A 72,089-nucleotide genomic window follows, 5' to 3' on the forward strand; every position below is an offset into this window, starting at 1 on the left:
TAAAAAATAAATATTTTGAATTTGATTAATCGGAATATGAATTTTGACTTTTGGATAGAACATTTCAAAATAACGAGACCATTATTATGAATTATCTATTCTAAAGAAGTTTTCTAGAACATACATATCTTACATTATTTAATACATTTAATTTTGAAAATATGATATGCTTTCTAAATTTTCTAATTAGAATCTTAAATATGTTTTCAAAGATTAAATATTACATAATACATGCAAAATGCGAAATATATATTATAAATTAGATATTTTGGAAAGCAAATAATGTATTGTAGAAGGTCTAATTCGAAATACATATTTCACATTCTAGGATTAGGTGCTCTAGAGATCAAGTGTTTTTTTTTTCAAGAGTTGATTTTATAAAAGCGTGTATATTAGTTTTTGACACTTAAATTTTATTTTGTTAGATTTACTATGGATGAAGACTTTTACACGAAGATATCAAATGAAGTTTCCATGTTTTTGGGTATAGACAACATTGATATGGACTATGTTCTCCCGCATAATAAATTTATGTCACATGATTGTAGTGAAGCATTCACAACATATTAGGTATATATAAATATTGTATAATTATTTTCATTTGGTAAACTTGTTAACATATTGTAACATTGTAATATGCAACATATGTATATCGTAGAACAGATCGAGGTCATACAACTAAAATGTAACAACTAATGATGTTACTTGAGCAAGAGATGTATATTCATTGGTGTAGGTTCAATGAAAGTACAAATGTGGTGACAAATATATTTTGTTAGTTTAAATTGGTTTGTTGCTCTTAATTAACCAATTCAATAATAATTTTTTATTTTATTTCAATTCAATTCACTCCACTCAGACCCTAAAAACTAACACCTATGACCAAGACCTAACCCATAAAAGAAAACCAAAGAAGCAATAAAAGGAAGCTTGCCAAAGGTTGGATGAAGAAAAGAAATCTGTTGGTAAGTTATTATCCTTAAAGCAAGAGGCGGTCCCTTTCAATTAAGAAACACAATTTATAAAGGAAATAATGGTTAATATTGATCCACATGAATAGACTAACTTCCAAGAACAAATTGTCTAGAGGAAAAGGCAAAGGTTGTTCAAGATAGCAATTCAGTGTCTTGGTGCTAAGGAACTTCTACTCAAATGCTTTTAAAAATGATTATATCCCTTAGCACCTACAAAGCATGGTGCAAGGGATACTTATCTCATATAATTGAAATACAAGAAATAGGAACATTGGCACCTATTGTACACAACATACTAGAATGAGCTACAGAACAATGGAAGAATGAGTGTTGGTTGCAAAATACACCTTTTGGAGATGAGAGGATAAAGAACACACAAATTCGTCATATTATATTATGTTGTGTAAAATTTCATCAATTCTTCGATTAGCAAGATGACAACTCTTGTATAGAGTTATATGATTCTTGAACCTAAAGTCAAGCCCTTGATCAATGTACCACTCAAAAGCAATGACCTAAATCAAACCTAGCCTTATCAATACACCATATTCAACTTATATTGAATGAGGCATTATTCCCCACCATTGTTCACCATTAGATTCCTCAAATTTGTCCCAAGCTCTTGATTAGTGTGGCACCCAAAAGCAATGCTCTGAATTATATCCCTTCTTATCAAAACACCAAATTCAACTTAAAATGAATAAGGCACTCTTCCCCAACATTGTTCACCATTAGATTCCTAAACATTGAATTGGGCCTTTAATTAGTGTATCACCTAAAAGCAATAGTCAGGATAAAATATAGTCTTCCACAATGCACCAGATTCAACTAACACTCAATGCGGAAATGTTCCCCACTACTGTTCATTTTCAAAATCTTAAAATTTGACACAGAACCAAACCCTTGTTCAATATGCCACCCAGAAGTAACATCTTGGATCAAATCTCTTCTTATCAACACATCAAATTCATTTCACATTGAATGAGACATTATTTGTTAATATTGTTCACTACTAGATTCTTGAACTTGACATAAACCCTTGATTAGTGTGTCATCTAAAAGTAATGACTCAGATCAAATTTCTTTTTATTAATGCACCATATTCAACCAACATAAAATGAGTCATTGTTCACCGATGACTATTTTACGACAAGTGTATCGTGTCAAAAGTAATGAATTTGTCCACAAGAACGGATATCGAACCCACAAGGAACAATGAAATTCTCAAGTATAATATTCACTAAATAGAAAATAATATGCAAAAGTTTGTTGAAAGTTTGTGGTGAATGATGAATTGCAAGAATGTAAATAAAGCAAAGTAAAAAATTTGTGTGATTCATTAGGAAAATTGGGATTGAGGTTCATCCTTCTCATTCGTCTATATCTTTACAAAAGATTATAATATTTAGTCTTGATTGATATTGATGCACATATAAAAATCATTCATATCGATTTCTCAAATTCAAAATTATTAAGAAAGTCTACTAAATATCAATTCCTCGCATATTTATAAAAACTCCTTATCACTACGAACAAACGTTATAAAGGAATTAACATTTCAAATATATTTCTAGCATTAAAATATGTTAAGCATTATCATTTAGGTCAGATTCTTATAAATATTTTCCTGAAAGATCTAAGGATCAAAATCATGAATAATTTAAGCTTTGAGAATAAAATGATAATATCAATCATCAATGAAGAACTAAAATATTATAGATAAATATTACCTCAATATATAAGAGTTCGAACAAACTACTCCTAATCTCAAAGGGAAGAATTAACCACTCATGTTAGCCACTACATGCATCTAAAGCAAGAAAAGAAGATCCAAGATGTTTCTCCTTAACGACTGCCTCCTTTATGGTTTTCTATCTCCTTATATTCTCTCAATCATCCCAATAATGTCTAGTGTTATGCCTCACACCTTCTATTTAACCCAATTGGACTTTGGGTAAGTGACATATTATTCATAATAATATATCCTTTTGCTTCATCTTTCCTTAAATTCTTGAAAATAACACAAAATTGGAAATAAATCATTTTTATTCATCACATAATCCAAAAGTATGTAAAATTGTTTAAATTCTTAAATTAGAGGTTGAATTATAAATATTTTATCAATTGTGTAAAATTGTTTAAATTCTTAAATTAGAGGTTGAATTATAAACATTTCTAATTTTAAATGTTTTTTTTTTTAAATATTCTTTCATACAATTTTAAATTATATCTTTTTAATATTATGAATTCAACTAATTATACTTAAATAAATATATAATAATATTTATATGTTAAATTCTTTTATACCAATGAAATATTCATTAATTACAAATCTAATTAATTTTTTTAATATCAAATTATCCATATTAGTTAATAAAATGCACAACATTATTTATTTTACCCTTATAATATTAATTTTCAATCTATATTAGCAAACTTTATTTTTATATCATTTAATAAATAGTTAATTTGAAATTAATAATGTTTATAAATTTAAAAAATATACTTTGTAATGCCTTTTTCACATATTTTAAGTACTTATTTTATATTTTTATAATGAATAATTATAATGTAACATAAGTATTTATTTTTTTATTATTGCGAAAATAGGTAAAATACATTATTATAGAGGGTTGAGTTGTGTATTTAATTTGTTTGAAAAGTTTTTGCAAAGCTTCATTTACTAGATGCGAACAATTAATACTACAAAAACACATTGTCAAGTAAGTTTTAATCGTGTTTGATGAAAATTCGTCATACACAACTTTAAGTGGACATATGCATTGTCTAAACAACTTTTCAAAATTCGTTTTTGTTGGAGATCCCACATCGACTAGAGATTAGAGCCTTTCATAGTATATAAGTGGGTGCAAACCTCACCCCATTAAGCCGGTTTTATGGGGTTGAGTTAGGCTTAAAGTCCACTTCGTAATATGGTATCAGAGCCATTTCGAGCCTATCCTAGCGAGTGTTTATGTTGGGCCTATCGTGCCACCCGCTATCGGGCCGCTATCGGACCACCCATAATATATAGTCCCACGCACGAGTTGGCAGTCTCGGCGTGAGGGGGGTGTGTTGAAGATCCCACATTGACTAGAGATTAAAGCCTTTCATAGTATATAAGTGGGTGCAAACCTCAACCTCATGAGCCGGTTTTATGGGGTTGAGTTAGGCTTAAAGTCCACTTCGTAATAGTTTTCAAAAATGTTTCATTCTTAATCTAGTTAAAAATTAATAACATGTAGTATAAAAATACAAGAGTTGAAATAGAATTACACAAGTTATTTTTATATTGGCTTGTCAGCTAACTTAAACTACGTTCACTTCTTGATCAACACGTTCAAGATTCCACTAATGCACACAATTGTTGTAAGTTACACATATTATTTTGATCTAACCACTTATGACTAAACTATGTATTTTTTTTTACATAACCACTTCTAACTACAATAACAAATATTGTTTGGACTCATTCACTCTTGACTAAGACCGAGTATTCTTTGGACTTTACCACTCTCAGCTCCAACTACAAGTATTGTTTGGACCTAGCCACTCTTGACTAAAACATTTTGATAAACAAAGGTTGTGATCTTAAAGATCACGTGGTTTGCTCACTAAAAGATATTAACATCTTAAAATGAATATAAGATTGAGAACACTCTTATAGTTAGCTATGAACATAAACAATGTTCTTTCTCACACAAAAAAGGCTTAGGATTGCTTGAAAACGTTAATAACAAATGTTGTAACCATCATTAGCCTTTCTTCATCACAGAGATCTTCTTTATATAGAGTTTAGAAGAAAAAAGTCATTACAAATTCCTTTGGAGTTGTTGTGAGGTTTACAAGCCTCTCATCTTGTTTGTCTTTCGTCTACCCACATCCAAGCACACAAATACATTAAAGGCTCTCCATACAACATTAAATGTGTGACATCTTTACACAATTCCTTTAATACATGACATGACTTATCATGCGTAAGTAGGTAGCTTCTTGTTCCTGCCAGTTGATCGATTGCCTTCGTACGTCTACGACGATCACACACCCAATTCTCTCTGCCTTCGTTCGTGCTTTCCTACGATCAAACACCTGAAAATGAAAAGACAAAGGGCGCCCTAGAGGCCATTTGCACTCCGACGCTCAAGTCAGTACTGGGGCTAGGAAACACCAAAACACTTAGTCGTAAAGCTCTGTGAAATCTGTGTGTGTATTAGCGTAAAAGTTGTGTACCTTATTAGGTTTGTTACTGCCTATTATATACTCTAGGGTTTCCGCTATTTCCGCTAACCACAATTAGGGTTACTGAGGGTGTGCCTTAGCGCCACTATCACCCACTCTCAGGGTAATCTTGCGCGTAAGGCCCCCTTACTGGAGTGCAACCTCTGACGGGATGACCACCTGGGTACCAACTTGTGCACCTAATCTCTAGGGCCATCCATCCTGGGAGTGCCATAGTTGTTCACGTGCCATGCATGCAGCTTACCCCTGGAACGTAACCCTGATAGGTCTTCGCTCTTCCAGGGGCTCTTTACTCGTGTTACGCCTGAACGCGTCATCCACACCACATGCATGGACCCCTCGTGATATAGACTTCTCCCTACTGATAACTGGTGTGTGGTCTGGGATCCACCGTACGTGGCCCAGCTTTGTTGTTTGAGTCACCGATGTCCGATGTCACATCGCCCTCACTCTGTTGCCGAGGACACATCAACACATCTTGGTGATCGATGCCTGACCACTCTTCAACACCTTAGCTCACATGCCTTGCGAGACACTGGCCCATGCCGCTCGTGGGACCCAGCTTATGTGGCCCACCATTACTAGCGGTCAACTTCGTTTGAGGACTGATCGGTACATAAGCCCCCCAGTCTCGAGTTGTTAACTTGTTTAGTGAATAGACTAAGTTTTCGGCCCTGGCGACCTACGTGGCTCTGTGTGACGGGACGTGAACAGTGCACCGAAGTGACACTTCTCTGTGCCCGTTTTTTATCTGCGCACACGTGTCTAGATCAACGACCATGACTTAACGCTGCTTGCACTTCTTTGTTTACGTTAAGCATTCAAAAACGCGCGCTTCGATCACTGTTCCATTACTTTCAAAAACTCTTTCGATCGCTTCAGCTTCTTCTTCGAACACTCACTTTCTCTTTGCAAAAACCAAAACTTTCACTTCCCTTCGATCAAAAGGTAAGACCTTTATGCATCATCGCCCTTGTGTTTCGATTTCACTGCTTGATAACTGCCTTGGACTGTTTAAATTTCTGCATTTTAGGTTTTCTCTGGTTTTTTTCTCTATTCCTCTGTTTTCTGGGTTTATCTAGGTCGTGTCCCCAACTCCGATTACAAGGCCCTCTACCCTTGGGCCTCTGGTGAGGATGTGGCCAAACACCGGGAGGACAAAGCTGCTCATATGACTTGTGTGTTTGGGGGGGGGGGGGGGATGTGACGCTTATGTCTCTGTTCGCCCCTGAGCGGAGGGCGAGCCTGTGTGTGTACGGGAAACCCTTCTTCCTCTACGCTACCATATTCAAACGAATTAAACTCTGTTAGCCTCTCACGGGGTTCAAGCAGGCGCTCCTAACCGAAATAAACGTGGCCCTTGCCCATATGCACCTCAACGGCTGGGCCTTTGTAAGGGCGTTCGTGATCTTGTGCAACCACCTGGGATTCACCCTTTTTGTGGACGTCTTCCTCTATTTCTTTGAGGCTAAGAGTCCAGGGAAGAAGCTTTGGGTAAGCTTCAACAGTGTGGTGGGGAGAACCCTCCTTATCCTCTTCCAGCAATCCTACAAGGACTTCAAGGGGAAGTTCTTTAGAGTGCGATGCACCGCCCATGACCCCACCCTTCTGGACTGGGTGGGGCAATTGAAGCTTAAGAAGCCCAAAACTCTTGAGGAACTGGCCCCTCCCAATCGCGAAGTGTGTCAAGTTCTCGCAAGTTTAGGGGCAGTGTTCAACACTACCCAACTGATCAAACATGAGTTCAGCCCCTCAAGCCTCAAGGGCTATATCGGTTCACCTCTACTACCTTCTTCACTTCACTGTGTTTGCCTATTATCAGTTTAGGGTTTAGGGTTTAGGGTATGCTTGTGTGTTCTACTTCTTCATACTTATGTATTTGCTGACCTCTTGTGTTATGATAATCACTGCTTTCTCATGTCTTCTTATCTTGGTGTAGGCATGATATTTAACAAAGAGAAAAGGGCAAGGCTGACTGATGCGCTTGCCCAGCGTCAAGGGGCGCTTGGTGGTGCGAGTGCCTCTACTCCTTCCGCTCCCATTGATTTTGCCCAAACCGCGCCAACCCCCATTACTCCCATCACTGCCATTCCCCTCGCCACTGCTCGAGCCTCGCCCACACCGACCCCTCTTGAGAGGAACAAGAGTGTGGTGGCGATTGAATTCGACGAAGACGAGAACACCGCGGAAGAGCACATTTTCAAAAGGCGAAGGGCGGTCGCAGCGACGACCTCCTACTCTACTATCATCAATTGCCCTGCATCATTCATGGACTATCCGCCAAGCGCTTCTTCCCCCCGCGCCCTCCTTGCGCAGGCGATGGTGAGAACGCCCCTGGAAATGAGCAAGCTCCACCCGCCCCCGAGCTGTTCGCTTTCCTTCAGCATGCCCTCAAAAGCTTCCAAAGAGGGGCAACAGAGGACTTGGACGAGGATGTGATAAGGGAATGCAAGGGCCTCAGTCTAGGCAAATTCCTTGTCCAATAAAATGCCCTTGCAAGCAAGACTGAGGTGAGGACCAAAGAGCAATTGGCCCTAGTGGAGGCAAAGGCTAAGGAAGACGTAGCCCTGGCAGAGGCAAAGGCTAAGGAAGACGTAGCCCTGGCAGAGGAGAAGAAGAAGGACGAGCTGGCCCAACAGGCTCGAGTCTTCGCTACTCGTGAAACTGCTTTATTGCATAAGCTAAGCAGCCTCTGCCAGTCTGAGAAAGTGCTTGTACTCCACCTTTATCTTTAAAGCTTCAACTTTAATCCTTGCTTCCTCCCTGAATTCATCCAGTAGGTCCAAGTTCACCTTTCTCTTTTCGTTGGACTCTTTAACCACGAAGTTCTGAAAGCGTGGCGAGCTCTCCTGAATCTCCACTGGAATCAATGTGTCCGATCCATACACCAAGTTGAAGTGTGTTTCTCTGGTGGTGGACTGAGGAGTGGTGTGGTAAACCCACACAATTCTAGGAACCTCCTCTGCCCAGGTTCCTTTGGCCTTCTCGAGCCTTCTCTTCAAACATCTGAATAGGACTCTGTTGGCAAACTCGACCTGCCCATTCGTCTGAGGGTGCTCGACTGATGCGAACACCTGCTTTATTCCAACTTTTGTGCACAGCTTGCGCAGCTGTTGGCTTGCAAACTGTGTCATTATCAGACACCAAATGCTTCGGTACCCCGAAGTGGCACACTATGTTCTTCCACACGAAGTGCTGGATCTTGTGGGTCGTGATCTGCACCACAGACTCGGCCTCTATCCACTTCGTGAAGTACTCTATGGCGACCACGAGGTACTTCATCTGTCGTATCACCAAGGGAGAGGGTCCTAGGATATCAATTCCCCAGGTATGGAATGGTCAGGGGCTGTAAATCGACCTGAGCTCTTTTGGCGGCGCCTTGTGCAAATCAGCGTGTTACTGACACTACTTGCACTGTTGTGCGTACCTCGTGCAGTCTTTTCTTACGGTTGGCCAATAATATCTCGCACGAATGGCCTTTGATGCTAGAGATCGTCCACCGATGTGACTCCCACATATCCCTTTGTGGAGCTCTACCATTATATGTGCGCATTGGCTCCACTTACACATACCAAGATTGGGTGGGTAAACCCGTGTCTGAACAACTCTCCGTCGATGAGAGTGTACTTGGCATAATTTTTCTTTATTTTCCTGGCCTCTGTGGGTTCCAATGGGAGTATCTCATAAGCCAGGTAGCTCTTGTAGAGCGTAATCCAGGTTTCTCTTCCTTTGACCAGGCAGACCGACAATGATTCTTCCCCACAGACTGCATATGTGCTTACCTTGGAGTTTTCAGCGTCTCCTGAGTCAATGACCGATGACTCCTCACGCCTCCTCTCGACGTGTTGATTTGATGTACCCCCACCAAATTATTTGTGGTGAAAGTTCGAGGTGTCTTCAGGGTTTCCTGTATGACCGTCATCTGTCTGCCCCCTTGCCTGAACTGGCGAGCTTAGCTAGCAAGTCAGTTCGGGCATTTTTCTCTCTAGGGACGTGCATCAGCTCAAACACCGAGAATGAGCCCTTCAGAACTTGGACGTACCTTAGGTATGTGACAATTTGAGGGTCTTTGGCCTGGTATTCTCTCGTCACCTGATCTGTGACTAGTAGGGAGTCACTCTTTGCCAACAAACTATGCGCACTCATCTCCTTAGCTAATAGCATGCCAGCGATGAGGGCTTCGTACTCCGCTTGATTATTGTGGGCCTTTGACGACGAATCGTAGGGTTTGCTCAATCAATAACACGTTCAGTCCCTCCAGGATGACGCCAGCTTCGCTGCCTTGCTAGTTAGAAGACCCGTCTACAGAGAGCACCCATCGGAAGTTGGCTTCCTCTTGGTGTGCATCTGCCGAGGAAAGTTCTACCACAAAATCTGCGTAGACTTGGCCTTTAATAGGACCTCGGGGCTCGTACAGGACATCGAACTCTGATAGTTCCACTACCCATCATACCATCCTTCCCGCGCACGTCAGGCTTCTGTAGGACCTTGCGGATAGGCAGGTTTGTCATCACCATCATGATAAAACTCTGGAAATAGTGGCGAAGTCTCCTTGCTGAGAACACCACTGCCAAGGCTGCCTTCTCTAGAACCTGGTATCTTACCTCAGGCCCTTGGAATACTTTGCTCACAAAGTATATAAGCTTCTACACTTGGTCTTGCTCCTGCGCAAGGACTGAACTGATCGCCCGTTCTGTCACAGCGAAGTACAAGCGGAGCGGAGTACTAAGTTGTGGCTTGCACAATACTTGGGGACTGTCTAGGTACTCCTTCAACTTGAGGAACGCCTCCTTGCACTCTCTGGTCTAGATAAACTTGTTGTTCCTCTTTAGTCACTGGAAGTAAGGGTAACCCTTGTCTCCTCCAGCTAATACAAATCTGGACAAAGCGACCATCCGCCCTGTCAACTGCTGCACCTCCTTCACTGAGATCGGACTTCTCATTACGAGGATTGCAGCGCACTTCTTGGGGTTCGCCTCTATTCCACGCTCGGTGAGTAGGATACCCAAGAGCTTACCTACTTTCACCTTGAACACGCACTTCTCAGGGTTCAACTTCAGTCTATACTTAGTTATTGTTGTAAATAGTTCTTCTAGATCAACTACATGTTGATCCTTCACCTGTGAGGTCACCACCATGTCTTCCACATAGGCTTGCACATTTCGCCTTATCATGGGCGCAAGCACTCTATCCATTAGCCTCTAGTAGGTGGCACCTGCATTCTTCAGCCCAAAGGGCATCACTGTGTAACAGTAGCAAGACAGCTCTGTCATGAATGTTGTCTTGCATTCGTCCTTGGGATGAATCTTAATCTGGTTGTACCTAGAAAAAACATTCAGGAAGTTTAGCATCTTGCAGCCCGAGACACTGTCCACCAAGGCGTCAATGCTTGGTAGGGGGTAAGAGTCCTTCGGGCAAGCTTTATTGAGGTCCATGAAGTCAACGCACATCCTCCACTTGCCGTTGACCTTCTTCACCAAGACCAAGACCACGTTTGCCAGCCACTCAGGGTACTAGATCTCCCTGATGTGTCTGATGCTTAGCAACTTCTTTGTCTCTTCCTTTATGACTTGCCGCCTCTCCTCGTTGAACTTTCTTCGTTTCTGGCGAACAAGCCTGACCTGAGGGTCCATGGTGAGGCGATGACATAGGAAGTCTGGGTCTATGTCAGGCATGTCCAAGGTGGACCATGCAAAGGCATCCAGATGTCGTGCTATAACCTCGGGAATCTAGTCATGTGCCGCTTGACCTAATAATTTGCCAAGTTTGAACATCTTGCCTCCAATCTCCCTCTCCAGGATGTCTCCTGCTGGTTCGGGTCGCCTCTCTTGGGCGATCTCTATGCGGGCAACCCCTTCTTCATTTGGTGCTCGGGTGGTGACCATGAACACCCCTCTCTTTGTCTTGAGGCTATTCTTGTAGCACCTCTTAGCCTCCTTCTGATCTGACTTGATGGTGATCATCTTTCCTCCCAAGTCAGGCAACTTCATCTTCATGTGTCGTGTCGATGCCATTGCGCTTAGCATGTTTAGTGTGGGTCTACCCTACAATATGTTATAAGCTGAGAGGGCATTAACGATGAGGTACCTGATATTTACGGGATGCGACATCATCTGTGAAGGTGGTTCTTAGCTCTAAGTGTCCCCGTACCTCCACCTGGTCTCTCGCAAAACCGTATAAACAACCAGTATAAGGCCTCAGCTGTCAGGAGACAACTGCAGCTTGTTGAAGGTCGTTCAGAACATCACGTCTACCGAGCTTTCCTGATCCACCAGCACACGGTGTACCTTTCTCCCTGTGGTTACTACTGAGATCACCACCGAGTCATTGTCGTGGGGGACGACATCTCAGAGGTCGGCCTTGATGAAGACAAGGTCGACGTCAAGAGCCTGATCTGCCTCTTGCGCCTCTACTGACATCATCGCTCGTGCATACTTCTTCCGCTGAGAAACGGTGCATCCTCCACCTAAGAAACCCCCCGAAATAGTGTGAATCTCACCATGGATGGACATCTCGTGCCCTTGATCTCCTCCTGGCGTTGTCAAGTTCTGGGCCCCTTGTGACTCCACCAAGTAGTCCTTCAGAAAACCATTCAACACCAGCTCGTCTAACTGGTGCCCCAACGCCAAACAATTACATATGGGGTGGCCAAACGCTTGGTGGAACTCGCACCAGGCGTTCTTGTTAGGCCCCGACTTCTTGTCAGTCTTTGCGGGTATCTTCAGTCTCTCCGCTATGTTGGGGACATAGATTAGGTCTTTCAATTCTACCACGAATTTGTGCCTTGGTGGCACATTCTCCCCCGCACAGCCCCTAGTTTGGGGCTTCCTGGGCTCATAGGGCTGCTGCTTTGTTGGGGTCCTCTTCTCTGTCATTGTCTCATGCACCCTCAAGGGCAGAAGTCAACCTAGTGCTCGCGGGCACGAAGGAACAAGGCATGTGCGCTTCTCGTTTACCTCTCCTTCTGCGACAATATGGGTCACCGCTCGACGCCTAATCTCGCTGAGAGTCTTAGGGCGGTTCCTGATGAGCGATTCACTAAAGGGTCCCGACGCAATCTCCTGCCTGAACGCGTGTACCATCATGGTCTCGTCCTTGGTGTTCAACTTCACCACATGTGCCCCAAATCGATTGAGGAACTCCTTCAAGGACTCTCCCTAATACTGCCTTACGTCAAAAAGATCGTAAGAAATCGGTGGGGGGACCGGATTGGCTATATACTGTTCCCTGAACAGCTTAGAAAGTTGTGTGAACGACGTCACGTGGCCATCAGGGAGGTTGATGAACCAATCCATCGCTATTCCTGCCAGTGTAATCATGAACAGCTTGCAACGCACCGCGTCAGACCCCCTAACCAACATCATCTGCGTGTGGAAGGTCGTGAGATGAGCCTCTGGGTCCTTTACACCTGTGAAGGTGGCTTTGGGCCCCACGAACGTGGTTGGTATCACAACGTCCATGATCAATTGCGAGAATGGCATTGGGAAATCCCTAGGTGGCGTGGCAGGTTTTTGCTCTTCCACCTTACGTTCCCCTGCCTGATTTCGCAAGTCCCTGCGCAATTCCTCGTTGGTTCTGTTCAATTCTTCATTTCTTGCTTGCGACGGAGCCAGATCGATCTGGATGCATTATTGATCCGCTCTTGATGTCGCCACCGCTTCTTGGAGGACCTGCACCGTTTCCATGATCTGTTACAGGATGAGGCTCTCGCCTCCTTTTGGTGCAATGGATCCTTGCCTCGTGTTTCTCATCTTGATGGATCTTTCTTTTGTTCTTGTGAATGGGACAATGATTTAAATCGTGCCCCACAGTGGACGCCAAATGTTCCTTCCAATTGACTCGATTACCTTCGTAGGTCTACGACGATCACACGCCCAATTCTCTCTGCCTTCGTTCGTGCTTTCCTGTGATCAAACACCTGAAAATGCAAAGACAAAGGGCGCCCTAGAGGTCGTTTGCACTCCGACGCTCAAGTCAGTATTGGGGCTAGGAAACACCAAAACACTGAACCGTAAAGCTCTGTGAAATTTATGTGTATTAGCGTAAAAGTTGCGTACCTTATTAGGTTTGTTACTGCCTTTATATACTCTAGGGTTTCCGTTAACCACAATTAGGGTTGCTGAGGGTGTGCCTTAGCGCAGCTATCACCCACTCTCAGGGTAATCTAGCGCGTAAGGCCCCCTTACTGGAGTACAACCTCTGACGGGATGACCACCTGGGTACCAACTTGTGCACCTAATCTTTAGGGTCATCCGTCTTGGGAGTGCCCTAGCTGTTTACGTTCCATGCATGCAACTTACCCCTGGAACGTAACCCTGATAGGTCTTCGGTCTTCCAGGGGCTCTTTACTTGTGTTACACCTGAACGCGTCATCCACACCACACTCATGGACCCCTCGTGATCTAGACTTCTCTCTACTGATAATTGGTGTGTGGTCTAGGATCCACCTCACGTGGCCCAGCTCTGCTGTTTGAGTCACCGATGTCTAATGTCACATCGCCCTCACTCTGTTGCCGAGAACACATCAACACATCCTGGTGATCGACGCCTGACCACTCTTCGACACCTTGGCTCAACTGCCTTGCGAGACACTGGCCCACGTCGCTCGTGGGACCCAGCTTACGTGGCCCACTATTACTAGCGATCAACATCGTCCGAGGACTGGTCGATACACTTCTTTTCACTTTCACGTAAAGTGTAAGTCTTGACAACAGAATGTTGTTGTTGTTAGGAATCCAAGTATGAGTTGAAAGTCTCATATTTAATATAAATGAGAAAGTTAAGTGATGTATAATGAAAAAAAGACCCATAAACATTAAACTTTAAGGTTTTTGGTTGAAGGTGGTGTCATGGTTTCTTATATATTTGACTCATGTCTCATTCTCCCTAGTGTTATCCCTTTAAAAAATTCTCAACATTTGTAAGATTGTCATTTCACTTTTTCAGAAAAATTGTTTGGATAGAGTAACTTTAAACATATTCTTCAATAGATCTTAATGTACGCACATGATTGCGAAATCCTCTTTAAGAAAAATGAAAAGGCTAATATTTCTTGCACACAAAGAATAAACATTTATAATGTTTAAGACTTATCTTATATGAGATGAAATACACTTATGGTTTATAAAAAAAAAAATTAAACAACAAAGAGTACTAACTAAGACATTTTTATTTATTCGATCATACAAAACATACCAAATAAGGCATGCGTCTTTTAAATACTTATAAATTATATTTTATACTTTATTGTTTGAATACAAAATCAAAATCAAAGTAAGAAATTCATCAAACTTTGATCTAAGACCTATTTTATCAGTTTTTCTATAAATCTTTATTAATTATAATAATTTATATTAAAATTAAGTTCAACAACAACAATAATTTATATAATTTATTGTTTTATTTTATTTCTTAAATTATTTTTAATTTAGTTTAAAATCCAAAAACAAAATCATAATAAAAAAATTATTATTTATATTAGTTTTTTTTTATGAAAATAATGGAAAACAAACTAAAATAATGACCATGAAGCATGAATGAGTTTATATATGTAAATAAAATGTGAGGGCAATTTTTTGTAAAATGGGTTTAATTTAGGAAAACAAAATTCCCGAAATGTTTTTATAGCTGAAGTGTTTGATATTTTTAACCTAATATGCTGCTTATTGAGTATTAATTTAATAATAAATCATAAGGTTTCAAATAACAAGGAAGCAGCTTTGGAAATCTAATCTCCAATCAATTTTTTTTACCCATTGTATTTGAATTTTTCTTAACTAAGTGTTTTACTTTGTTTAATCTAATATCATTACAACAAAAATTATAACCTCTCTCTCTTTATATATACTAGCCAGAGCATATCCGCATTTTTTATTTTTGTTTTTAATGTATATTTATATTTTATTTTTATTATTTGTATCTAATATTTTATTTTTATAATTATTGTGTTTTTTTATTTTTTTATTTTTGTTATTAATGTTATTATGTATCAATATTTTTTATTTTTACTAATTTGACTATTCATCAAATCTATAGTAGTTTGATTTTTCAATATGTATGATCTTGAACCATAAATAATGATTCTTTAGAGTTTGGATACTTGATTGATTTTCAATACATAATATACAATTTATTTTTATTATTTTTTCTATTTAAATAAACCTAACTTAGTGTGGTTTTTATATTGAATGTTATTTGAAACATTTTAGAATGAAATTTCTTTTTAAACTTTGAAATTGTTAAAGAAGTATTAATCTATTAAAATATTCTTATCACATATTTTCTCATATTTTTAATGATTTTTTTTTAATTTTATATCTATTTTTTTACTTTTATATTGTGATATCGTAAAAAAATAAACAAATATTTTAACATTAGATAAATTACTTGAATTAATTTTACAATTAAACAAAATTTATTTTAATTTAAATATTTTATTACTTTATTTATCTTAATTAGTATTTCAAACTAAAAGAAACTTAGGTCTTAATTAATACATTGTTTTAGTGATTATAGTAATATTTAACCTTTTAAATCAAATATATAGACAATCATATATATATATATATATATATATATATTCGTTTTGTTTTAATGTAGTGCAATATTGAGAAAATACAAGTTCTATGTTATCAAATTACAAAGACGGTCACAACACCAGGCAGAAGAAAATCACAACAGATTAAATGATCATAAAACAATAATTAATATGTATTTAACTTTAATGCTTTATAATTAAGATATAAAAATTTGAGGTATATGTATTAGATTTTTTGCACTTTTTTGATACCCATTGAAATAGGACTCTTTCGCAACCAACTTTCTCTCAAAATTGCAACCGTATTCTTCTCTCCCAGAAGAAAGAAATGTAGTGTACATCTACATACAGCAATATATATGCATATAATTCAAATTCATGGTAGATAATGAATTGCCCAAAGAAGAAGAAAAGGAAGAAAACAAAAAGGGAACAACGAAAGAAAGTAGGTTGTTAAGATCATATGTCATTGATTGTAAATAATGAATTGCCCAAAGAAGAAGAAAAGGAAGAAAACAAAAAGGGAACAACGAAAGAAAGTAGGTTGTTAAGATCATATGTCATTGATTTGCAAAAGTAGACTACAGATACTCAATCTCGTTATGTTGCTCAAGAAGGTCTTCGACAAATTCTTCTTCTAAAGAACTTACATCAATATCTTTTTCGGTCTTGAGTATAGGCGAGACCCTCATTAGACACAACAAAACCTTCATAATCATTAGACAACAAAACCTACATAGTTCCTTGAAAACAAATAAACCTTGGAGAGATGCTCCCAATCACTAATCCAAAGCCATTGCAAAAAAACCCCAAAAACTCACAAACAATCAATGAAAAGTGCATGACTAATTTTCATCTAATATGTTAGAATAATGTGTTTAACATCCTGCAAGTTAGCTTTTTCTGTTATTGAATAAGTCTCCATAATTTTAGGGATTTAATAATTCTGTTTTAACCACTGGTTGGTTTGTTACCAGATTTAATTCCTGTTTTTTAGAACAACTTTGTTCATTCTTGTACATATACATAGCTTTCCAGCTTTAATATATCATCTCAGTTGATCAATAAAATATTTGTTTTGTTTTAAGACTAACAAATTGGTATCAAGAGCACTCTTCTTAAGGGATATGTGAGGTCAAAATGGAAGGAGAATCAAGTTTTTCAGCCGTTGCACCACCAGTCTTCGATGGAGAAAATTACCAAATGTGGGCAATTCGTATGGAGACTTATCTGGAGGCTTTGGATCTTTGGGAAGCAGTAGAAGAGGATTACGAAGTTCCTCCACTTCCAGCAAATCCTACTGTTGCACAAATCAAAGCACAGAAGGAGAAAAAAACCAGAAAATCAAAGGCAAAAGCTTGCCTATTTGCAGTTGTATCTCAAATGATCTTCACACGAATAATGTCCCTCAAAACAGCAAAGGAAATTTGGGATTACCTCAAGGGTGAATTTGCAGGAGATGAGAGGATTCGTGGAATGAAAGTCCTGAATTTAATTCGGGATTTCGAGTTGCAGAAGATGAAGGAGTCCGAGTCAGTGAAGGAGTACTCTGACAGACTTCTCAGCATTGCCAATAAGGTGAGATTACTTGGTTATGTGTTTATTGACTCTAGGATTGTTGAAAAGCTGCTGGTCACTGTTCCTGAGAAGTTTGAAGCCACCATTACTACTCTGGAGAACACCAAAGACCTGTCAAAAATCTCTCTTACAGAGCTCTTGAATGCTTTACAAGCACAAGAGCAAAGAAGGTCTATGAGGCAAGAATGGGTGATTGAAGGAGCTTTACCTGTCAAGCATCAAGACAACAACAGGTACAAAAAGAAGAAAAACTTCAAAAAGGAAGGAGGTTCCAAAAAATCCTACCCACCTTGCCGCCACTGTGAGAAGAAAGGTCATCCACCATACAAGTGTTGGAGAAGACCCGATGCCAAATGCTCCAAATGCAATCAACTTGGACATGAAGCTGTGATCTGCAATGTCAAAGGTCAAGTGCAAGAAGTAGATGCACAGGTTGCTGGTCAAGAAGAAGATCAATTGTTCGTGGTCACTTGTTTCTCAAGTAGAGAATCAAGTGAGAGCTGGTTGATTGACAGTGGGTGCACAAATCATATGACAAGGAGCTTTTCGAAGAATTAAAAAACACTGAAGTTAAGAGAGTGAGAATTGGAAATGGTGAACTCTTGGAAGTCAAGGGAAAAGGCACAATAGCTATAGCAAGCTATGAAGGTACAAAATTTGTTTCAGATGTTTTATTTGTACCTAAAATTGATCAAAATCTCTTAAGTGTTGGCCAGCTACTTGATAAAGGCTATAAAGTGTTGTTTGAGAATAAACAGTGCTTGATTAGAGATGCTAGTGGCAAAGACTTGTTCAATGTCAAAATGAAAGGAAAAAGCTTTGCTTTAAATCCAATGGAGAAAGAACAAATGGCCTTCAAGTCCAGAGCTAGTGCCACTGAGATTTGGCACAAAAGACTTGGGCACTTTCATCATCAAGGATTGTTTCAGATGCAATCAAAGAAGCTGGTTGAAGGACTTGCAGACATTGATGATAATATTCCTCCTTGTCATGCCTGCAATTTTGGGAAGCAACACAGGCAACCTTTCCCTAAACAAGCTTGGAGAGCCTAAAAAAAGCTGCAGTTGGTGCACACTGATTTGTGTGGTCCTCAGAGAACACCTTCATTAAATGGTAACCTCTACTACATTATTTTTATTGATGATCTAACAAGAATGTGCTGGATTTGCATGTTGAAACAAAAGTCAGAGGTTCCAAATATATTCTGGAAATTCAAAACCAGAGTTGAAAAAGAAAGTGGATGCTCAATTCAGATTATAAGGTCTGACAATGGCAAGGAATACACCTCTGATGCTTTCAACAAATTTTGTGAAGAAGCTGGAATTCAACATCAATTAACAACACCATATACTCCTCAACAGAATGGTGTCAGTGAAAGGAAGAACAGATTCATTATGGAGATGACAAGGTGTATTCTCCATGAAAAGAATCTTCCAAAAGAATTTTGGGGGGAGGCAGCAAACACTGCTGTATTCCTACAAAATCGAATTTCTACAAAAGCCTTGAAAGATCTGACACCATATGAAGCTTGGTATGGCTACAAACCTTCTTTGAAATTTCTTAAAATATTTGGTTGTCTTTGCTTCACATATATTCCACAGGTCAAGCGTGATAAGCTTGATAAAAAAGCAGAAGCAGGCATCTTTGTTGGATATAGCACTGTATCCAAAGCTTACAAAATTTTTCAGCCACAAACTGGTCGTGTGATTATAAGCAGAGATGTTCATTTTGTTGAAAATGAGCAATGGGATTGGGAAAGTTCAACTAAGGTGAATCAAAGTCCAAATGCTCCAAACAGTTCAACCCTTGGGAGCATGACTGAAGAATCTGAAGATGATGCTGCAGTTGATGATGCCCCTGTCAGAGGAACAAGACTGTTGTCTGACATCTATCAAAGGTGCAATGTAGCTGTTTGTGAGCCTGCAGGATTTCATGATGCAAAAAACAGTCAACACTGGATGGCTGCAATGAAGGAGGAGCTTTCTATGATTGAGAAAAATAAAACCTGGGAGTTGGTTGATCGACCTCCAAACAGAAAAATAATTGGAGTAAGATGGGTTTTCAGAACCAAGCTAAGTCCTGATGGTTCTATCAACAAATTCAAAGCAAGACTTGTTGTGAAAGGATATGCACAAGTTTTTGGTGTTGATTATTCAGAGACATTTGCACCTGTTGCCCGGCTTGACACTGTAAGATTGTTGCTTGCTCTTGCTGCTCAAAGGAGCTGGAAAGTATACCATTTGGATGTTAAATCTGCATTCTTAAATGGAGATTTAAAAGAAGAAATTTTTATTGAATAACCTGAAGGCTTTGTGAATGAGGGCAATGAAAATAAAGTCTACTTTCTGAAAAAGGCTTTATATGGATTAAAGCAGGCTCCACGAGCCTGGTACAGCAAGGTTGATGATCATCTGGTGCACCTTGGCTTTCATAAAAGCCAATCTGAACTCACATTGTATGTCAAACATCAAGGTACAAATATTTTGGTCATTTCTCTTTATGTGGATGACATGTTAGTTATAGGAAGCAATGTTGAAGAAATCAACTGGTTCAAAGTGGAAATGAAAAAGGTCTTTGAAATGACAGATCTTGGTCTTATGTCATACTTTCTTGGTATTGAGATCAAACAGAATCAAGATGAAGTTTTCTTAAGTCAAAGAAAATATGCAAAGGAGATACTCAAGAAATTTCTTATGGAAAATTGCAAAACTGTGAACACTCCCATGAATCAAAAGGAGAAGCTAATCAAAGATGATGGTTCTGACAAGGTTAATGAATCTGAGTTTATAAGTTTGATAGGTTGTCTGATGTACTTAACAACAACCAGACCTGACATCCTAAATGCTGTGAGTATTCTTTCAAGGTTTATGCATTGTCCAAACGAAACACATATGATAGCTGCAAAAAGAGTTATCAGATACATCAAAGGAACTTGGAATTTTGGTGTGAAGTTTCTGAAGCAAAAAGAAATGAAGCTGATTGGTTTCTCTGACAGTGACTGGGGTGGATCAATTGATGACATGAAGAGCACATCTGGTTACTGTTTCTCCCTTGGATCAGGCATGTTCTCTTGGAGCTCAAAGAAACAAGAAACTGTTGCTCAATCCACTGCTGAAGCAGAATTTATTGCTGCAACCACTACTGTTAATCAGGCCTTATGGTTAAGAAAGATTATCTTTGATCTAAATCTGGAACAAAAGCAAAGCACTGAAATACATGTTGATAATCAAGCTGCAATTGCAATCTCAAATAATTCAGTCTTTCATGGAAAGACAAAGCATTTCAACATCAAGCTTTTCTTTGTTCGAGAAGTCCAGAAAAACGGTGATATAATTCTTTGTTATTGCAAATCTGAGAATCAAATTGCAGATGTCTTTACCAAGCCTCTGCCAGTCAGCAAGTTCAAAGATTTCACAGCTAAACTGGGAGTTTGCAGCATTTAAACAAGGAGGAGTGTTAGAATAATGTGTTTAACATCCTGCAAGTTAGCTTTTTCTGTTATTGAATAAGTCTCCATAATTTTAGGGATTTAATAATTCTGTTTTAACCACTGGTTGGTTTGTTACCAGATTTAATTCTTGTTTTTTAGAACAACTTTGTTCATTCTTGTACAACTTTGTTCATTCTTGTACATATACATAGCTTTCCAGCTTTAATATATCATCTCAGTTGATCAATAAAATATTTGTTTTGTTTTAAGACTAACATAATAGAAGATAAAAATAGAAAACAAAAATATTTTGTTCCTTGAAAACAAATAAACCTTGGATAGATGCTCCCAGAACATACCGAAAACACCATAGTTTCTCAAGATTTTCCCAATTACTTATCCAAAGCCACTGCAAAAAAAAAAACCCAAAAATCCACAAACAATCAATGAAAAGTGCATGATTAATTTTCATCCAATAGAAGATAAAAAAGAAAACAGAAAAGGAAGTATTTTGCAAAGTGAGAATTTTGCAGAAGAAACCCCAATGCCATCAAGATTTAACGGGATATGGAGTCCCGATAAAACAACAAATGAATGAGAATTGAAAAAATCAAAAGAGAAAAAAAAATAGCAACATGAACATATAAAAAATGAGCAAAACGTATAGAGGGAAAAAATAAGCATGTTTTCAATCCAAAGTTCAATCTCCTCCACTCTCTTAAACAAAGATCTAGTTTCTCAATCAGTTTTTTTTTCAAATTTAACATTAAGACTCATTTTTTTCTCAATTTTTAATTTAAGTAATATTTTTCAATTTTACCATTTCAAAACTGTTGTAACTGTTCAAGTAGTTACAAAATAATTAAATAAAATAATAAAAGAGAACCAACCACGTGATGTGCAGAAACAAAACTTACCAGATATTGATTTTAAAAAATAAAAAAATATTAATTTTTTTAAAAAAAAGAAAAGCAGTTTTCAAAATCAAATCTCATAAAAATTGTAGTATATTTTGTAACTGCTCAGAAAAATGACAAAATGACTGAAATATCCAAAATAAAATAATAAAATAAATATTGAAATGAGGGTAAAATAGAAAAACAATTTATGTAAAAAGAAAAAACAGTTAAGAGAGGAATCCCCATTATATATAGTTATATATATATATACCAACAAAAAAATGGATCTAAAAACATTGACATATTTAGATAAATTTCTTCGTAATCTTTTGCAAGAGAAGAAGATTAAATAAATAACTTTTTCAGCAAAAAACTAGTTTGTATATAAACTAATTAGAAGAAATTGACATCTTCGTATAAACTAATTTAACTCCAAAAAGAATTGATTTCACTCTTAGTATAGAAAAATTTACCCACAAAACACATCTTCATCAGAGAAGATATGATTTTTTTCCTTACAAAGTATAAAGGCCACTAAAACAAACATATCAGTTGTCCAATATTGAAGTGGAACCTATAATAATCCTTCAACATTTACGAGGAGCACTACACATGATGCATACACCTTGATATGTTATACGTATAGCAGGTTTATTGTGTGTCTCACTATACCTCGATTACCGCATGTTAAATATATACATTTATATTTCAGTAATTTCACCAAAATATACCGACGTACTTTAAAATTTCACGTCGATTCGTGTGTAACTATATATATACACTGAAATGTTAGGAAAAACACTATCTTCTACTTCTGGTGGTTCCTGCTTTGGATTGAAAATACTGTCGTTTTCCACTGGATAAGCCACTGTCGCTGAAACTTCCATCACCCATAGCATCATGAGCGTCAGAAAATTCTGGCATTCGTGATCGCAAGGGTATAAGATAAGAATCATCCTTGGTGTTTTGGGTACGCTGCTGCTCATGGCGTTTCACATTTTCTGATATCTGATGGAAGGTTTTGTTTATCTTTGCAATGCCCCTTTCAACGGGCTCCACCACATGAGAAACTGTGAATTTCATGTCATCGACAATCTGAAACATAAAAGACAGCAGATATCAGACAGTGAGACAGAGATATGACAGGATTTACAGGTCGAGCAGACTCAAGTGTTCATAGCTCACAATTTCGCCACTTCCAACAACAACGTCCCGAACACTTTGGGTAAATTTCATAGGTTTTTCTCTCTCATTAGGAGCTCCCAGCCATGTTCTTGTTGTGCGCTGACAGTCTCGAACCTCTTCAGGGTCTGGAGGCGATCCTAGCGACGCATAGTTGGCCATCACTGCTACATTACGGACACACCTCTCCCCCCTTTTGTAAGGTTCTGCTGGGAAGACATAAAGGTGCACAACAGCAGCCACGCCCATCTATTCACAAATTTTAAGATGGCAAACCGCATGAAAAAGGTCTTCCCAGAACTTCAAAATGATTGAAGACTTGTTTAAGTAAACCACACCCAACTCAAGAATTTATAGTTTAAACATAACCTGACTTAACATAACATGACATATAACATAACATGACATACCAAAGCAGTCACTGGCCACAAAAAAAGGTCCGTAAAATAGAATCGAACATTTAAACGATCATTTAATGTACTGCTGAAGTCCTCGAAAATAGTTTTCCATCATCTTATATGCATGTGCCTCATCAGTCATTCAGGAATCAGGAGCAGCGAGGCAGATATAAATCTATATAACATCTAAACATGTGCATATTGTTGAAGCAAAGCAAAATTTTGAACAAAAACAAAGCTACTTAGAGAGTCATTTATAAATTAAATACAAAGGATATGCATATTCCTTATTCATTCAGATGTTAACAGTTTATAGTTCATTCACTTATTTCAATTATTACCCAGGCGTGTCAATTCTGGTGGGATAGCAGGATGCTGCAATACACTAATGCTAAAAAAAGAAAGAATTATCCGTAATTAAAGGCATTCATGATTACTAATGAAAAGTCATAATATAAAATACGATCACAATAAAGAAAGGAAGACAATTGCATAATAAAAAGAATACACTCAACAAAGAGGGTGTGCGAAAACCCAAATGAAAAAAAAGGAGAAGACCTGTGGGTGCGAGCATTACACAACACAAAATCGAACAGAGACTCTAGACTAACAGGTCGCTGGAAAGAAGTGCATGTTCTGGAAAATGCCAGACTGGGCCACGACTGATGTCAGAGCATAGGATCATGGGGAGGTTGACTTGGTTTGAAACAGAGGTAAGCTATCAAGTGTGTTTTCCATGAATGACGTGTGAATAATCAATCAAGTGTTTCAAACTCAAATGTTTCTGACATCCAAAATGAAGGTGGAAGCACAGAAATGTAAAGAAAGGGTCGAAACAGATACACAATGGACAGACACCTGTAGCAGCCTCATATCACACTTTAAGCAGAAGAAAATGAGGAAATAATAAATAATCTATACCTTTGTATAAAGATACAATTTTTTGTCCTTTATTAAATTAAAATAATTTTATTATGTGATAAAACACATAAATGTACAATCTCAACAATAATTTGCATATCACCTCAACTCAAAAATAATCATTAAATTCTCACACCTTTCCTTATAGATATATTTATTATAATATCTCTTTTAAAATATTATTTTAATAGAAATGCAGATCCGCATGCGCGGGAGTGGATGTGTTTACTTTAACAATAATAATAATAATAATTACAATGTCTCTATGTGCATTCATATACAATACAAATATTGAACAATCTGCTTGACATATATAGAAGGGAAGAAAAATGCAAACTACCTCAAATATCCATACTTGTGGCATGGCCCATGCTTTTCATGCAGTAAAAATGATAATGAATACAGTTCAGATTAATTCAAAACACAAATTCAAATGATAGGAATATACCAGTACACCTTAAAATATAAATATCTACATATTTAACATTGTTGTATCGGAGAAGATAATATACATTATTAGCAGCACAACTAGCTCACCTCTATACAGATGATGTAGTCTGGTATACGTGTTTTCAACTCCTGAGCCAATGATCCCCTAAAAGCTCCCACATAAAATAGAAATGCAACAGCCACACTTTGCCACCATGTCAGGAAGACAATTGACTTAAAAGTTAGAAACTTTGCCAATGGTTTGATTGGTTTCAACTTATCTTTAATAACAGAATAGAACTGTACAAGGCAATATAGGGCCCATGTCTGACTAAAGTTAAGAACTAATGCCAAGTAGGGATACCTGCAAGCACCACAAGTGTGTCAAACTAGAGGGGATAAAAATTACTGCTACCCAACCTTGCACACCCTCACCACAAAAGAGCAAAAGGTATAATCATCAATATTCATCTTTTCAATTGACATACGACTATAAATAACTCTCTATCACTCTGTGTGTGTGTGTGTGTAATTGGAGAAGGCTGGTGAGCAATTTTATCATTACATGTCATCTTCATCATGCATATTGAGAGTTCTTTGTACTTGAAGACCCAAAATTGTTGGCATTAACCCCGAACCAGTTGATCAAACAGACATTTTTATACCATGTTAATAATCAATTCTCAATAAATCTTAAACAATGATTTTCATATCTATAATATTTACACTTGAAATCAAGATCAAGACACAAGATGGTATAATCTTACCCATATTTCCATTCAAACTTCCCCTCTCCATAAACCCCAAAAGATTGGAGAATTGTTGCCAGTACTGCGCATATCATCTTCAGTAGCATCTGCAATGAAGATTTTAGGGAGCAACACGAGAGACATTACTTCGCATAGAAACAGCTAGAGGGAATGGGGGAGGAAGACATTAATATTACAAAATCATACATACATATTGTACAATGCCAATCTTCACAGATTGATAGAACTCAGAGCCTAGATTCCAATCCTTTAAGAAGAGATTTACGGGAAATGGATGCTCTACAACTCCATATGCATATGCTTCTTTCAGAAGAGGAATGCTAGAGTCTGTTAGGTTCATATTTTCCATAAATTGAATAGTTCTGTCCTCACCACCTAAAAGAAAAAAAATATAAATATAGTATTAAAGAGCATTACAGCATAATAAAATTCAACCAATTGTTTTTTTGAAATCTATCACATCCTCTTCTAGTCATGATTTATAACATTCAGGTCTCAAAATTTGAAGAAGCTTGAAAATTGAGGGAAGGAGAAGCGGAAAATTCCACTAAAAGATCTAGTCGTTTGGCACATTTGGAAAATATATCCACACAAAAATAACAGGTACAGTTAATGAAATCTTATGGGCATACAATGAATTTGGCATACCTAAGCAAGCTATCAAATATCTCTCAAAGCAGTATAATGCAAAAGCTTCATAGCATTCCCGGATAATTTCACTGTTAAATGCTGCATCAGAATCCAATACTGACAAAAACTGCACCATACAAACATCAGTACTTAAGAATGAAGTATTACATTCTATTCAAAAACAGAAATATAAATAGAAAGATTAAGAACTAGATTATGTACATCTGGAAGAAATGGTAATACTAATGCTTCATGCAAACTCAATGCAGATAGTCATTGTACAAAATGAAGCCAAGATTTTCTAAAATTTGTATTACCAGTTGGAGAACAGGATGTGGGAGTGTATTTATGAAAATAAAGGAAGTAGTTGTTCATTTAACCAAGTCCCCCATAAAGATGCAAGAAAACGATTCAAAAGGGAAACAATGGAAGTGAGCTGCATCTCTCTGGGACACAGAATTGTTCAATTCTTGATGGGGCCATACTGTTTTTCCCCCAGCTTGAAGGGAGTTAGGATCCTGGAGTAGGCTGCTCTCACCCATGGCATGACATGGCCACCCAAAAGATCCAAGTGTTTTCTTTTAGTTTGACAGTAAAATAAACTGATGCACTAAGTGTCTGTTTAGTAGAGTAGAAAGAAATAGGATGGATGAAAATTAAAAAAAAAGGTGAATCTAAATAGCTAAGAAATAAAGTGAAATTAAAGGAGAAACATAGGAAAGAGATGGGAAAAACATAAATAGATAAATGAAAATAGGTGAGAAATAGTACAATGAATTCCATCATTTTAAAAAAATGTTTCCACTCTTTTTTCTCTCACACAAAAATACCACACTTAATTCCAGCCTTTCTTCCCCTTACATTTCCTCAAACCAAATAGAGGTTACACTTTCCATGACTAAATAGTTCTTTCTATATGTAAAAAGCGAAGACAATTAATCCTGAAGCTGAAAAGGTAAAGTAACTAAACAACATGCATTGTGTTATACTCCAGAATTTCCAATGAAGCAGAATGTCATAGATCCCAATTCTGGAATTAACCAGAACTAACGTTCAAAACTGATAACACAGGCTTCTCCTCTAACAAAGAGTTTCCTCCTTCAGAAACAATGAAAAACAACACACCCAACCTAATTGATCTCCTTTCCTATATCTATATTTCACAAATAACTGCTACTTTTAAAAAACAACTGCCTATTTCCACTGATACTTAACAATAACTGCTACCTGTGAGTTTATTTTTGTTGATACTAACTGCTCTATTTAAAAAACTGTCATACATAAATAACAACTGTCTTATTTTTTTCTAACATAAACCTTCAATGGAATAATAGTAAGTTCCAACCTACTCCCATGAGCTAGCAACTAAGTTTATCCAAACATGTAAATCAAAAACAAGTGGCAAGATGAAAAATATACAACAAAAAGGAAAACATGGATGCTTCTTCACAAGAATAAATGCCATAAACCCAAGTATAAAATGTAATAAAAGGAGAACAGTAAGTATTATGCAATTTAGTTAGTGTCTCTTACTGATTCCAATGCATAAACAGGAACCATTAAAATGATACCAATCAAAAACTTCTGTTCCTGTAAAGTGAATATTGGAAGATAAAAAAGATAATTAGCTATAGACAATATTACAAAAGGAAAAACACTGAGGTGAAATAGGAAGTCAGTTAAAAATGAAAACAGGATGCACCTCAGGCTGATTATAGGCGGCTAAATGCTCAAATACTAAATACATGGAGAGAACAAGAGCAGCAACTACAAATATACTTGCACTGAAGACGGTCAAACTCACAGTTCCTCTGGTCTCCGAACCTATGTTTTGGAGCCACATATTCCCTTCTCTTCCAGTAGATGCAACTGGGATAAAAAGAAATATGGAAAAACACAAAATACCCATCAAACCCATTCGATAGAAACTTGTAATTGGTACTAGTCACAAATGGGGTGTCATTCATGACATTCACATGTACGTATGATTCACTCCAAGAGTCTATGCTCCCACGGAAGCTTTTATCTTATCTACTTTCCCTCTCTCCTTGTCTAGGTATAACAGCAATTCCTCAAATTCAATAGGTTAATGCAGAACTAACACATTGCACCAACAATTGACTACAGTTCTTGCTTTTTATTCACACGGAAAATCCAAAACGAGATCGCACAAGAATCCTGCATTGACAATCATGTTGATTAATGATTAACAAAAGGTAAAACAAAAAACATTACAAATTTTAAAAATCTCAAAACTCTGTGCTTCAAGGCAGGTACTGGTAGTTTAATAAGCTAGTGCATATATGTATAATCTTCAACAGAGGTAAACAAACAGAAACATAAAACCTTCAATGTTACAACGTCAGTTTCAAAAATATACATTTATGACCGATAAGGTGTGTTAAATAACGAAATTAATTATTCATCATCAATGAAAGGTCAAAACCCTAGGCTTTAGAAAACAAACTACTTACTGCATTAGAAACAGAAGAAAGATAACGAAGCAATGTAAAATCCATCGAAAGAGAATGAAGAAGAGAGTTCAAACCTGTTCTCTCGACTCTTTTTCCTTTTTCTTTTTCCGCGAAAAAGGAGAGGAAAAAGGAAGATGGTGCTTTTTACCAAAATAAAACGCGATTTTGCCTTCGCAATTGGAAAACAATATTACAAAAATTGCTAAACTCGAGGAAAAATATATATAATTATTTCTGGAATTTGGGCGATAAGGGCAACGACATCACGATAAAATGTTATTATATTAATTTTGTCTTCAAATATTATCCATTTTGTTTGTGTATGTAAATTTTTTATTTGGTATTTATAAAAGACGATAGGGTGGGCCTTGGCTTAAGGAGAGTGAAATAGGTGTTTTTTAATTCGTCGTTACTTCATTTTGATATGTCTATCTAGTTTAACTTGTTTAACTGGTGAGTAAATTTTGAATGATGGAAATATATAATAATATTATAATTTATATTATTATTACTAATAAATCAAATTAAATTATTAATTATAATAAAATAATTTAATATGTATAATATTTATTAATTTGTCTTATTAGAAACATTAATTAATTAATTAAAAATTTAAAAATATTTATATAATTAAATATGCTTTAAAATATGTATATATATAAAGTAAATTTTAAAAATACAAAATTTTGAAAAAAATTGACAAGTCTTTTCGTAATCCGTGGAACAAAATAAAATTTTTAACTCACTTTATTACACTATTTTTTGGAAATTTTTGCAAGGTGAAATAATTTTTCTCCCTTTTTACCAAATGCCGAAAAAATTATGAATATGAAATAGTCGTATAAATTTAATATAATTTTTTTAAGAAAAATTGTGTTTTACACAATTTTAGTTACATTGATACAATTTTACTTGTGAAGAGTCATGTCATATTGAAATGACTTTTTCGTATCAATAACTTTTTCAAACACAATTTCATTTTAATGAAGAAAATGAAAGAAATTATACGATTTTTATAAAATAATCGTTTTGTAGTCAATTGATGAGTTACTTGACTCCTTTTTCACTCTTAATTTTTGTATTTATAATTTAAGTCTTTTTAATGAGTTTATATGTTTCTTTTAAATGGAGTTTGGATGAAGAAAGCAACCAACTCACAATTAAATATTTTAAATTTAAATATATTTTTACCCCAAGCATTTAGTTTTACTTTCCCGTTAAAGGTTTGTTAGTTTTAGTTGTCTTATATATTTTTTACCAAGTCTTTATCATCATGTTCAACATTAAAAATGAAATTGATGATGAAAATAATAAAGAATATTTAAACAAAATTTTTAATTCATAAACATTTTTTTTAAGGAATGCAACAAGCATTTATTAACTTTTGCCTAGATATTCTTCGTATTTATTTTCAACAATTTGATTTTTTGTCATCTTTTTTATTAACATTGTATATATGTATATATTATAGATACTGAATATTGAAAATATGTATATGTATACTTTAAGTATCAATGTAATTGATGGAACAAATTTAATAACTTCTGTAGTTTTTAATAAGGATGACACCATCCTGCTAAAAAAAATTCTTAGAGATCTCTGAATCTCACAATAAGCTTAAGTGTCAACTAATTTTCTTCTATTTTTTTAAATTTTTATTTAATCTTAATTAGATAATGTTTAGGGATTAAATGACCTAAATAATATTTATGGATTTAGAACACTACGTCTAGTCATATTTTAAAGGAGTTTACCGTTTTGATGGATAAGACTATTTTTTTCAAAGTTGAGTGTAAAAATATCAAATTTTTAGATTTGAGCAATCATTTATGCTTTGTTTGGATTGAGGGGGGATTTGTGGGGAGGGAAGAGAGTGGATTAGAGGGGATGTGTGAGGATGTTTGAATTGAGGGATGATAGAGTGGATTTATGAGAATGATTTATTGAAATTTGTTAGTGATGTTAAAAGATAATTTAGAAATTATTTTAAAGGTGTAAAATGTAAATTTACAAATTTATCCTTGTCATTAAAAAATATTTTAATAATGAATTAAGATATATTTTTTTTTGTGTAAGTTTGAGTTAATTGTTTTTTTGCAATATATAATATTTATAATTACTCTTATTTTGTAATAAAAATAATTTTGTGTTAAGTTCAAATAAATTTATTAAATATATTAAAATTTATGAAAGTAATATTTATTTTTATATACATTTGTTATTTTATATAATTATATATGTTTTGTTGATATTATCATTTTATTTTATTATTTTTATTATTTATAATTATATGTTGTTATTAATAGTATAATTAAATATATTTGAAATTATTAAATAAATTTATGTAATATTTAATTTTTCATATTGTATATTGTATGTATATAATTATATTAATAATTATAATAGTACTAAAATAAATAATACTATTAATATTTTGAATAATTATATATTTTAAAAATAATGTACAATTTAAACATAGTAGCACAATAAAATTCACATATTTTCATAAATATTATGAAATATTAACTACCAACATGAAAAAAATTATATTTTATTTTTTATGTATAATTTTTTCTCTCAATTTGTATCCAATAAAAAAAAATAATAACAACTTTCGTTTATCATTAATAAACATTAGATTAACATGAAATAGTCGGTGAATAAAATAAATAAATGAAGTCATTAAATTAGAATCCTAAATGATGTTGTGCCATGAAAATTTAAAAAAATTACAAATATAATAATGTCCAATAACGCATTAAATTTAACTGACAATCAAAATAAGTTCAACATAAAAAATAATAATAACACAATAAAAATACAATTAATGTTCTTCATTGAGTTTAAGTTGGTGAAGTGTATCTTCGATTCGGTCCAAACGTATGTGGATAGTGTTGATATTTTCCTGCATATTTTGAATTCCCTCCCAAATTTGTGTTAACATTGCCGAATCATGGGGGATTTGGGGTTGAGGAGGACCGTCTGCAACATGAGGCAGTGGAATGTCTTCGTGTTCTTGTTCATGTTCATCGTTAGGCCTTCCAAGTTGCCACACACCATTGACCTCAAAGATATTCATTTTCTTCATGGTTTTTTTCCCGAAGAAGTTATTTCACCCTAACGTGATTGATGACTCTCCCATCAAGTTCATGCCATATAGCAACATGAGGTATGTGATTAAACAACCATATGGAAGAGGCATATCATTGTCACGACATTTTATCATATGTTGCATGATATAATGAGACCAATTAATCATCACATTACTTTTTAGGCACCATAACATGAAAACATCTTCATGAACCAACTGTGAGAAGTTGCTCCCCCGAGGACACAACATGTGCACCCATGTGTAATGAAGTAGTCTATCATTCATAGTTAAACTACCTACGTTTCTTATATTTTGGTCGTGCACCTCTTCTCTTGTCATGGTTAATAGGGCTTGTTGACGATCAAAATGTATGTCCTCAGGGATGGTACCAGGGGTTAACAAAGACCATCATATTTCAGATTCGCCACGTTCATCCAATCCCTATGTCTAATTATAATCTTGTGGGTGTCAATCTAAGTAGCAAGGTAACCATGTGTCGTTAGATGGAGATTTGAATAAAAAAACCCTAACCATATCCTCATAATATGGTAGTTTTATACTAAGAAAGTTTTGCAATCCTTGGAAGTTCAAATATTCTTGAAACTGAAAACCAGATGTGGCAAAAAATGGGAAATCTAAGACTTTTGGAGGTATGACTGGTCTTCCATGAAATTTTTTCTCAAATGCAACCATCTGACGTTTGGTTTGGAAATACCGGGAATAATCTAAAACACCCTCTCTCCTTTGTAATGGGATCATAGGAACTTCATCATCATTTCGTCCGCTTTTACCCTTACCCTTGGGCATTTTTTGTCTCTTCGTGGATGAAGATGCCATCGATAAAGAAATTCTAACCTATGATGAAAATGTTACGAAACAATGACAAAATAATAGTATATTAGAAAATATCCTCACACATAAATTTCAAATGAAAAACAGTTCAACAATAATAATATTAGAAGTCAAATAAGAAGTTCAATGTATGTCTTAAATTAAAAGTAGATGCAATTAAATTACAAATTGAAGAACATAAAAATATAATTAAACATAATTTATTGACGTCGAGTCATGATGTTAAACAATTTTGCCACTCTTCGCTCTTTCGGCATACTAAATACTCGCATCGCAATAGCTGGATTTTCACAGAGAAAGTTATAGCATTGGTCCATGACTGATTCATCTTGAATATTTAGATCAATTAGCATCCACCATGGGGCCTTTTCTCTTTGATCCCCTACATGACGATGTCCCACCGTATTGCTGAGAGGGCGCAGATGGAGTATTACTTGGACTGTCTGTTGATTGAACATGCGCTACAAGTGAGCATGGAAGTTCGTGGTCTGCAACATTAAACTCTGGCGGCTCAAGTATGTAGTCCATGTTATGATGGCCTAGGTCCACACTTAAATTTTCTGTGTGCACCTGTCTAGATGCCAATCGGGTTGTCCTTTGACCACTTCCAATGGCCTTGTCGTTTGGTCACAACTCCTCCATAAGATTGTAGTGCCGAATGGATTTGGCACACCACTTATCAGCAGATGGTTTCGCCTACAAAAAGTCGGGTGTTATTATAATAACAAATTATGGGATATTGTCATCTATAATTATTGGATATTGTCATCTTTAATTACTTTACCTGAATCAAGTTTTCCCAGACTTCGTCCTCGGTCTCAAAAAAATTTGTGGCTTGATTTCCAACCAAAACCACTAAGACCACTAAATAGGTCGTGGACCTCCCGCCACCTGTCCTTCAAACATTTTTGTCTGTTCTTTACATTATTTTTCATAATGGTAGGGAGTCCGACCTCGTGTAATGCAAGTACACTGTTGTTATATCCTTGAGTCGTCCAACTGCCATCGATTCTTGACCCTTGTCGTGCCTCGTCCACCATGGCATTAAGCAAGATAAAATCCATATCCATGGTCCACTTTGTTGTCTTTGTGAATCCAATGGATGAACATAGTTGAACACTTTTACTACGATCCATCTAAACAAGCATTATGAAAGTTAGGACCAAATAGGGTAAGCATAATATAAAACAACATTTAGTACAATATCAATTGTTTACATAATCTTGCCACATTTCATTTGCTATAGTGTCCCTAATGTGTGAACCTAGTCTATGATCATCGTCACAGACTTGAGAAGCTGAAACTTGTATATCTTGTTGCAACAATTCACCATCCACTTCTTCTATTAAAGAGTCATCATTGTTCACCCCGCGAAGAAAGTTATGCAAAATACAACAAGCTAAAATAATATTTGTCATGGTATGCAAATCGTAATGTGGCTCGGTCCCACTAGCTACAATTGGGAAACGTTTTTTCATGACACCAAATGTCCTTTCAATTACATTTCTAAGCGACGAATGGCGATGATTAAACAATTCTCTTGAATCCTGTGGTCCTCTTCGAGAATACTCTTTCAAGTGGTATCTAACCCCACGATAAGGTGTTAATATTTGTGCTTTTAACATAAAACCTACATCGCCAAGATAATATTTTCCTACAAACATTCCAAGGAAACATCCATTAGTTATGTATATTATCACCTTTGTATCTATTTGTTATGAATTCTCAAACACCTTAAACTTGCCTTTTGGAATAACCAAAGGATCCTCTCCTATGAAAGCCTCCTTTAATATCCTCGAATTTGAGGCTGTTCCTTCCCACCCGGCTAGAAAATACGTGAATTTCATATCCAAATCACAAGTTGTGAATACGTTTTGAGTTGGCCAATCTTTTCTTCCTCTGAAACGAGGTGCATCAGCATGTGAGACCTTCACACGTACATGAGTGTCATCAATGACCCCTAAACAATCCTAATGGTAACCAAAATTTCATGTATAAAAAAATACAAATACAAAAGAGATTATGAGAATTGTAAAGGAAATTTGTAATAAACAAACCTTAAAGTACGAGAAAAATCGATTATTGTGTAAGATTTGGGGTTGGACATCAATACCATCTGCTTGCTTTATGAATTGTCCTTCCAACATCAAAATTGCATTTAATACGTTGTGAAAATGACGAGAAACTATTTCTCCAGACTGATGAAAAAAAAACGAAAAACTTCGATTCTTGACGTTATGTCCAATAATATGAAAAAATTTAGCAACTTGTTCTTCAACTATTGAACGATATGCATCCTTAACAACTTCGGTTGCCCTAATCCGTTCACATAATTGAATGAAAGCTTCTGGTCCCATGCGAATAATGTCACGAGAATGTTCGGTGTGCACCAAATACTCCATCAATTCTTGTCTACGACGCTCTTTTCTTGGTTCAAACTCAGTAATAGAGTTCGTTGTATCACTTAACATACGCAACAAATTCAAATCAAAAGCAATGATGCAAAGAATCATCACTGATATAAGTTGAGTATTTCTTTTCAATTGTTCTTGTATTTTTGAAATTAGATTCATGTTCGCACGAGTAAGATTGTATCCTCAAATTTTTGCATGTCTTCATCGTCCCAAAGTGGTTTCCAATTGTTCTCGTTATCCATGTAATCTTGACCTTGTCATTCACAACCATAAAATAGTTTATGGATACACGTGAAATAGTTTATGTTACGAATAACTCTAACCACTTTAAGTTAGAGTTGTTGTAATAACATTAGAGTTAGGATTAAGATTATGTGAAGAATACTAATAGGGATAACATGTACTTTAATCCTTATAATTAAATCTATACACAACTAATACCACTACCAATAATAAAAAGAAGTAAACACATAATAATAAAAAATTTAAAAAAGTAAACATATAATAATAAAAAATATAAAAACAGTAACAACAAACACATAATAATAAAAATATAAATATAATTGTAAAAATTAAAAACAGTAAATACATAAAATAAAAAATTAAACAGTAAAGAAATAATAATAAAAAATATAAAAACATTAAACAAATAATAAAAAATATAAAAACAGTAAACACATAATATAAAAGAATATAAATACATTTATAAAAAAAAATTGTAAACACATAATTAAAAAATGTAAATACATTTATAAAAATTAAAAAAGTAAACACATAATTAAAAAGTAAAAAACTGTAAATATATTTATAAAAATTAGAAACAACTATCACATAAAAAATTAAACAAAACACTATAAACCTAAGAAAAAAAATTAAATACAATTACTAAAATTAAAAACAGTAAACACATAAAAAAACTAAACAATTTCTTGTTTTTAAAAAGATTAAAAACAATAAACACATAATAACAAAAAAAAAATATATATATATATATAAAGAAATAGTAAATACATAAAATAAAACAAAAAGAAAGTGTAGATCCATTTATAAAAATTAAATACAGTAAACACATAATAAAAAAACAAATAAAAGTCTAAATAAAAATCTAAAAAAATGCAAATTCAATTATTAAGATTAAAAACAGTAAACATATAAAAAAAAATTAAACAGTATCTTGTTAATAAAAACAAATAAAAACAATAAAGACATACTAAATATATATATATATATATATATATAAATTTATAAAATCAAAAACAATAAAAATAAAAAACTAAACAGTAAACACAAAATAATAAAAAATATAAAAACAGTAAAAAAATAAGAAGAAGAAAATATAAATAAATTTTTAAAATTTAAAAACAATAAACACATAAATTTTTTTAAATACATTTATAAAAATTAAAAATACATAAAAAAATAAACAAAACAGTAAATACCTAAAAAAAACTGTAAACAACAATTATTAAAATTAAAAATGATAAACACCTAAAAAAAAACACGTAACATAAAAAGACGTAATAATAAAAAAAATTAAAAAAATTAAACACCTAATAATATAAAAAATAAAAACATTAAAATCATAAAATAAAAAACTACACAATAAACATAATAGTAAAGAAAAATAAATACATTCATAAAAATCTGAAAAAAAAAACGGTAAACAAGAAAATAAACTCAACAATAAACCCATAAAAGAATATAAATATATTTATTAAAAACAATAACAGTAAATATATAGAAAATAAATGTGAATATATTTTTAAAAATTAAAAAAGTAACAGCACATCATAAAAGAAACTGTAAATATATTTAGACAAAAAAATTAAAAACTTACTTGAAGGTGAAGATAGGGATGGCAAAGCGGGGCGGGCCGGCCCGCGATCCGCAGGTAAAAAACGCGGGGCGGGCTAACCTTTTCAACCTGCTAACCCGCATTAGCCCGCGGTTCGCGCGGGCCAGCAGCGGAGCGGGGCGGGCTGGCCCGCTAACCCGCAAGAAAAAAAATGTCATTGTTTTAATGTGTGCAGATGACGGGGAAGATTACAATTATGAAAAAATAGATGAAAGTTCTTTTAAGGACATCCAATGTTATTGAAATGGAAGAATGTCAATAATGTTTATGTTTAATGTTTTTGAATTAATGTTTATGTTTATATTTAATATTTTGGAATTAAGTATGTTTAATGTTTTGAAAGTGGAAGAATAGTGATATTTGATATTTATCTTAATGTTTAATTTTTTGATGTTTGACTATGTTTGAAAAGGAAGAAAAAAAAATTTTGGATTTGATAGTAACAAATATATAGGTTTAATTTGACAAATTTTTAAGAACAAAATGTAAAAAAAAATATTTAATTTAAAAAAAAACGCGGGCTAGCCCGTAAACCCGTGGGCCAGCTCTTATGCGGGGCGGGCCAACCCGGCCTGCATTTTTGTGGGCCAAGTGCGGGACGGGCTGGCCCGCTTTGCCACCCCTAGGTGAAGAGCACAAGAAGAAGTACGGGAAAGAAGATGAAGAAGCAATGTGATGAAGAGAATTTGAAAAAAAAAAAATACATAACAGAATCCAACATTTTTCTCACACAAGGGAGAATCGATTCTCCTTCTCCCTTCAAAAACCACAGAATCGATTCTCCCAAATCACTTATATAGAAAATCGATTATGCATCTTTTGGAAAAATTTAAAATCAATTATGCACCATCCAACTATATGGAAAATCGATTCTACATCATATACAAAGATAAGGAAAATCGATTCTACAGCATGTACAGAGATAAGGAAATCGATTCTATAGCATCTACAATGATAGGAAAATCGATTTTGGAAAAAGATGGAGACAAATCAGTGCGCAAAACAGTGAGTTTTACCTTGCTCAAACCAATTCTCTCTCGTTTTCTTGTTCTGGGCACAACACAACAATCAAACCTAATCTCATTTATAGCAAACACAACTATAGTTTCACATTCACGGGTCTACCAATTTAGTCAAGATTCTTCTGCAAGGTAGCATTGGAGAGTCTAATGAAAAGAAAAGTCATTGGCTGAGAACTGTGCACCACAGTAAACTCATTCACATGTGCACAAAGGATAGGAAAGTAAAATGTTATGTCTATGGTCTTTGCCACCTGTAATCCTCTCAACTCTTCTCACTTTTGTGAAGAGGAGAAAAAATTCCCACTCCGCTCTCCCATCCACGCCCATGCCTTCAAATAAACCGATCCAAACATGAATTGCACCCGTTTGCCCCTCCCTCCTCCTTGGTCACACCCGGAAACAAACAATGCCTTAGAGTTAAAAAAAGTTAGTATTAATGTCAATATCATTCAAAAGTTCAATGATAGAGGCATGAGTATTGTGGTATGTACTTTATTATCTGGGTATTTGATTGTTTTATTTATTTTTTATATCTTTGTCGTTGACATGAATTTTGATATAGATATTAATGATGTTCTTTGGAAGGATGTGTAGTGTGAAAATGGAGAATTCTGCAAAATAAAACATAAAATCAATTATGGTTCCTATGTTTGAATTGCAGAGGTATTCTTTGATTGCATTAAACTATTCTTTCTCCAAACCATCACAAGTTTGTATAATCTAATTTTCTGTAGTTATGTTTTCAAGATTTGTTAACTAGGTTTTCAAGATTTCTTAACTAGGTTTTGAGCAATGATGTGGAGTCACACCACTTAAAAGAGAATGTGGTACTACTTTCCACACAACAGAGGATGACTTTCCCTTGAAGACCATTAGAAAAAGTATTAGAATTGAGAAGTGAGAGGTGTAAGTTGAAAGTGTATATGTGAATTGTTAGATCATGTAATATTTAGAAACAAGTTATAATAAACTCTGTAATATAATTCAGTAGTTGTATTTTATGATATGTATTAACAACATTTTATGATAACATTTTAATGTAATGTTTTCTATTACATTGTTCAACGTGTTCTACAAATGTAGGTTCCTATAATAACTTTAATAGTTTATAATTTCATTTCTACTTTTTTACCGATCATTCAGTGACTTATTTCAAATGTGTTGACATAATTTCATGTGCTCAACACCAATTTTCTACCAGTTATAGAAAAACAACTAAAGTTCTTACCAATGATAGATTTTATACTACTTAATTTTTTTATTTATTCACGTGTTTTTTAAATTATTAATATTATTAATATTCTTCTTATTATTACTTATCTATGAATTGTGTGTTGAGTTTTGTTCGAAACAGACATGTTTCCTATAGTGTTAAATGATAATTTGTTGAGTTACAAAATAATCAAATCTGATAATTCTTTCAATTATTGAGGTTGGTTTCAACATTTATATTTAAACAAAAATAAATTCTTCTGAGTCATTTTTATTTTTTAACTCATGATTTGCTAACTTATTAGAAATGTGTTGACATAATAATATGTTACACTAAATTCTTGCCAGCTATAGAAAACCATCTTAAGTTTTTAGCAATAACAAAATTTGATTATTTAGTATTTTTTCTTACATTGTTCAGTTTAATTTAGGTAGGCATGTATATTATTGTAATAAGTTTAATAGTTTATGGTTTCATTTTTATGGATTAACTGATCATTTCGTGGCTTATTACAAATATATTTTGAAATAATTTCTTTATATGTCATTATTGTGTTTGTTATTATGATTATTATTTACAAATTCTATGTTGGATTTTATTGAAAATTAAAAGGTTTTCTACAACATTTAAATGGAAAAGTCACCGGTGTAAGTGGAAAGTATTTATGTGAATTGTTGGATTGGGTAATAGATAAGACCAAGTTATAATGAACTCTTTAATGTCTTTCAATAGTTGTATTTTGTGATATGTATTGTCAAAAATTTTTTCCAGTTAAAAAAAAACACAAAGTTTTTAGTAATGATAGATTTTACACTATTTAATTATTTTATTTAATCGTGTTTTATAAATTATTATTATTATTATTATTATTACTTACGTATGAATTGTTTGTTGGATTTTATTTGAAACGTGAAGGTTTTTTGTAGTGTTAAATGATAATATATTGAATTACAAAAATGTCAAATTTGTTTACTCTCTTTCAAATATCGATGTATGTTCCAACATTTATATTTAAACAAAAATAAATTCTTTTGAAGCTTTTGCATCATTTTTATTTTTTAATTAATGATGTGTTGACTTATTAGAAATGTGTCTACAAAATACTAAGTTGTCAACACTAAATTATTGTTAGCTATAAAAAATCACATTAAGATTTTAGCAATGACAAAATTTCATTATTTAATGTTTTGTCTTACATTGTCTTAGACAAGTAGGTTATTCTAATAAGTTTAATAGTTTATGGTTTCATTTTTATGGATTAACTAATCATTTGCTAACTTATTACAAATGTGCTCACATGATTTCTTTCATTATTATGATTGTTATTATTATTTATAAATTTTATGCTGGGTTTTATTGGAAATTGAAAGGTTTCCTGCAATGTTAAATGATAATTTGTTCACAAATTTTCTTAATGAGGTATGTTCCAATATTTCAATTTTAAAAAAAGACTAACACTAGTGCAAAAAAAGACTTTTTATGACGGTTCTACAGGACTTTTTATGATGGTTCTGATGAGAACATAGAATCAGGAGTTATAAAAACTCTATAATTTATATGTCATTTAAAAAACTGACATGGTAAGTTAACTTACTATGACTATTGTCTATGAACTATTATAAAATGTACAAAATACCTATCATAATATGTTCAGACAAAACTTTCTATGACTGTTATTTCTACAACTGTCATAGAAAATACAACTTACTATGATGGTTCTATACAAAACCGTCATAGTAAGTGGTTTTCTATGACTAATATTCTTACACCTGTCATAGTAAATAAGACTTTTTATGTCATCTATTGCAATAATCGTCATAATAAGTTTATTTTTTAAAAAAACATTTTTTGCATTCATTAATAATAATCATCTATATATCAATCTTATCTAGACAATTGCATACAATTTTCAAACAAAATCATTCATTGATCAATTTTCCCTATTCATAAATAAATATAAGATTCAATTATATATTTAACTAAACAATATAAGAGCTTCATTCCTACTATCATAGCATATTTTAATTTGTAATATATAAATATATGTTAATTTAAAACATGAGTGTTTAACAGTCAATTGGAAACTTTTGAGATTATAAAATTATAGAACAAAGATCAATACAAATAAACCTAAAACTACTAATTGGTACACGTAAACTTAACCAAAGAACTTTAGTAATAATATTAAATATATACTTTTGTTTAAAAGAAATAAGGAACTTTAGTCGAAGTATTAAATTATTCACATTTTTTTTATGATTTTGATATACTGAAGTCTAATTAGCTATTTATATCATAAATTATAGTTTTTATAATTTATTTTATATTTTTAACGTATTTCACAATTTGTTTAATAATTTATCATAAACAAAGGTACACAACCTTCCTCAATCTGTTTCAAATCATCAACAAGCATCTCATAGTGTCTTTTCACTTCTTCCACTGTTTTCCTCCCATTGCCCTGACCAAGTTCTGCCACCGATCACGGGTGTCCTTGTCGTAGATGGCTAAAACATTCTCAAACTTCTTGTTCTTCTTTGTGTCCAAACTGAGCTTGAGGCCATTATGACAAGTTATATATGTATAGTAATAGCAATGGTAATAATAATAAAAGACAAATAATGGCAAAGACATTTCAATGTTGTTATGGCAAAGCTATGAAGATGAGGAAGATGTCATTGGTTATACATGCATGCTTTCCATTACCAAAAGCTTGAGGCATTTGGACTGTATATAAAATTCTAATAATAATGTGCTAAAATTGACATCACCATTAGTCTACCACACTAAGTGTGTTTTTGAAATTGAAATAAATAAACTTTAAAATCTATAAAAATAAACCTTTTACACATCACATGATATGGGTCAATTCCCACAATCTTGATCTAAGATTTAAACTAAAGACTTTTACACATCTAATAAACCTCATACATAGATACCGACCTTTGGGTTAAAATAAAAGTAATAAAGGAGGAATAACAACTTTAGATTACTACCCTCATCCTATTGGTGAGATATGATTATTACAAATTCCACTGATACTTAACAGCAAATAATCCCTCAATATGAAGAAAGTCTATTGAAAATTGGCACCTGCTTAAGTTTCTCTTCCATTTCAACGAAAAGGGGCATGTTGCCAACATAAAATTTTTTGCAACAAAAATATCACCTTTAAGAATAGCTTTGCGATGTAGGCAAATGACATAGAAATTGTCTTGACAGAAGCTTATTATATATGGGCCTTTAAATTCCATGAATATAAATCTTAGATTGCAACCTGATAAAGGGAACCCTGAATTCATTTAGAATTCAGGTCTTCTCTAGATACGACTAGGAAGAATCAAGTTAACTACCAGATAAAACTAGAAATAAAATCATATGCAGAATAAAGTCAAAATTGTCATATGTATAATAGAGTCACAACTAAGAAATATCTTTTTAAAGGCACATAGAAAATTGAGAAGGTTGCCCTGTAACAAGACACAAACATCCAAAAGGGAAAGGGAGAGGAAAGGGGATACCTTTGCAAGAAGAGTAGTACCAAGGAAGTGGAACAATTGGAAATGTTGTTCATGTATCATTCCCGATATAGGATTAGGATAAAGCAGGTGATCAACTGTTTCCTAGATGCATTGACAATCAGCACGCAAGAATCAGTAAATACCCAAGAACAATTTCTTCATATGTAACCTTTGTGTAGTAATTAACATCAGAACTATTAGTTTAATGATTAAAAATAAATATATCTTCAGCGTGAAAAATAGATATACAACATATACATGAAATAGTAAATTCAATAGAGAAGTGTGTTTCTTTCTACGAAAGGAACTATTATTAATAGTTCTATACCTTGTGATGTGGGATCACCAACAATGTACCTAACTCATCAAAGTTGCAACAGAGGCATACAAAGATTAAGATGCATGAAACACAACAATAATAATGTTAAAATAATGCAATTATAAGAAAGAAGTAAGCAGATAGCCCGATCTAACACAGTGTACAAGAGCTTTTTGTGGGAAAAAGTAAAAGTTGAGGCGTGCTTGTTATGACTTCCAAAACTATGAAGATACAATATAAACTTATATAACTTGTTGTGGTTTCAATTCTTCTGAAAAGCACCCATTTATGGTTTTCTTAGAGTTCTCTCCAAATAGATCTGATGTATAAAAGGTTCAGATTATATGATCCATGTGGAAAGCCATAAAAGAAAGGGTTAATGGGGGAGAAATATCTTCAACTTTGAACACCACTCATCCTAATCCACAATTTTGAAAATCCTGATAATTCAATTTTTTTTATCAATTCTAAATTTTTGAATGATTAATCCTGATAATTAACCCAAAATTACATTTAAAACATTGCTTTGTAATTGAAAATAGAGCAATAATACATAAAAAGAATTTGCAAATCACTCAAGACCTAAGCAAATCATAAATGAGAAAATACCTCCTTGATTCCTCAAGTAAGGCATGCTCTTCTGCTCATTTATCAGAACCAACATTTACTTCACCAGTGGTATAGTTGCAAGCCAAAAGGAATATCCTATGTCATACCATTACATGCATAATTTTCTTTAAGTATGTTTTTTAACAATATTTTGCATTATTATTTTTATACCTTTGATTTTAACATTGCACGTTTTAGAGGTTGCACTTTGTTTAGGATTTTTTGAATTAGCAATTATGGTGATAAACTCAAAGAAGATTGTCACTGGACACAAACTTAACCAAGTGGTTAAGTAAGTGTGAAGGTTCTTTTCTAGAGAACAAGAGATAAAACATAATTATATGATGATGATGAGGTGCGGAATTTTAAGACAACAAAAGGTAGAAATGATAAAGATGACCGAATGGAGAAGAACATTAAAGAACATGAAATGGAAAGGAACAATGGCGCAAATAAAGAAGGAAAAGAGAAAGAGTAAGAAAAGCTTATGGATGATGGAGGGGTGGTCACACCACTTGGAGTGGTGGAAAACTTCAAGATGAGTGGTGAAGAGCCGCCACTTGAGGTGCACTAAACCCAAGACAAGACCCAAGAACAATTTAGGAGACAAAGCTCACTAATCACTCAAGCAAAGTTCCTCTTCTATATTCAAATTCAAGTGTAAATACATGGGGAAAAACACCCTTTATATAGGAAGAAGTGACTTAGAGAGCAAGATGAGAGAGGGGTAGAAAAGGAATGGAGGAGGGGCGACCCTAGCATTGACTATGGTCAATGTCGTCCCCTATACCTATTTTCTAGAAGGTAGGTCAACAAATAATGTTTTCCTCATAAACATAAGGCTTAGGGTTGCTTGACAGCATTTAGAACAAAAGTCGCAAGCTTTGTCATGTTGTTATATCCAACATTTCTTCTTTATATAGAGTTGCGAAGAAAATAATTGTTGCAAATTGTTGTGGAGCTATTGTAAGTTATACAAGCCCTTCATCTTCTTTTGATATTAAATGCATGTGGTCTCTCCACATAAATTTTCTAATACATTACATGACTTAATAGATCCAGGCAAGTAATTTATTTCCTATTTAGCAAAAAGCATGAGACCTAACATGTGGTTGACTTCGTAACACTGACATTCTACCTAATTTGGAAAAGTTTTTTTGTGTGGATCAACTTTAAGCGTGCTCTTCAAGGAATCTTTATGTTAACATATTATTGTGATATTCTCTTAAAAGTAACGAAGAGACGAACATTTCATGCATATAAAAAATAAACATATAAAGAATAAACATTTATAAGTCTTTAATGTGTATCATGAAACTTTTAAGACTTATCATCTTTTAAATGAATTATACTTATCATATATCCAAACAAGAGCTTATAAGATGAAGAGTATTAAACAAGGTGTTTTTGTCTGTTAGACGAAGCACATAACACTTGTGTTTGATGAGACATGATGTTCATATGAATATGTTTTATACTTTGTTATTTAAGTACAAAACTTAAAACCAAATAAAAAGGTATGTTGAACTTTGATATAACACTTAATATTTTGCATCCAAAGTTATAATATGACTTGTGTTTATCTTCTTTTGCATTTGACACCCAATGCTTCTCATACATTTCATCTAACTAGTTGATTTATCATCTTGTGTTATTTACATTTTAATTACACATGATAGACTTTTCTTCAGATAATGACTATGATCCACGTTTGACCATACAAACTTATGAATTTGAGTGATCTTGCATCTAGAGCTTTAATATAACGTATTTATCTTCTTTTACGTTTGACACTTGTAATTTTCATATATGTTGTTGATCTATAGCTATGATCTTGGACATGATAGACTTTCTTCAAACTATACACATGTTGCCTAAGTTTAACCATACAAGCTTATGGATTTGAGTGTTCTACTACACATTAAATAACTTTATTAAAAAATAAAAAACATATTATTTGTTATCATAAAAAAATATGAGTATTTTAGGCTAGATTATCAAATATTGACTTTGGTCTAATTACAAACAATAGATCTATACCTTAATAATAATAATTCCTTTATCACATTGCTTAGATGATATGGTCACTCCTGAACATGTAATCCATAACTTTTAAATGTATAGTAATTTAAAAATATAATATCCAAATTGAATATAATATATCCTACTCAACGTGTTAATCTCTAACTAATGGCATCTCCAATTAAAATAACTCAAATAAGTTGCTTCCCACATTGAAAAATGTAAAACATAAATCTCATAGTGGCATATCATCTTCAAACATCTCACATTCAATTATATTCCAATAGAAAAATTATAAGCAAGTTATTATTTTATATATTTTTTATTTAACTTTGATTATATAATCATATTTATAAAGATAATATCTTTTATTTAAACAAGAATTTGCTTATATAAGACCAACGGGACTTTTATTGTCATGTCAATACCTTTCAACAATAAAGTTACTTCAACAACTCTAAATATTTTGGAAGCATTTCTCGTTAGCCATAAACACGGCTAACAACTATATTGTAAGTGGCATGCGTAATTTATATATATATATATATATATATATATATATATATATATATATATATATATATATATATATATATATACACTTTAGGAATGAAAATGCTAGTGATCCCATGCAAGAGCGTGAGTGATACTTTTATGTGAGGAAAATAAAATCTTATGAAATAACTTTGTAGGCATTTTTTTTGGAGGAAAAAAACCTAAAAGGAGTCACATTATTAAGGAGATAAATGTATTTATCTAACACCCCTACTTTTACTGCTAATTCTTAAATCGTTCAAAGCATTTTGGGAGAGAAATAAATGGCTGTAACAGATATCAGTATAAAGCTTGGGAATCACTGCAGAAATGTAGGTATCAAGTACTAAGTTCCGAACCATCAACCCCATCATCATGCATCCCCTTCCAAATTTGAGATAACAGAAACAATATTCAATTCATCATTCATGGCATTTTTTAAGGTAACATTCAATTCATCATTCATGGCATTTTTTAAGGTAACAGTAACTAGTGATGCGAAGTTACAGCATGAAAAGACAGAAAATACAGCGAAAACGGCGTCAGGTAAAGACATTTAATGAAATATTAGTCATTTACTTTCAATATAAGAGTAAATAAAAGATATTTAATGAAATATTAGTCATTTACTTTCAATATAAGAGTAAATAAAAGATATTTAATGCTCACAATGCTTTCAGCGTATAATCCTTTGACCTAAACAATACTCTGGGACCAAAAATAGCCTTATGCCATCATTTGCTTGTAGATGAGGGTAATGGAAGAAACAAATTTTGCAAACACGTAGAATCTACAGTGAATATATGGAAGTATGAACTACGATGAGAAATAAAGTCATAAAGAAGAGAGAGATTTGGTTTGGACAACAGGTGGCGAATTGTTAACAGTGGAATTATCTGTCCAATTCTTTTCACCCCAATGCCATAACATGCTCTCCCAAAAACAGAAATCCTCAAAGCAAGTTTTCAGTCTTGGATCTTCTATCTTGATTTTCCAGTGACCATCACTGTAGTTTCCTTTTTCTGCTTGTCTACGATCCCACTCTAATGCAGCCTTCTGCTTGGACCTAAGCAAACAGAACTTATGCAAGTTTTCTGGCATTGCATCATGCACCTTCCACCATCTTGCATGAGCCACATCACTTGCAAACTCCTGCAGAATGTCCACATTCCAGTTGCAGTCATAGTCTCGAAAGCAAAGCCATGGTTTATTACCCAGATAATGGATGACATAAAGGATCGATGGATCGGCTGCGAAGAGACGAGTTTTCATCACTTTTTTCTCTTCCTCATCACCTTCCCAGAAGTGCTTCAAGAAGTTCATATGTTTTGGAATCCGGTGCCACCTTGTGAAGATTTCATTAAGATACCCCTGGTCCCCTCCGTTGTAGGAGACAATCTCATTGATGTGATCCATAAGCAGTTGGAATGTACAATTTGATGGTTCAACCACCATTACACCTGAGTTGAACAGCGAGGCATTGTTTCCTATTGCAGTAATTTCAGGCATCTCAAAAAGGAAATCGATATTTCTAAGAATAAGAAGGTCAGCATCAATGAAAATTATTTTATCATAATCTGTTAGCTGCCAGAGACGGAATTTGCTGTAGTTCCACTCGTTGTATGCCTCTGGTTCTGCTTTCGGATTCCTGATTCTTTGGATTGTATGAATCTTCCACCCGGCAGCCTCCAAGCCCCCTCTATGATAGTCACTAATCGTTTCGTCAACAAGAATCACAAGATCTCGTGTTGAACCAGCCATTCGAATACTCTGTGCAGCAGTAATGGCTCCACAAACATACAAGTGCGCAGAGTGCAGGATGGTTGCATAAGCTTCTCGGTGTGGCCTTTCTGAATAAAAATTTTCTGTTAAAAGAAAATAGTTAGTCTCTGATAAATATGTCCAGTTAATTTCATAGATCATGAAACTTCAAAGGTAACCGAATAATATACTTTCAGAAGCCACATTGCCTTTCTGGAATATATCATGAAAGAAGTATATAATAACCTAAAACATGTTTTGATGCACCAGAACAGGATTCAATTAATTTAAAAGTTCATGCTCCTTGGCCAACCTTTTATTTTAATTTTAGTCTTCAATAAATAAAAATGTTGTACACTTAAATTTTGAAACTTAAACTGATTGTTGCTTAAAACACAGGATGAAAACAAGATTCAGGGATCAGGACAAATGAAAACCAAGGACATAGCATAGGAACAAGTTTATTTGAACCTGACCTTTAGCATTCATAGGAACTGCTAGTTCACATGAACCAATTGGTAGCTGCAGCTTATCTCTCAATCTATTCAGGTTGGGTTCATAAAGCCAGGCATTTCCTTCATGCTGTATAAGGTCCTTGCAAGTAAATAAATTTGGAATGGGGAAGCAATCCGTGACCAAAAGCACACGCACTGGATGATATCCTTTAGAAGAGGCAGCAAGTCTTGCAGCTTCAACTTGCAAGTGCAAACGAGCTACATCTCTAGACCAGCGTCCTGATTTGTGGCAGGGAAGCTTGGCAGCAATAAGATCAAGCCGGGGCTTTCCTGGTACCTGAATCCTAGGTAGAGTTGGACAAGTAGGGAACTCATATTCTTCTTCTTCATCTATCCATTCAGGATACAGAGATTCCCAAGTAATATTACTTGAAGCATAGTCCAGCCAAAGGACTACATGCTCTGCATCTGGAATCAGCTCCTTCCAGTGGTCATTCTCACTGTCATTGAAGTTTAATAAGCCAACACCCTGATATGTGTCCTTATCCTTCAAATTTTCAAGGACATTAGATATTTGGTTCCACTCTATATTGAGAAATGATGCATAACGTGAATCAGTGCCACCAAATCCTCCTCTCCAGCTGTTCATAAAAGTTGGCCTGCAAAAAAAAAAAGTTAAAAAGACAAAGAAAGATGTAACCATATAAAATCACCCTTTACGATCTGAACAAATAAATTCCCAAAGTATTTCAAGAAGACAAGGCATAATCTTCGAAGGGACACACTTATGCATAGACAGATGCAAATTAATAACAGTAAATGAATTCTCCTTCCAAGAAGGGATCAATGCATATTGCAGTGTTGGAGAAGGAATCCAAGAGCAAGCTTCCTTTTCTAGAAAAGCAAAATTTAAGAAACAAAACTATTTCGAATATATGATAAAAGGAAACTACCAAAGCTCAAAATAGAAGGATGCAAAAAATGAGAAAGCATGGAGAAAAACAAAAGACATACCGCGATATAATAGAGTTTGATAAATGATCGGTATTATAAACAGCTGGAGGATGGAAAATGGTAACCAAGGTTCCCAATGTAACAATAACCAAAACTAATTTCCAATTTGGCCTGCAGGTTATACTCCTCTCTTGGAACGGAGTATGCAACACCTTCTCAACATCTTTGAAATCTCTGCTTCTTTGAGACCTTCTCTTGCTAGTATCTTCACTGCACCAACAAGAAAGCAAAATAAATAAAAATTCAGCATCCAATAAACACGAGAAAGAGTCCAAGTAGCAAAAACTTATTAGGCTTCAATTTCCCTCATCATTACTCACTTTACACTCATATTGCATTGCTAAGATGCCGAGATCCTATGAACATATCGCGCCAATTCTCAATTACGACGTAAGAAATATAATTCACCGGCAAAAGATTCGGTTCTATTAGTAGAAATAAATAAAAGCATAAATTGAAGTAGATATCTAAGATTTAGAAATTCTCTAAAAGGCAAGTGCAAAAGGTAGATGTGACGTCTAAAATGAAGTTCACAGAAAAGATTAAAAACAAACGCAAACGCAAACGCAAAATTAAGTAACGGAGTAAAACCTAAATGAGGAGGAGGAGCGGTAGCGCGGCTCCACAAAGTTCGGGGACAGTCCCCTCATTTTCCGATTCTGCTCAAGAAAGCATCAGATTCGGATAAAGAATGGGAAAATGGCGAGGTAACAGTGAAAAGGATGAAGTATGATTGGATTCAAATGGAGGAAATTGGATTGAAGGAAAGAGGTTTGAACAAATGTCGCAGAGGGTTGAAATGCTTGTAAGAACAAGTAGCACAGAGACCTAGTCTCTCTCTCTATATACATATATTACTCTGTTGTTACACTCAACCTTGATTAACGTGGAAATAATCACTTTTGAGTTCATTTCGCTGTAGCTGATTCGACAAATTCTCTTTAATCATTATTCTACTGGTAGAGTAACAATTTTTCACATATTAGTAATTTCAGTTTTTAAATTTTTAATTATCTCAAATTTCTGATCTTTAACTTTTTACTCATAAGTTGGTTTACTTCTAATTTAATTCTTCAATTTTTTATTATTACTTGGGATATTTCATTGTATTTGTGGCTTTTTTATGAGGTTCAGAAAGATTACAATGATAGAGTTTATTACTAAATAGAATTTGATAATCATTCAATATATTTTTAAAAGTTAAAATTGAACAATATTTTGATAGATTAAAAAATAAAGGAATTACAATTATGCAAAACAAATTAGGAATTGAAATTGTTAATAATTAAAAGTTAAGAAACTAAAATTGAATATAAAGTTAAGAGATAAAACCTGCAAATTTTGTGAAATATAAAGAATAAAAATACAAATAAGTCAACATAAAATTTTACAACTATTTATACTCACTAGTTCAAAATAAAATACTATTTACAACTAGAAAACATAAAGGTATTCAAAACATAAAGATATGCAAAAGAAATTTCGTATTCTAAATATTTATTGATATTGTGTACACTTGCTTCTTTATGAAAAGTATTTTGGATTGGGAATTTGTGCACAATTTTTGAAGTAATAGAAAATCATCCGGTTATAATATCATATAATAAAGTTGATGAAGAACTAAAATTTTATTATGGTCCAATTTTTGCACTTCTCTGATCCATTATAAATTCGTTTATTTAAATCTAGTTTTATTTTGATCCAAATTTTATAACTTTTCCAAATCAGATTTCCATTTTATTTATAGAAATTTTAAAAATTGAAAAATCTAAATTTTCAATTTGCATTCCATTCAACTCTACATCTGAAAACTTCGAACCACTCTTTCTCTATGCACCACTTTCAGCAAAATGCAACCAAAATGAAGCACTCTCTCTCCACCTCCTCCAGCAAATCGATTTTGTTGCAACTTATTGCCTATTTTTTTTTTTCAATTTCGAAGCATTCTCTTTATCTCTCCACCACCTCCAACAAAAGCAACTTATAGGTAGGATTCATTTTCATCCATGACTACTTCTTTTTGGATGATTGTTCTTGATCTGTATCTTAATATTTTTTAATTAATTCCAAGAATGTGCTTGATGGTGAATACTTCTAAACTGATCCTTAATGAATAAGAGTGAAATTCAGTTCTTCAGTTATAGGATGTTTTGGAGGGAGAAGGACATGATCTTTTTGGGAAGAATCACTTTATGTTAAAAAGGGAATTCTTTTTTTCTCTGTTGGAGCTAAGCTCTATGACCAGTGGACATATTCTCCTTTTGCATTTACTATCATATGTTCAGAAATCAAAAAATATATTATCTTCGTTCATATTTGTTTTCATTTGTTATTGCTTTTCGATATTTGGTTCCTAACATTATATCATGTGTTGTTTCCCATTTAGGTGTGTTGTTGCTTATATCAATAATCATTTAGATTTTTTTTTTCAACTCATTATTACTTCTATGTTTGCAATAGTTTATCCAAACATGAGTCATCTCATCAGTTCCAAACCAAGAAAAAACACCAACAACAACAAAATGGTGAACTGAGTTTGTGGCAAAGTTGGTTTAAGTTTTTAGTACCAATAAAAAGTAAGTGCTAATATGGTAAATGTTCTAATGATATAAAAATTTGATTAAGCAGCTTATGAAAATGTCTTAGATAGTTTGATATTATATTGGTATGAGGTTCATTAATTAGATGTTTTAATAAGTGGTTTTATACTACTACATGTATGATTAATTTAGTAACTCATAAATTATTATTTAACATGAAAAGGTGGTTTATTATACATTTACACATTTATAGGGTGTTTATTTGTTTGTTGAACTATCCCTTACTACAAAATAAAAGATGGGAAATTAGTTCCAACCTTAATGGAGTCTAGAGAGTGATATTGTCTTCACTTCTCTTAGCTTATCCTTAGAATTAAATTATAAAAATATTATAACTTTACTAACTTTCATATGAATTACTGAAGTAAACTTCATTCACTATATATTTTTAACATTAAAAATAGGAAATTACATTCTTACATTTATATATTGAATATATATATATATTAATTATTAAAGGTGGTTGAGTAATTTCATTATTTGAAGCATTTTGTTTGGCACCTTGATTTAAGGTGAGTCCAAGTGCACGTGAGAATTGAAACAGCTAGAGGGTGCATGAGTGCATGAAAAGTCCCACCATTATATATTTTACTTTCCATTTACCCTAATGAATCATGAAAGAGCCTATAGTTTTGTTTTTAGCATCATATATAGAAATTGAAGTTGTGTTCTGGTCCATATTTAATGTGGTAAACATATTTGGATGAACAACAACGACAAAAACCTTATTGTCGGTGGAGACTTCCAAAGGGATTTTATCCATCCAATATATACATGCATGTATTATCCAATATATTCTTATTTGGAATTGTTAGTTTGATTCTTGTTTGTGTGGATAAATTTTCTAATCATCATTTAAAAGTTAACTAGCACATTTCAAAAGTTAAATAATCATAAAAAATAATAATAGTATGAAACACTAGAGATTGCTTTCCTTATAGTTCTGTTGTACCTTCTAACATATGAGTGCACATTAGTATTTACATATTGCTATATGTCCATGGTGTTCCATATTGCTATATGTCCATATTTTAACCTTTGTTTTTCTTAGTCTATGCAGATTACTGTTATGCTTTCATGCAGTCCGATTTCTAATTTCCTTACTGTTTCTAGTTTAGAATTATGCACATCTAGTTTATTCAATGTGCAAGAAGATGATTATCTAGTCTTAAAATCAACTGCACATGTGGTTTCTTATAAGCATGAAGTCTTCTGTGCAAATATCCAAGTTATATGAATTTAGTTTTCTTAGTTGATTTGTTTTTAGGAGTCATGCTGATTTTTTTTATCTTCTTTCTTAATTTATTTGTTTTTTTTTTCTTATAACTTCTCTACATGGAATATTTCAATATTGAGGTGGAGACAATTTATGATACAAGGAATATTTCAATTTATGATACAATGTATAAAGATAGAAAGTATGTATTAAATTTGTTTGTTGTTCTTTTCTAAGGGATTAATTATAATTATTATGGTTTCACTTCCCTGAATTAATTTATTATGGACTTAATTGCTTTGATGCTTTGCAAATATTTATTCAAATGGGATACCCTCTTCATCTACCATCTGGATGCCTAGGAAGGGAGTTAGGATTTATGTCTCCAATCTCGGTAGCCTTGTTCAATGGGCTTTGGAGTTCATTCTTTGAAGAAACCTATGTTTTATTTAGTCTTTTCTTTTTCACCAGATGCATGTTGATGACTTTAGGCAAGATCATTATGGTGTAGTTTCAGGACTTAAAAGATGGTAGATATTATCATTATGATGATATCACTCTTGTAGCCATTTGGTTCTCTTATTTTTTTGTTTATGTACACTTTGTCATTGCATATCACTATTTTTTTTGTATTCGTCATTGATATTGCTGTCTGATATTGGGGATGAGGTGCTAACTGAGGTGGTTTGGAGAGAATTCATTAGACAATCATAGTTAATCATAACAATAGTTACATATTATTTAAGTTATACGTGCAAATTTTACAACCTATGGTTGGGAATTTTTTTGTAAGGCAACATTATATAGCTGCTGTTAGTGTGAATCTTACATATTCTAAGTATTTTATACTTATTAAATTTTTGGTATTATTAAATTTTAATTTTATTATATTTTCTTAATATTTATATAATATTAAATTTTTTGTTACATATATATTAATATTATGTTAATTTTTTTTAGAAAATGCAGATTTAGATTTAAAATTCAATTAACTTTTTTATAAAAATATAAATTTGGATTTACTAAAATCCAAATTGTTTTTATAAATAATATGAATTTGAATTCAAAATCCAATTCAAATATTTGAATTTGAATTTATAAAAATCTAAATTGATTTTATAAAAAATATAAATTTAGATTTAAAATCTTATACTTTTGAATTAGATTTTCCAAAATTCAATCCATCACCCTCCTTATTGAAAAGTTATAAATAATGCATGACCACCCTTATTGAAAAGTTATCGACGGATGGGTACGTAGAAAATAACTATTTTTCTCATAGATATGAATTTTTAATTTTCAAACTCTATTTCATAATCACTGTTTAAGATTTGAAATCCTTTATTCCGAAACACTTTGAAACACTCTTTTTAAGGTTTAAAAAGAATACTCATGTAAATTTTATATAGTTATCTCTTATAACAATTTGCTAATTCTTTTGTTGTTCAAACTAGATATATTTGTAATAGTCAGAATGTGGAAAAAAAATTCAAATTACAAAATTCAATCTACAGTTATCCATATTCATATTAGTTTTAATCTATTTAAATGAATTTATTTAAAATTTAAATCCATATTTTTGGATTTCAAATCCAATCCATTTAATTAATATGGATTAAATATAAATTGGATACATTTTTGGATTATCCAAATTATATTTTGGGATGGATTTTGACTTGGCCTGATCCAAGTTAAATCAAGACAATCCAACTGATGTCAAGTCGAGGGGGTCTGAGTCGATGTCTAACCGAGCAATCCCGGACCCATATCGAGTCGAGCGGGCCGGGCCGATTTCGAGCCGAGCGTGCCCGGGCCGTTGTCGAGCCGAGCATTCCCGAGTCGATGTCGAGCCGAGCTGGTCTGGGCCGATGTCAAGCTGAGCTGGCTCGGGCCAATATCGAACCAAACAAGCCCAGGCTAATGTCGAGTTGTTGGGCCCACGCCGATGTCAACCCGAACGGGTCAGGCCAATGTTGAGTTGAGCAAGCTCGGGCCGATGTCAAGCCGAACAGGCCCGGGCCAATGTTGCGCCGAACGGGCTCGAGTCAATGTCGAGCTGAACGGGCCCAGGCCAATGTCGAGCTGAGCAAGCCCGGGCTGATGTCAAGCCGAACGAGCCTGGGTCAATGTCGAGTTTCCCGGGTCCGGGCCGATGTCGAGTCGATTAGTTCGGGCCAATGTCAAGCCGACCGAGCCTGAGCCAATGTCGAGTCTCCCGGGCTCAGGCCAATGTCAAGCCGAACGGGCCCGGGTCGATGTCGAGTGGAGCGGGCCCGAGTCGATGTCAAGTCGATTGGGCCCTGACCGATGTCAAAGCTGAACGGGCCTGAATTGATGTCGAGTCTCTCGAGCCTAGGCCGATGTCGAGTCAATTGGGCCCGGGCCAATGTCGAGTCGAGCCGGCCCAAGCCAATGTCGACTCTCCTGAGCTCAGGCCAATGTTGAGCCGAACGGGCCCGGGCCGATGTTGATTGGAGCGGGCTTGTGTCTATGTTGAGTCGAGCGGGCCTGAGCTGAGGTTGAGTCATCTGGGCTCGGGCCGATGTCGAGTCGATTGGGCTCAGACCGATGTCGAGCCCGGGTCGATGTCGAGTTGATTGGGCCCTAGCTAATGTCGAACTGAGCGGGCCCTGACCGATGTCAAGCCGTGCGGGCCCGAGCCAATTTCGATTCATCCAGGCCCGGGCCATTGTCGAGTCGTCCGGGCCGATGTTGAGTCGATTGGACCCTGGCTAATGTCGAGCCAAGCGGGCCCGGATCGATGTCAAGCCGAGTGGGCCCGAGCCAATGTGGAGTCGTCCGGGTCCGGATCGATGTGGAGTCGTCTGGGCTCGGATCGATGTCGAATCGTCCGGGCCCGGACCCATGTTGAGTTGTCTGGGTTCATGCCGATGTCGAGTCGTCCGGGCTTAAGTCGATGTCGAGTGGAGCGGGTCGGGGTCGATGTCGAGTCGATTGGACCTTGGCTAATGTCGAGTCGAGTGTGCCCGGGCCGATGTCAAGTCGAGCGGGCCCAGGCCATGTCGAGTCTTCCAGGCCCGGGCCGATGTCAAGTCGTCTGGGTCCGGGCTGATGTTGAGTCGTCCGGGCTCGGGCTGATGTCGAGTCATCCGGGCTCGGGCCGATGTTAAACCGAGTTGATTCGCGTTCAGGTTGAGTCGACTTAGGCCCAGTTCGAGTCAAGTTAGTCTGTGTCCATATCAAAATGGATTTAATGTAATTGACAAAGTGAATTTAATATAATTAAAAAAATGGATTGAGTCTAGATTTAATCCACTTTAAATGGATTTAAAAAAGATTCATTTAAATTTAATCTAGTTAAAATGGGTATAAATTTTAAATCCAATCCACTATCACCCTTATTTACAACAATCTAAAAGTGAAAACCTTAATATCATATTTAAAAGACTTTTTTATTTTTTTCATTTTTGAAAGGTCTGACAAAGAAGATTTGTTTTCCAATAAATGTTGGGAAATTCTCTTATTAACTTTTTCTTTGCAAGTTTTTGTAATATGTTTTAAATAAATGATGGGATTTCTCTCTAACAATTGAGCCTATTTGCTAGAGAAATAAATTTTCATTTAGATACCTATATAAACTTGAATCTTTTTTATTAGATTTTGGGGTCACATACTCCTCTTTTATTATAAATAAATGATGTGTTTATCTTTTTATAGTCTAATTCTTTGTCGTTTGAAGAATTTAGAGATTATCTTAATAAAATATTTAATATGTTATCTCCGTCAATAGTGGAAGATATGACTTTTTTTTAGTGTCATTTTTCAATATTTGGTTTCTAATAATTGAGAATGGTCATCTCCATACGATATTTTATCTCTCTAAAGTTTTGGTTATTAAAGCAAGATTTTTTTTTCCTTTCCTACTTTTCAAATTTTGAATTAAGATTTTCAAAGTTCTCTTTTTAAGTTGTTAAGTTATGAGAAAACAAGTTGAATATTTAAGAATAGAGAGTTGAACTATGTATTAAATCTTTTCATAAATATTCACAAAAGCAATGTCTTACCAAATGATCAAACAAAGTTTTAGTCTTACAAATTTTATTAAAGGATATAGATACCAGAGTTATAAAAGGATCCTAATTTTAATTGTGTCTTTCTAATTCTTAGTTGTTTCCCTTTATAGAGTTGAATAACCTTTATTTTGTCTTTGTCTGTTATGATTGTAGTATTTATTGATTTATTCTTTCTCTCTTTAGCTAGACCTAGAATGAGTGTACTGCTCGTATATATTCAAACTATTTGTCTTGATCTCAATGTATAATATTATAAATATTCATTATCATATCCTTTGCCTTTCTTTTTACTCTTTTGTTCATCTATGTTCTATTTTATAATATGGTATCAGAGCTCTGGTTGCTACATTTATCCATGGGTGAAGTTTTTGATCCCTTACAAGATATTTGTTTACCTTACCATGTTAGTTCATCAAATAATCCATCATTTCTCTCTCGTTACACAACAAGAGAGGAAAAATTTTGGTAATCAATCCAAGACAATGATTGCTACTAGCAAAGGAGGTTATAAAAACAATGCTACCATCTATGGCAGAGGTAGTGGATACGGAAGAGGAAGATATGGAAGAGGATATGCTTCCAAAATTTGTAGTCATTGTGGAAAGACAAAACATACCATTGATACATCCTATAAAAAGCATGGTTTTCCACCTCATTTCAAGTTTAAAAATCAGAACCATGATCAGAGTCATACTAATGCAGTTTTTCAGAATACAAATTTTAATAATAATGAGCAGAATCATGAAGGTTCGAAATCAAAGAGGTGGAGTCTCAACAAATTGGTTTTACTCCTTAGTAGTATCAAACATTGTTAGCTCTTTTACAACAGGCCAAATCCAGTGACAATGTTTCTAGTCAAGTCTCTGTTATTCCTTCCAACATGACAACACAAACTGGTAATGACTTTATTTCTTCCTTCAGTTCTTGGATTATTGATAGTGGTGCTACTAATCACATTTGTTCAGCCTTAACTTATTTCACTCCATATCATCAAATTAATCCTATTTCTGTCAAATTAGCAAATGGAAATCAAGTCATTGCCAATTATTCTGGTAGTGTTTTTCTCAATCAAAATCATGTCATAGATGATGTGTTGTATATTCCTTGCTTCACTTTTAACATTCTTTCAATAGCAAAATTGATTGATAAATTATCTTGTGTTCTTACCTTTGACTCTAATGGTTGTCACATTCAAGACATAAACCTTGAAATGATTGAATCTTCTAAGATGTAAGATAAACTTTATACACTCAGGATCCCATCTTACTAGAAACTTCAAATCAAACCAATCAAATCTACACACACCATCAATACTGTTAATGTCAGTGCTAGTGATCTATAAACCCTTTGGCATTTTCGATTAGGTCATATTTCAAATAAATGTATTGATGTTATCAAGAATAAATTTCCTTTTGTTAAATATAAAAAGTCTTTTGTTTGTGATTTTTGTTATTTTGCAAAGCAAAAAAGGCTTTCATTTCCTATTAGTACATCTAAATCAAAAGAATGTTTTGATTTGATTCATGTAGATATTTGGGGACCATCCTCATTACCATCAATTCATTGTCATAAATATTTCTTGACCATAGTTGATGAGTATTCGAGGTACACATGGATTTTTCCTTTAAAACAAAAATCTATTGTCAAGGTTTTGGAAAATTTTGTTGTTTTTGTTCAAACACAATTTGAGACAACAATAAAGATAATAAGAAGTGATAATGAGATTGAATTTTTTATGACTATTTTCTTTGTCAATAAAGAAATAGTACCTCAAACATCATGTGTCAATACTTCAGAACAAAGTAATATAGTTGAAAGGAAACGTTGGTCATTTATTAAATGTAGCAATACTCTCATCATACAATCTCATTTACCAAAAATTTATTGGTCATATTCTGTGATACATGTTGCGCATATTATAAACATGCTTCCCACACCTGTTTTAAACTACTTTTCTCCTCATGAAATGCTTTACAAAACTGAAGCAAATTTTAATGGATTAAAGGTGTTTGGTTCTTTAAGTTATGCTAGCACTTTTTCAACAAATAGAAGAAAATTTGATCCAAGGGCATCAAAATGTGTTTTTATTGGTTTTAAAAGGGGGATAAAAGGATATATTTTGTTGAATATTCAATCAAGAGAAATTTTTGTGTCTAGGGAAATTTTTGTTGAATATTCAATCAAAAGGATATATCATTCATCATCTGTAGAAGAAATTCAAATAAAAATAGTGAAGAAAAAGATCTACATTTGAGGATGGAAAGCGGGATTGCATCAGAAATTCCACTCTTAGAAGGTATAATAACGAGAAATGATGTCTATTGTTGTAGTTGTTTTGCATGTGGAGGTTGGTGGGGTATGTTAGTTCTAGCAAGATGAGATTGATAAGGAATATGAGTGTGTTGTGATGAATTTCTCCATATCAGATTTATGGTTTCTCCAATCAAGGTTGTATTTGTTAGAGAAAAGATCATGATTGTAGTGCTTTTGAGAGGATCCATTAAAAGTTAAATCAGTAGATGACTTGTCATTACCATATATGTTAGTAGCGTAAGCTCGAGGGAATTCAATACCTTTTCCTTCATATACATGTAGTGTGCAACAAGAATCAATGGGATGATCAGGAGAAGTACAAATCCCACACAATTTAGCAATTTTCTAAGACATTGCTAGTTGTTTTAACATAAACGCTATATATTCTAACTTATTCTCTATCTTTGCATGATAAGCAACATATGATATCCCCATCTCATGGACTCCACTCGTCAAGATCATTGAATTGCCTTTGATGTTAAATTGCTTATTATTCGAGGGCATGTTCTCAATTAACTGCCTTGCTGGTATTGGAGTCTTATCCACCAAATCTCTTCCACTAACAACGTTTATCATCTGCTTGTCTATAGATAAAAGGCCTTAATAAAAATATTGAGTTGCTCATGAATTTGGTGATGTGGACAACTTGCACATAATCTTTTAAATCGATCCTAATACTCATACAAACTTTCTCTATCCATATATCTCCTTCCTAATCGAATTGACTTTGGATGTTGGGTAATATTTTTCCAGAAATATTCTCTTCAAATCCTCCAGTTGGTGATTAATCTTGGTTAAAGGTAGTATATCTAGTCCTTTGCTCCATCTTGCAATGAGAATGGAAATTCCTTGAGCTTGATATGTCCTCGAGTAGCCTAGACGGTCTCATGATAATGTAAACAGTGTGAAATTCTTTGAGATGTTTGTGTGGATCCTCACTTACAAGACCATGAAACTTGGATTACAAACCCTATTTCAAATCACATGGCACATCTACATCAGGGTATTGAATGCATAAAGTTGAATAATAACATTAGGTGCAACTAGCTCTCTTAAAGTTCTCCCAACCATGGTATCAATATTAGAATTAGAATAAAAAGGATAGATGAAGTAAAACAATTAGAAGCTCTATCAATAAATAGTCTATCAATAAAAGAATTATGCAATTTTTTGAATTTTTGATTGCCTGAAAAACCTATGGTATGTATGATCAATCTCTAGATCAAAAGAATATAAATCACTTGGCTTTGCTCTAGTCATTCACTAGACGAGACACACCACAACATGCTTAGACACTTATAGAAACAGAGACTAAAAGAAGTCTTAGGGTGTTGAATTCACAAAAGGTTTTGGTTTAATTTTTTTTTTTTAAGAAAATGTGTTTAAAGTTCACTAAGTAAACTCCCAGAAAAGAGAGATGATCACAATTGGACATGCTTAAGTACCAAGTCTTTCTTAGACCACTTTCACAAATTTTCTTGTATAAAAACTTCAAAACGGATTCTAAAGAGTGTGTGTGTACAAAGACTCCTAATATTGGCCCTGCAAAACACAAAGATGTCATCAACATACAAAACATGAGAAGCGAAAGTGTAACCTTTAGGTCCTGCCAAAGGGAGAATTTTCAAAGAGTTGATAAGCTGAGAAATGCCTTGTTGAGAACCTCTTCAACAAAGCAAAAAAGCAAAGGTGAAAGAGGATCACCTTTCCAAACACCCCTACTATAAGGTTCTCATTCACTCTAAATAGAGAAGAAAATTTCAAAATAAGACTACACTTGAAAGAAGAGTGAAACTTGCATTTGTGCAAAACTTGTAGAAGAAAATTCCAATTGAGGGTGTAAAAATATTTTCCAATGTCAATTCTAAAGGTCGTATTACCTCCTTTAACCTTTTTTGGGAAACAAATTTATGGCTTCAAAAGTAATACAAATGCATTCCCTGATACTTCCAGCTCTAATAAAGCCATTTTGGTTATGAAAGATGAATACTAGCAATGATAAGTTTATTAACAAAAATCTTAGAAATAATTTTAAACTTGTAATTACCCACAACAATGGATCTAAAATCAAATATAGACCCAACACCAATAAATTTGGTAATGACAAACACCAAATTAGAGTTTATCCCATGTAAGAGTCAATTCTCAAAAAGAACTGTTTGACAACTTTGCACACACCCTCACCAATAATATCCTAGAAAGTGTGATAGAAGGAGCCACCAAACCCAATCCATATTAAGATAAAAAAAAAATGCATGCTTTATCTCAACATTATCAAGGAATTTTTGTGATGAAAATAAGATATATTATTCATATTTTCGGTATATAAATCTTTGTAAAAAGAAAAAGAATGTGATCTTCAATTAGCACACCAACTTCAAAATGGCAATAACATTGTTCCTTTTTTAAACCAAAAAATGGAAAAGGCCATTATTTCTATACCCATCTCAAAACCAAGCCTTTTTAGCCTTTTATTTTCAGAACATGGTTTCTCAATCCAAAAAAAATTAAGCTCATCCATGGTTTTCCTCTCCTTAGAGAGAAGAGAATACATATCATTCAAAGGAGCATTATCTAACTGCATTTGAATTGAATTTAAAACTTGTTATTTTCCAGTGACATAAACATGAATATTTCAAAGACATCTTTGTTGGAAGCCTTAAGGACAACCTTTAATTAGGGTGGTCATGGATTCGATTCTTTAAAATTCAATTTAAATCCAATCCAAATCTAAACAAATGGTTTGGATTTAAAATCCATATCCATTTTAACTAGATCAAATTTATTTAGATTTTTTCAAATCTATTTAAAGTGGATTAAATCTAGATTAAATCCACTTTGTAAATTAAATTAAATCCACTTTGTAATTAGATTAAATGTATTTTGTAAATTAGATTAAATCCATTTTAATTTGGACAAGGGCTAACTTGACTCGACTTGGGCCTAAACCGACCCGACCTAGACCTGGACTGAATCGGCTAGACCTATACCTAGGCTCACTCGGCTAGACCTGGATCCGGGCCGACTCAACTAGACTTGGACCTGGGCCAACTCGACTCGACATGGGCCCGACCCGACTCAAATTGACATGGCCCCAGACTGACTCGGCTCTACATGGACCAAGAACGACTCAACTCTACATGGACCTGGGCCAACTCGGCTCGACATCGACCCGACACGACTATTCTCGACATCGATCTGGGCCGACTCAACTCAACATCGGCCAGGACCGACTCGACTCGACATCAGCCAGAACCAACTCGGCTAGACATGGGCGTGGGCCGACTCAGCTAGACTTCGACCCATACCGACTTGGTTCAACTTCGCCCCAGATCGACTCAGCTCAACGTATGCCTAGACTCTCTTGGTTAAACATTGGTCAGAGCCGACTTGAGTAATCATCGACCCGGGCCGACTCGGCTTGACATCGACCCCAACCGACTCGGCTTGGGCAGACTCAACTCGACACAAGCCCGGGCTTTCTTGGCTCGACTTTTGCCTAGAAGACTTGGCTCGACATTAGGCAGAACTGACTCGGCTCAACAACGCTCAACATGGGCTCGAACCGACTCGGCTCGACATGGAGTTGACTCATCTTGACATGGGCTCGAGCCGACTCGGCATGACATGGGCCCAGACCGACTCGACTCAACATGGGCCCAAGCCGACTCAACTCAACATCGGTATGGGCTGACTCAGTTCAAGATCGGGTTGGGCGGACTCGACTCGACATCGACCGGGACAAACTCGGCTCGACATCGACCGATATAGACTCGACTCGACATCGGCCCGGACCGAGTCAACTCGACATCGGCTTGGGCAAATTCGGTTTGACATTGGGCCTGATGGAATTTTGCCTTCATTCCGATTGGATTTTCTTGGTGGAGAGATGCGGAAGCTTCATGGATTGAAATGGAGAAGGAGCTCACGTAGAGCTTGTGGATTCCTTGAAGGTGAAGGCTAAGTATGGAGAGTGATAGGTGAGGCCTAATCACTTGATCTAGTGCAAATTTGAAGACTAAGTGTTTATCTTAAAGAGGTAGAGACAAGAGTGAAATTGGCTAACAATTTGGGCAGCAATTCACTCATTCATTAATCTTCAAAATACATGAACCAAGCACCTATTTATTAGCACGAGAGGGCTGGATTTGAACAAGTAGAAATGGTGGGAAAATTCAAATGAAATGAGTCTGAATTTGGCGCCTAAAATGAACTCACATGGAAGGTGGGACATGGTGTGTAACATGTGCTCATTTTTAGATCTAATGGACTGACCTAGGTTAATTAGGAGTTTTCTAGAAACCCTCATTTGACCTAGGTTGGTCTTTAGATGCCTAATCCCATCCTAATTACAATTTAGAAAAATATAAGTAAAATTCTTATTCTACTTTTGATAAGAAAATAAATTCTACTACAATATTAAAACTAGGATATTGGCTTCTTCAAACATGTAGAGAAATGTTTCTCTGCCATCAGTAGCAACATCTCGGTCCTCCTGTATCTCCTTTACCATAGACCTAGTTGTGGGCCCCGATCTTCTAGTTGTTGGGTTTGCACTTGGGCTTGTGTTTGGGCCTCTTCTAGTAGTTGTTTATGTTTTAATGAGTTGGAGGTATTCTTGGATATGTTTGTACATTCCTTCAACCTAGAGTTGTCCTCTTGATTGGGCCTACAAAAATAAACAAAAGCCCTGTTAGAACCATATTTGCAATTAAATCAATAAACAACCTCTAGGTTTGCATCCTCCTTATTATATGGTTGTGTGAGGCTGGACGGTTTCCATCAGGGCCGAGTGGACTCGACTAGACATCGGCCAGGGCGGACTCGGCTCGACATCGGCCCGGGCCAACTCGGCTCGATAGGGACGCATGCCGAGTCGAATCGATTGGGACGCATGTCGACTGGACTTGACATGGGCCCGAGTCGACTTGGCTCGACATGGGTCTGAGCCAAATCGACTCGACATTGGCCCGAGTCTACTTGGCTTGACATGGGCCCAATGCCAACTCAACTTGGGCTTTGGCCCACTCAGTTCGACTTGGGCCAGGGTTTACTCGGCTCGACTTTGGCTTGGGCGACTCTACTTGACTTTTGCCTGGGCCAACTCGGCTCGAGTTTGACCTAGACTGACTCGGCTCAACTTTGGCCCAGACCGAATCAACTCAATTTTGGCCTGAGCTGAATCGGCTTGACATGGACTCAAACTGATTTTGCTTGACCTGAGCCCGAATTGAATCTACTCAATCTAGGCTGGGGCCAAGTCAAAATCCAACCAAAAATTTATTTTGGATAATCCAAAAATGTATCCAATCTATATCTAATTCATATCCAATTAAATGGATTGGATTTAAAATCTAAAAATTTGGATTTGGACTTGGATTTGAGAAAAATCTATTTAAATGGATTAAGAGTAATATGGATTTGGATAATTATGGATTGAATTTGGCAATTTGGATTTTTTGCCCACCCTTAATTAACATGGGACAACCTACAATATATTAAGTCCAAGATTAATTAATTTATTTTTTTTACAATGAGGGTGATTAATCCACATTTTTAGAGATATAAAAGAAGAAGGTTTGCAGGCAAACTGGTAGAGGATGATAATCAGAACCCTTGGAAGCACTTTATACCAAATATCTATACTTGAAAATTACTAAGAACACGATTAAGTTTTTTTTCAATTAGGTTAAATAGAAGGTGTGAGGTATAATCTTAGACATCATTGGGATCATTTGGAGGAACCAAAGGAAGGAAACCCTAAAGGAGGCAATCGTCAAGGAGAAATGATTTGGATCTTCTTTTCTTGTTGTCCATGATTGTAATAGCCACCATGAGTGGCTAATTCTTTTCTTTGGGATTGAGAGTAATCTGTTCAAACTCTTATGTATTGAGGTGATATTTATCTATAATATTCAGTTATTGATTGATGTTTGATATTATCATTTTATTCTCAAAGCTTGAAACTATTAATGATTTTGATCCTTAATTAGATTTGTCTAGAAGTACTTTTAAGCATTTGATCTATTAGGTATTTAAATAACTGTTTCTTGTGGGTTCGATATCCATCCTCAAGGACAAATTATTACTTCTGACTCGATACACTTGCCGTAAAATGAGTCATCAGAGCTCCTCACTAAGTTGGATAAATAGAGAGGTTCTGACACCTCACTTGGAGGCTCAACCTAAGGTTGGAAAATAAAGATACATATTAAGGTCAAAGACCAGAGCCTAGGGGTTGAAATAAAGATAAATAGTAAGGTAGAAGACCAAAGCCTAAGCTGACCAACAACATTCATGGATCCATGTTTTTTTTTCTTAGCTTCTCCTCGTGCTTAGTGTTGTTGGGTTTAATAGTGCCAAAGTTCAAGAGGGGGGGTGAATTGACCTTTTAAAACTTTCTCACAGAAACAGTGTTTAACACAGTTTACAGAAAATAAATCGATTTATGTGAAAATGAACAGATTTATTTCAGCACTGTTTTTGTTTGAAAAGCGTTTATACAGCAAGGTTAATCACAAGATTATGCAGATAGATTTTTCAGATGCACACACACTGATATTAGAACGAAAACCAGTGAACCACAAAATAGCAAACTTCAATTTCAAACAAGTGATTAAGGTTCAATTGATAGCATGCCAATTAATTGAGTGACCTTTACAAACAACCTGTTCCAGTGGCTTTTAACAAACTATGAGTGTTCTTCTTGATGTCAAGCAATTTTCCAGAAATTAAGAAACAATGAATCACAGAACAGCAAGCTTCAACTTTAAGCAATTGTTTAAGGTTCAATTAATGGCTTTGACAATTTCTTGAGCAACCTATCACAGTCAATCTGTTCCAGTGGCTTTTAGCAGATTATATATGTTCTTATCAGATTCAAACAACTTTTTCAGAAATTAAGAACAATATGCACAGTGCCCAGAAAGAATAGATTTATTTTCAATTGAACAAATTTATTTCTTTGCTGTTTTATCAATTATGCAGAAACGAAATTGCAGAGAGTGAGAGAGAATGAACACAAGCAGTTATACTGGTTCACTCAACTGAGCTACATCCAGTCTTCACCAAAACCAGGTGGAAATCACTAAAACACAATACAACTAAGTACAATTCCCACTGTTCTTGAAACCTACAAGAACTTAGGTACTCTTGCTGAAAAAACCTATTTCAGCTCACACACACTCTCCAAGAAAACCTATCAAGAAGAGTGTTCAACCAAACAATTACAAGAAATGAGAAGTGAAACGACTACACCTGATTGAGGATACAAAGATCTGCCTTAAATCAGTAGGCAAGATTGCTAGAACAGTAGCAGCACCTCACACCAAGCTTTTGGAACCAAACCAAGAACAAGCACTTTGTGATTTTTGAAATCTTTGAAGAACAAATGCTAATCCTTTGTAAACTTTTGATTCTCTGCTGTAAAACTTGTTTTTGCAAATGTATGAATGATTGATAAACTCAGAAACAAGTTTTCATTTTATAGAAAACCAACTTATAACAGTTTTTTTTTTAAAAAACAGTTAAAGCTGTTATAAAATGAACAGATTGAAAAGAAAATGAACAGATTTATTTTCAAAAAGCAGTTAGAGAATTTGTTAAGTGAGGAGACTTAGTCAACCATTCTGGTGCAGAGATAAAACTGAAAACGTTTAAGCTTGACATGGCACCAGAGACAAAAAGAATCTATTCATTTACAGATGAACAGATTTATTTTTCAAAACGAAAACAGAGAAAGTTTAACTGTTTAAAACTCAGTCGTTTTGAAAGGTAGAAGACTTAGTCAAAATACCTGATGCACAAAACCTAATTTTCAAGACTTATCCAAGGCATCAGTTAAAAAAGAATCTGTTTATTTAGAAAAGAACAGATTTATTTTTATGCAGTAAACGTGTTTTTTGTAAAACATGTGAAAAACAGTTTAAGAAAACTTATGCTTGTTCTTATCACATGGTCAGTGGTTATGAGGTGAGTTACTCAGCAAAAAGCCCTCTCTTAGACAACCTCTAAGCACTACCTAAGACATACTTAAAGCACAGCAAAATACACATGAAATGTACATAGAAGTCTTCATCAAACACAATCTTGAAGGAGCAGCAACCATCTTCAACAAGTGTAAGATCTATATCATGAGTTCCTAATTTTTCTTATTGGGATTGGGAAAAAGTGTAACATCTCTTGATTTATTATTATTTATGAATATATATTTTCTTTGAAATTCAAGTTTTATTGGTTTGATAGTACACATAATGCTTAATGAAGAGGAACAACCATTGATGCCCATGGAGCATGAATGAGGCCAAAAGGAGAGTTCATGTATCCGAACCCTTTCAAATAAAAAAGTATGTCAATTGCCAGGAATGGAATTTAGTACTTCTTGGCTTCAGTTGTTCCATCTTAATATAGAAGCAAGTTATCATGATGAAAAGAATTGATTATGATAGTTTGTGGTTTTAGATAATTTACTTGGTTTGGTCATAAAATAGAAAGAACTTGAATAAACATAGCATTTGTAAGTAATAATAATAACAAAAGAGATTTACGAAGCTATTATAGTCCCAACACTTGTGTTTTATTGTTATTCTTTTACTTTAGTTTTGTCAAAGTTTCAATCTTGCTAAATATTTTATTAGGATTATTATAACTATCACACACCATTTATGCAATCAACTTTTATTATTTCCTCACTTCATTTTGAAAGTTATTACTACTCTAGTAATCTTTAATTCTTTGTGGATACGACAATCCTTAGCTGTACTACAACTAACTCAGTTTATTTGTTGAGAAAAGAATTTTAAATTCACCCCATTAGTATAACACATTGTTAGGCCTAGTTTCCCAATCGAGAGAGCATATCATTAAAACCACCTAGAAAATACCAAGGCAGGTTAGATAAAGCAAACCAAAGATTTCTTCTAAGAACATAAGATATGGAACCATAAATTCAAGCAACATTTATCTAAAATCTTAAACCATAAAAAAGTGAACTCAATTAAACACTGCAATATTTACAAGACATTACAACCACCATGTCAACCCGTAAATGGTGAGATTAGTCCAGAGAATTCCTAATATTAAATACAAGAAATCTTAAGAAAAATAAAATATTTGTGATTCTCAATAACACACAATTTTTTTGTTGGTTAAAATTTCCAATTTATTGTATGTTTAAAACTTGTTTAAACTTATTTTAAATGTAAAAATCTTAATTTCAATAATGGGTTGAACACGTAAAATTAGGATACTAATTATCTTTATTTTAAAATATGGGATACAAAATATAATTTATTTTAATATTGGTTAAAATTTTCAATTTATTGGATATTTATAACTTGTTTAAATTTTTATTAAAGATTTAATTACCTTTTAGTCCATATATTAAGAGTAAAACATCAATTTCATTTTCTTCATATTTAGAAAAGTTTAATGTTGTTTTAACTTTTTTAAAACAATTAAATGCGATAATTCTATTTTTTTTAAACAATTCAATGTGGTAACAATTTAGGGTAAATATGTTTTAATGACAATGTAATCAAATAAAACACATTACATCGGTAAAAAAAATTAAAACTCTATTAAATAATTTAAAATCTTAAGATTGAATTGATTTTTACTTTTTTTTTTAAGAAATGTACTTTAAGCCTAACTCAATCCCATAAAACTGACTCTAGGTTTGCACACCCACTTATATATTATAAAAGACTTTAATCTCTAGTCGATGTGTGATCTCCAACATCTTTAATATGAGACTAAAAATGTAATTAAGCTTATATTAAATATAATTTTTTTAATTTCAATAATGGACTGAACACACTAATATTGTAAAATTAGGATACTAAATATCTTTATTTTAAAATAGGAGATAAAAAAATATAAATTTAAAAAAATTGGAAGATTGATACTGTATTTGAACCTGGAATGTATTAAAATTCAATTTGTTTAAGTATTAGTTAGTTGACTCGTTTGATCAGCTCTTGATTACCTTATCTTACTTTTTTCAATAACTTTCTTCTTTTTGCCTTTAATTTAAATCCATGTAAATCATGCCGAGACATGTAATTGTCGAAATGCAGGTAGAAATCAGTGTTTTCCTAGATTTATTATGCTCATTCCTTCATGCATTTGGGCCATACTCTATGCAATTAAGATCTTTAGGTGGGGACATTTGCTAAAGCGAACCCACGACTCACGTGCCAACATAAGTCTATTAAACACAAAGTACCATAGTTAATTTTCTTCATTTGACTTGTGGAATAAACTATTTGGAAAAAAAGACTGCTTTTTTGAGAGTGAGGAACTAGCCTTTAGTATATATGTTCCTGATTTAGACAATAAAGATAAAAGATTTGTGGGAGAATGGACAAAGGGTGGCTTTCTAGTGAGGGTGTTGGAGGTTTGGGGGTGATGGGATACATGGGTAGGTGTTGGTTAGTTGGGGTCATAATTGTGGTGGGGTGTGCCATCTTGCTGGGCACTGCTGGAGTAGAAGGGTATCCAGCTGAGGATTTGGTGGTGAGATTGCCTGGTCAACCTAATGTTGGGTTTAAGCAATTTGCTGGGTATGTTGATGTTGATCTCAAGCATGGAAGGAGTCTCTTCTACTATTTTGTGGAGGCTGAGAAAGACCCTGACAAGAAGCCCCTCACACTTTGGCTCAATGGAGGTTGGTTATGGACTTATGTCACCCTTTTCTGACTCTTCTTCAATTGCCACACCCACTTTGTAAATTTTCAAAACAAGCATCGTTTCATAACTTCATTCATTAAACCTACATGGTTCTTTAACCCTATGTAGCTTCTTATGAGATTTGAGTTGCTTCAAGTGAATCATATGATGTGGGTGCTCCTAAATGTAGTCAATTTGGTTCTTGAAAGTTTCTTGTGTTGTTTGTTTGCAAAAATAGTTTCTTCATGCTTTTGTTTATTTGTTTACTCTGTGCTTTTTTATTCTTTTTAGGCGAGCCCTTGATTATTTTGATTCCTTTTTCTTTTCTTTTTATGTCAAGCCAAGGAAGGTGTCATTGATTTGTCCACAAGGCATTCAAGTTGTGTTGTCTTTTTACTCAACCGAAAGTGCTGTTTGCTTATACTGTTGCTCTCTTTTGCAGAGCCTGCTAAATAACTGATAAAAAAAAGTGAAACGACTGAAGTTTTCTGTAGTACCTTTTTTTTGAAAACCTTTTACAGTTACATCAAATCACCCAGCATAGAGATTCTTTTTTCATGATTGTCAGTCACTCTATCAGATAGCTCACTGTAAAATTTACTCTAAGCAGGGTTCATTTTACCTTATTTTTAAGGTGAGCTATTGACAATTCCGTCTAGTAAAGAGAATTTTCTGAAATGTGCAAGGGTTTGTGAGAACAAAAGTTGCAAAAGTGCTTTTAGAAATTCCTTGACAAAACAAAAGTAAGAAATTAGACATTGTTGCTTGGAAAACATAAACATTTTTGTACTCTTCCTACTACAATCCAAAACATGCACTAATTAAAATTTCGCTCATGTTCACCGTAGACAAGACAGTACTTAGTCTAAGTTTGTTTATTGGTTAATGCTGTGAGAAGACAGAGCTCGGCATGTTTAAGGTTAATTTGGATATTTTAAACAGCATTGAAATAAAACAATACTTAGCCCTGTGAATTTTTTACACTATGTTATTTTCAAAAGGAAACTACAATATCTAGTGAAAAAAGCCAACAAATTCCATTGTTTTTCAGGCCCTGGATGTTCTTCCATTGGAGGAGGTGCTTTTACTGAATTGGGACCCTTTTATCCTAATGGGGATGGACGTGGTCTCCGAAGAAATTCGATGTCTTGGAATAAAGGTATGAAACATGCATACATTGTGGTTCAAAGTTTGAATCTTGATAATGTCACTTAAAATATGAGATAAATGTTGAGAAGAGAATAATCATCTATCTTATGTGTGCTCAAGGTTCGGACAATATTCATTATTACTTCCAGCCATGGATAATTCCTTCCATTACCATGGTTAAAAAAATAGAATTTTTGTTTATATATTTTTTGGCGACACTGATTCCTGATATTTTGTCATTTGTAGCATCCAACCTCATTTTTGTAGAGTCTCCTGCTGGAGTTGGTTGGTCATACTCAAATACAACTTCAGATTACAATTCTGGAGATGTCTCCACTGGTAAAAAATTGGTCTATTCTCTTTTTTTGTCATTTCAGCCACTATGCTTATTTTCTTTAAGGCTTCAAACTTTTATTTTTACATTATCCCCTGCCCCTTCGTTTTCCTATGTGTTCATCTAAAACTGAGAAAGTGGAAAACTGTTTATAGAAGGGCAAATTTACATACAGTATTATAGCTACAGGTGCTCTCCATTCAAATTTTTGGAATTTTACTTCAGTAATTTACATTAGATGCATTGCATATTACTAAGGTGAAATTCTAAATATAATTGAACAACAACACTAACAGTACATGAGTACTGTATGTAAGTTTCCTCCTTTATAATTATCTAAAAGCTGGGTGAATGAAATGGAAAAGAGCATAAATTCTTATTTGTGATTTAATAGAAGCATTAAGCATTGCAGATACAAGAATATTGAGCTAGATGAGTTGAAATTACATGAATATATTGGGAACAAAGTTAGAGTAACACTTAATATGGAAAAGATGATAGAATCAGCAAGAAACTTTTGTCCATGTGAGGGAAAAACCAATACAAGTGCAAGAGATATAGAGGTAAAAGAAAAATAAAAAATCTAAAATGATAATAATCTAAAGGACCTTGAACTAAATGCTCTTTCTGAA

The 72,089-nt window shown here is 34.3% G+C and overlaps 4 protein-coding genes across 7 annotated transcripts in view; 1 reads left to right on the forward strand and 3 right to left on the reverse strand.

Annotated features, from left to right (window-relative positions):
- Positions 1–22,209: 22,209 nt before the first annotated feature.
- LOC137813529 (protein LAZ1 homolog 1-like) lies at positions 22,210–28,779 on the reverse strand. 4 transcript variants are annotated; one of them, XR_011081440.1, is made up of 10 exons: positions 28,536–28,779; positions 27,690–28,165; positions 27,521–27,577; positions 26,006–26,114; positions 25,548–25,732; positions 25,355–25,443; positions 24,696–24,951; positions 24,499–24,530; positions 22,843–23,088; positions 22,210–22,752 (listed from the first exon to the last, which is right to left on the reverse strand). XR_011081440.1 is itself a non-coding variant. In XM_068615848.1 (9 exons), exons 2-9 carry the CDS (start codon positions 27,903–27,905, stop codon positions 22,459–22,461), a joined length of 1,452 nt encoding a protein of 483 aa, XP_068471949.1. In that variant the 5' UTR covers positions 27,906–28,165; positions 28,536–28,779; the 3' UTR covers positions 22,210–22,458. The 4 variants fall into 4 exon arrangements, 2 of the variants coding, with proteins under 2 accessions (XP_068471949.1, XP_068471950.1); XR_011081441.1 differs by lacking the exon at positions 24,499–24,530 and having other exon boundaries at positions 22,843–23,139; XM_068615848.1 differs by lacking the exon at positions 24,499–24,530.
- Positions 28,780–33,031: 4,252 nt separating this feature from the next.
- Positions 33,032–34,917, reverse strand: LOC137815496 (uncharacterized). Its single transcript, XM_068618612.1, has 5 exons — positions 34,462–34,917; positions 34,149–34,374; positions 33,622–34,058; positions 33,376–33,540; positions 33,032–33,100 (listed from the first exon to the last, which is right to left on the reverse strand). Exons 1-5 carry the CDS (start codon positions 34,915–34,917, stop codon positions 33,032–33,034), a joined length of 1,353 nt encoding a protein of 450 aa, XP_068474713.1.
- Positions 34,918–46,519: 11,602 nt separating this feature from the next.
- LOC137813530 (putative UDP-glucuronate:xylan alpha-glucuronosyltransferase 3) lies at positions 46,520–50,098 on the reverse strand. The gene is made up of 4 exons (XM_068615850.1): positions 49,735–50,098; positions 49,144–49,353; positions 48,151–48,788; positions 46,520–47,778 (listed from the first exon to the last, which is right to left on the reverse strand). The coding sequence occupies exons 1-4, from the start codon at positions 49,791–49,793 to the stop codon at positions 46,748–46,750; spliced, it is 1,938 nt and encodes a 645-aa protein (XP_068471951.1). The 5' UTR covers positions 49,794–50,098; the 3' UTR covers positions 46,520–46,747.
- Positions 50,099–69,438: 19,340 nt separating this feature from the next.
- LOC137813531 (serine carboxypeptidase-like 42) overlaps positions 69,439–72,089 on the forward strand; it is a 5,884-nt gene continuing 3,233 nt past the window's right edge. Inside the window, exons 1-3 of the mRNA XM_068615851.1 lie at positions 69,439–69,972; positions 71,026–71,133; positions 71,370–71,462. Of these exons, the coding sequence (XP_068471952.1) occupies positions 69,666–69,972; positions 71,026–71,133; positions 71,370–71,462 (508 nt within the window). The 5' untranslated portion in view covers positions 69,439–69,665. The remainder of the gene's footprint in view (positions 69,973–71,025; positions 71,134–71,369; positions 71,463–72,089) is intronic.

This window comes from Phaseolus vulgaris, chromosome 1 (assembly GCF_000499845.2).
Source record: "Phaseolus vulgaris cultivar G19833 chromosome 1, P. vulgaris v2.0, whole genome shotgun sequence".
NCBI lineage: Eukaryota > Viridiplantae > Streptophyta > Magnoliopsida > Fabales > Fabaceae > Phaseolus > Phaseolus vulgaris.

Excerpts from the sequence above, each read along its gene's own strand:
- LOC137813529 (XM_068615848.1), bottom strand. The coding sequence starts at position 27,905 with ATGGGTTTGATGGGTATTTTGTGTTTTTCCATATTTCTTTTTATCCCA. Across the intron at positions 27,578-27,689 it reads CCGCCTATAATCAGCCTGAG|GAACAGAAGTTTTTGATTGG; the intron begins GTGCATCCTGTT and ends TTCACTTTACAG. Across the intron at positions 22,753-22,842 it reads TTGTTGGAAGTGGCGAAATT|ATTGTCGATGACATGAAATT; the intron begins GTGAGCTATGAA and ends TTTATGTTTCAG.
- LOC137815496 (XM_068618612.1), bottom strand. The coding sequence starts at position 34,917 with ATGATTCTTTGCATCATTGCTTTTGATTTGAATTTGTTGCGTATGTTA. Across the intron at positions 34,059-34,148 it reads TCCTTTGGTTATTCCAAAAG|GAAAATATTATCTTGGCGAT; the intron begins GCAAGTTTAAGG and ends GAATGTTTGTAG. Across the intron at positions 33,101-33,375 it reads CTCAAGGATATAACAACAGT|GCGAAACCATCTGCTGATAA; the intron begins GTACTTGCATTA and ends GACTTTTTGTAG.
- LOC137813530 (XM_068615850.1), bottom strand. The coding sequence starts at position 49,793 with ATGAGGGGACTGTCCCCGAACTTTGTGGAGCCGCGCTACCGCTCCTCC. Across the intron at positions 49,354-49,734 it reads CGCTCCTCCTCCTCATTTAG|TGAAGATACTAGCAAGAGAA; the intron begins GTTTTACTCCGT and ends TTGTTGGTGCAG. Across the intron at positions 47,779-48,150 it reads AGTTCCTATGAATGCTAAAG|AAAATTTTTATTCAGAAAGG; the intron begins GTCAGGTTCAAA and ends TTCTTTTAACAG.